This window comes from Coregonus lavaretus (genome assembly GCF_964263955.1).
Source record: "Coregonus lavaretus genome assembly, contig: HAP1_SCAFFOLD_1696, whole genome shotgun sequence".
NCBI classification, from domain to species: Eukaryota; Metazoa; Chordata; class Actinopteri; order Salmoniformes; family Salmonidae; genus Coregonus; species Coregonus lavaretus.
In genome coordinates this window covers 1-70,393 of record NW_028162908.1, presented here as the reverse complement: position 1 = coordinate 70,393, position 70,393 = coordinate 1, and the positions used below count along the sequence as shown (strand labels likewise).

General features: G+C 44.1%; 6 protein-coding genes across 9 annotated transcripts in view; 5 read left to right on the top strand and 1 right to left on the bottom strand.

The window, feature by feature from the left end:
- The window catches only part of LOC311118695 (traf2 and NCK-interacting protein kinase-like), a 37,261-nt gene extending 29,086 nt beyond the window's left edge, over window positions 1-8,175 (top strand). For all 3 annotated transcript variants that reach the window (XM_084193484.1, XM_084193483.1, XM_084193482.1), the window contains 2 exons: window positions 4,494-4,633; window positions 4,745-8,175. In XM_084193484.1, the coding sequence (XP_084049610.1) occupies window positions 4,494-4,633; window positions 4,745-4,828 (224 nt within the window). In that variant the 3' untranslated portion in view covers window positions 4,829-8,175. The remainder of the gene's footprint in view (window positions 1-4,493; window positions 4,634-4,744) is intronic.
- A 5,486-nt stretch (window positions 8,176-13,661) lies between these two features.
- eif5a (eukaryotic translation initiation factor 5A) lies at window positions 13,662-19,744 on the top strand. The gene is made up of 4 exons (XM_084193481.1): window positions 13,662-13,879; window positions 14,141-14,245; window positions 16,420-16,551; window positions 16,649-19,744. Exons 1-4 carry the CDS (start codon window positions 13,712-13,714, stop codon window positions 16,715-16,717), a joined length of 474 nt encoding a protein of 157 aa, XP_084049607.1. The 5' UTR covers window positions 13,662-13,711; the 3' UTR covers window positions 16,718-19,744.
- An 8,091-nt stretch (window positions 19,745-27,835) lies between these two features.
- rpl22l1 (ribosomal protein L22-like 1) lies at window positions 27,836-31,415 on the top strand. The gene is made up of 4 exons (XM_084193479.1): window positions 27,836-27,916; window positions 30,454-30,567; window positions 30,777-30,898; window positions 31,083-31,415. The coding sequence occupies exons 1-4, from the start codon at window positions 27,908-27,910 to the stop codon at window positions 31,225-31,227; spliced, it is 390 nt and encodes a 129-aa protein (XP_084049605.1). The 5' UTR covers window positions 27,836-27,907; the 3' UTR covers window positions 31,228-31,415.
- Window positions 31,416-34,432: 3,017 nt separating this feature from the next.
- Window positions 34,433-43,349, top strand: LOC311118693 (putative cationic amino acid transporter). Its single transcript, XM_084193480.1, has 8 exons — window positions 34,433-34,520; window positions 36,771-37,255; window positions 37,609-37,845; window positions 39,519-39,736; window positions 39,967-40,113; window positions 40,640-40,848; window positions 40,951-41,750; window positions 42,226-43,349. The coding sequence occupies exons 2-8, from the start codon at window positions 36,961-36,963 to the stop codon at window positions 42,666-42,668; spliced, it is 2,349 nt and encodes a 782-aa protein (XP_084049606.1). The 5' UTR covers window positions 34,433-34,520; window positions 36,771-36,960; the 3' UTR covers window positions 42,669-43,349.
- Window positions 43,350-46,476: 3,127 nt separating this feature from the next.
- Window positions 46,477-56,369, bottom strand: phc3 (polyhomeotic homolog 3). Of its 2 annotated transcripts, none has more exons than XM_084193486.1 (11): window positions 56,287-56,369; window positions 54,349-55,093; window positions 54,002-54,151; window positions 53,282-53,495; window positions 52,010-53,155; window positions 51,477-51,730; window positions 51,163-51,322; window positions 50,961-51,072; window positions 49,745-49,865; window positions 49,366-49,582; window positions 46,477-47,239 (listed from the first exon to the last, which is right to left on the bottom strand). In XM_084193486.1, the coding sequence occupies exons 2-11, from the start codon at window positions 55,072-55,074 to the stop codon at window positions 47,085-47,087; spliced, it is 3,255 nt and encodes a 1,084-aa protein (XP_084049612.1). In that variant the 5' UTR covers window positions 55,075-55,093; window positions 56,287-56,369; the 3' UTR covers window positions 46,477-47,084. The 2 variants fall into 2 exon arrangements, with proteins under 2 accessions (XP_084049612.1, XP_084049613.1); XM_084193487.1 differs by lacking the exon at window positions 56,287-56,369 and adding an exon at window positions 55,185-55,256.
- An 8,890-nt stretch (window positions 56,370-65,259) lies between these two features.
- On the top strand, window positions 65,260-69,124 carry LOC311118696 (E3 ubiquitin-protein ligase TRIM35-like). The gene is made up of 6 exons (XM_084193485.1): window positions 65,260-65,939; window positions 66,291-66,386; window positions 66,469-66,699; window positions 66,802-66,824; window positions 66,916-67,034; window positions 67,460-69,124. The coding sequence occupies exons 1-6, from the start codon at window positions 65,535-65,537 to the stop codon at window positions 68,014-68,016; spliced, it is 1,431 nt and encodes a 476-aa protein (XP_084049611.1). The 5' UTR covers window positions 65,260-65,534; the 3' UTR covers window positions 68,017-69,124.
- The last annotated feature ends 1,269 nt before the right edge of the window (window positions 69,125-70,393 follow it).

The window sequence follows — 70,393 nt, the reverse complement described above, 5'->3', positions numbered from 1 at the left end:
CTCTCATCTTTTTAAGTGGGAGAACTTGCACAATTGGTGGCTGACTAAATACTTTTTCCCCCCACTGTATCTATCTACCTGTCTCTCCAGGTCTAGGATATCTATCTACCTGTCTCTCTAGGTCTAGGATATATCTATCTACCTGTCTCTCCAGGTCTAGGATATATCTATCTACCTGTCTCTCTAGGTCTAGGATATATCTATCTACCTGTCTCTCCAGGTCTAGGATATATCTATCTACCTGTCTCTCCAGGTCTAGGATATATCTATCTACCTGTCTCTCCAGGTCTAGGATATATCTATCTACCTGTCTCTCTAGGTCTAGGATATATCTATCTACCTGTCTCTCCAGGTCTAGGATATATCTATCTACCTGTCTCTCTAGGTCTAGGATATATCTATCTACCTGTCTCCCCAGGTCTAGGATATATCTATCTACCTGTCTCTCTAGGTCTAGGATATACAGTGCATTCAGAAAGTATTCAGACCCCTTCCCTTTTTCCACATTTTGTTACGTTACAGCCTTATTCTAAAATGGATTAAATGCATTTTTTTCGGCATAAATTTACACACAATACCTCATATTGACAAAGTGAAACGTTTTTTTTTTTTTTTGCAACTGTATAAAAAAATATTTTTAAAAATACCTTATTTACATAGGTATTCAGACCTTTTGCTATGATACTCGAAATTGAGCTCAGGTGCATTCTGTTTCCATTGATCATCCTTGAGATGTTTCTACAACTTGGAATCCACCTGTGGTAAACTCAATTGATTGGACATGATTTGGAAAGGCACACACCTGTCTATACATGGTCCCAAAGTTGACAGTGCATGTCAGAGCAAAAACCAAGCCATGAAAAACCAAGCCATGAGGTCAAAGGAATTGTCCGTAGAGCTCGGAGACAGGATTGTGTCGAGGCACAGATCTGGGGAAGGGTACCAAAAAATGTCTGCAGCATTGAACGTCCCCAAGAACACAGTGGCCTCCATTCTTAAATGGAAGAAGTTTGGAACCACCAAGACTCTTCCTAGAGCTGGCCGCCCTGTCAAACTGAGCAATATGGGGAGAAGGGCCTTGGTCAGGGGGGTGACCAAGAACCCGATGGTCACTCTGACAGAGCTTCAGAGTTCGTCTGTGGAGATGGGAGAACTTTCCAGTAGGACAGATATCTCTGCAGCACTCCACCAATCAGGCCTTTATGGTAGAGTGGCCAGACAGAAGCCACTCCTCAGTAAAAGGCACATGACAGCCCGCTTGGAGTTTGCCAAAAAGCACCTAAAGGACTCTCAGACCATGAGAAACAAGATTCTTTGGTCTGACGAAACCAAGATTGAACTCTTTGGCCTGAATGCCAAGTGTCACGTCTGGAGGAAACCTGGCACCATCCCTACGGTGAAGCATGGTGGTGGCAGCATCATGCTGTGGGGATGTTTTTCAGCGGCAGGGACTGGAAGACTAGTCAGGATAGAGGGGAAAGGTGAACAGAGCAAAGTACAGAGAGATCCTTGATGAAAATCTGCTCCAGAGCGCTCAGAACCTCAGACTGGGGCGAAGGTTCACCTTCCAACAGGACAACGACTCTAAGCACACAGCCAAGGCAACGCAGGAGTGGCTTTGGGACAAGTCTCTGAATGTCCTTGAGTGGCCCAGCCAGAGCCCGGACTTGAACCCAATCAAACATCTCTGGTGAGACCTGAAAACAGCTGTGCAGCGACGCTCCCTATAAAAATTATTTATTATTTGGGTATTGTGTGTAGATTGATTAGGGGGGAAAAACAATTCAATCCATTTTAGAATAAGGCTGTGACGTAACAAAATGTGGAAAAAGTCAAGGGGTCTGAATACTTTCCGAATGCACTTGTATCTATCTACCTCTCTCTAGGTCTATGATATATCTATCTACCTGTCTCTCTAGGTCTAAGATACACTATATATACAAACGTGTGTGGACACCCCTTCAAATTAGTGGATTCGGCTATTTCAGCCACACCCGTTACTGACAGATGTATAAAATCGAGCACACAGCCATGCAATCTCCATAGACAAACGTTGGCAGTAGAATGGCCTTACTGAAGAGCTCAGTGACTTTCAACGTGACACCGTTATAGGATGCCACCTATCCAACAAGTCAGTTCGTCAAATGTCTGCCCTGCTAGAGCTGCCCCGGCCAACTGTAAATGCTGTTATTGTGAAGTGGAAACATCTAGGAGCAACAACAGCTCAGCCACGAAGTGGTAGGCCACACAAGCTCACAGAACGGGACCGCCGAGTGCTGTAGCGCGTAAACATCGTCTGTCCTAGGTTGCAGTGCTCACTACCGAGTTCCAAACTGCCTCTGGAAGCAACGTCAGCACAATAACTGTTCGTCGAGAGCTTCATGAAATGGGTTTCCATGGCCGAGCACAAGCCTAAGATCACCATGCGCAATGCCAAGCGCCGGCTGGAGTGGTGTAAAGCTTGCCACCATTGGACTCTGGAGCAGTGGAAACGTGTTCTCGGGAGTGATAAATCACGCTTCACCATCTGGCGGTCCGACGGACAAATCTGGGTTTGGCGGAAGCCAGGAGAACGCTACCTGTCCCAATGCATAGTGCCAACTGTACAGTTTGGTGGAGGAGGAATAATGGTCTGGGGCTGTTTTTCATGGTTCGACTAGGCCCCTTAGTTCCAGTGAAGGGAAATCTTAACACTACAGCAGACAATGACATTCTAGACAATTCTGTGCTTCCAACTTTGTGGCAATAGTTTGGAGACGGCCCTTTCCTGTTTCAGCATGATAATGACCCCGTGCACAAAGCGAGGTCCATATAGAAATGGTTTGTTGCGATCGATGTGGAAGAACTTGACTGGCCTGCACAGAGCCCTGACCTCAACCCCATCGAACACCTTTGGGATGAATTGGAACGCCGACTGCGAGCCAGGCCTAATCGCCCAATATCAGTGCCTGACCTCACTAATGCGCTTGTGGCTGAATGGAAGCAATGTTCCAACATCTAGTGGAAAGCCTTCCCAGAAGAGTGGAGGCTGTTATAGCAGCGAAGGGGGGACCAACTCATGCCCATGATTTTGGAATGAGATGTTCGACGAGCAGGTGTCCACATACTTTTGGTCATGTAGTGTATGTCTACATGTCTCTATAGGTCTAGGATATATATACCTGTCTCTCTTCAGGATGGTGACACTTTCTGTTTGTCTTTATGTACATGTCAAATACATTGTCTTTACGTACGTCAAATACTTTCAAGTACTTTAGCTGTGCTTGATTAAGTTACCTCTGTGCCATGGAATAGTACCAAAAGTGTACGGTCCAAGCTAAATCAAGCGCACCTCAAGTATTTGACCCAACGATGCCCATCACATCTTTAACTAATTACAAAGCTCAGGGTTAGGTTTAATTAGTGATGGGGAAACAAGTATCCTATTGCTTTAATCTCAGTAGGTCTAAAATGGGTCTTGATAGATGACTATCGATCTGCTCTGCCCTTCTATGATGACTATCGATCTGCTCTGCCCTTCTATGATGACTATAGATCTGCTCTGCCCTTCTATGATGACTATAGATCTGCTCTGCCCTTCTATGATGACTATCGATCTGCTCTGCCCTTCTATGATGACTATCGATCTGCTCTGCCCTTCTATGATGACTATAGATCTGCTCTGCCCTTCTATGCTTTTCTTCTGTTTCTCCACTAATACCAAACATCGGTTTATCTTGTCTGTCTGATTGACTGGTTCTGTTTTCATTTGGCTCATTCTGTCTCTGTCTGAAACACTGTGGGTTTGTGTTGTTGTGTTTTGAGACTGTACTCAGTCCTTGGAGCTTCTACCCCTGAGTTTATATCTCCTTCCTTTTAAAGGCCTCTCAACCCCGGCCCCAACACACACACACACACTATAGAAACACATACAGCCCCAAGCCACCATGACCAATACAAACCAGTACACACACAGAGACAGACCCACACCGACACTCACACTCCAGTCCGTTGGCCAGCCCACTTCCTGAGTACACAGGAGCTGGATGACAGAACTGGGAGGTAAAATCGCCCGACTATCCTTATGCTGCTACTGCTGTAACCATCCTCAGTCATCAGTCACCTGCACAATCCCTGCTACAGTATAACAACCCAGGGCAGGGTTACCATCCTGTCAAACCACCATACAAGAGTCATCCCAGTGAGTAGACCCTCAGATGGCTGTTTCTCCTAGTAGCTCTCTACGGTTGACTTTGACTATCCCCCCATACCACTGGGAATCTCTCCTATTAGCGTTGCCCCCTGGGTCCGTATGAAGCTGCCCCATCCCCCTCCGGGTGGATAGCTCAGGTGTTTTGAGTTTTTATCCGCCGTTCAGATTTAGAAACAGAAACTGCTGCAATGATTTCCTCCCGGAGGCGTGGCCTAGGGGTGTGATCTGTGATTGGGTGACTGGTTTGAGTGAGTGCTCTCCTGTCCAATCCCCTGTCTGTGTGTCCCTGTCCCTCCCCCAGCCTACATCCACTCCAACCAGATCATGGGCTGGGGAGAGAAGGCCATTGAGATCCGCTCCGTGGAGACGGGACACCTCGATGGAGTTTTCATGCACAAGCGAGCTCAGCGACTGAAGTTCCTGTCGGAGAAGAACGACAAGGTGTGTGTAAGCACAAACACACGTATACAAGCTAAGAGCACACCAGCTGTAAGAAAGCCTAAAAATATAAGCCAACACACATGCTAACCCTCCTCATGATGCTTTGTGCAGGTGTTTTTCGCCTCTGTGCGTTCCGGCGGCAGCAGCCAAGTCTTCTTCATGACCCTGAACCGGAGCTCTATGATGAACTGGTAACCCTGGTAACCCCTCCTCCTTACACCCTCCCTCCATACTGTACATCCCTAACCAGAGGACAGGATGGAGGGATGAAGAGGGAGAACTGAGACAGACGAGTGAACACAGAGACGGGAGGAGGAGAGAGTCTCCCAGCCAGGCAGACGTTTGCAGTACCAACCTACCTCCACAAGAGGAACCAGAGAGGAACAGCAACTCTGCAGATCACACTCAGACAACTCTTTCTCTCTGTTGTGTTAGTTTCTCTCAGGCTTCGTCCGAGATGGCCCCCAATTTCCTATATAGTGCAATACTTTTGGTCAGAGTAGCCATTTTGGACGTAGCCTCCGTGTTTATCCCAGGTGTTGTTGTTTTTGAGAGGTGGTGACAGGATGTGCTAGTGTAGTCTCCCTAATGGGGTCAGGGACCAAGCGTATTGTCATGACCCCTGACCTTTGTGTGTATATATGGTGGGGGTGAGTGTAGATTCCTGACTGCTGGAGCAGTTGAAAAAATACCAATATTGTCACCAAAAATATGATATTCTTGGCATAGATGCCATTCTTGTTCTAGTTCACCTGTGCTCCCCACTTTCTCTGCGAATGTTCTATTTGACAGTCGATCTATTTGCCATATTTCTATCGTTACACATCTGTAAATGCCACATTCTATGATCTGAAACAGACCTGCTTTCCTATTGGACACTCTTACACTGAGACGGAACAACAGAGAAAAGGAAGACAGGATGATGAGAGAACGAGAGCAGTCTGAGTTTGTTTCCTTTATCTTCCTCCTGTTTTGGTGGGGGTTTTGGGCTTCCATGGTGACATCACTATTTTTGTAAATGAGTTAGACCAATAAGAAAGAGTTCCAATCCTCTCTGCCAATAGCAGCTAATTTTCTGTTTTCCCCTCCCCACTCAAACCACTCCCAGATAGTACTAGCAAAATTATTGCTCAAGAAATTGCTCTTTGCTAAGAAGCTGTTTCTTTTTGACCATTTTAATTGTAAATAATCACGGTAAGGTACTTAATTGTTACCCAGAAATGATTTGATATGGAGATAAAAACGGCTGCATTGGACAAACGTATAGGTTGGTTAATGGTCAGACTTCTTCCTACACTCCACCTCTTCTCTCCATCTCTTCCCCTGCCTCCGTTGGTTCACCTGCTTCTGTACATGTGCATAGTGACACACCTATTCTACTTGTCATCAATTCTGACTTCTACACTAAGGCAATACACAGGTCTAACTGGAGAGATGTGTGGTTGGGACTACTAACTTTCCAAAATGAGATTCACCATGTTAGCGTCAGTCAGGACCTTAGACTGCTGTGGTTTAAATGTACTTAAACTAGTTTTAGACGGCCAGGTAGAATGACCACACTATGAATCTCCACTATATTCACTTGAATCACATATAGTTTTTTAGGATACTGTGTCTGACTCTGTAACATAAGATCTGCCAAGGTAGTTGGTGAAAGTGGAGGAGGGTGTCTGTGTGTACTGAACCAATGATGATAAGACTACTGATGTGGGGTTGTATGTAATGCAGGGTAATAGGAATGAGCCTACTCCATCCACTAATCGCGTACCTCTTCAGTCTTCATATATCTGAAATGACTGGATAAATATAAGCGTGACCGACAGGTGTATGAACCTGGGTTGGCAGCCATCTTGCTTTCTCATATCTAGTCCTGTCAGATCTGTGAACACTGCAGGGGTATAGGTTAGAGAGAAGGGGGTTGATTCCAAGAAACCGTAGGGGAAATGTGATTTAAGCATTTCATTATGATATCTGACTGATCATTTAGAAAAAGACAGTCATCATGTTCATACTAGAAGGCTTTCTACAGAATGGAGAAAATGGTTTAAGGGATTTCTAAAATGTGTTTTTATCGTGGTATAATTTGTATTTACATTTTTTGTAAGTATCAGAGTGTGTGTGCATATGAGGATTAAACTCTGCCACTGTTAAGAACGTCTGTGCATTGTGTGACTGAGCGTGTGTGTGTGTGCTTTCAACTCGTCTGAATCACTGGGATCAATAACCCGCCCCCAGACTGGTACTCCACTATGTGATGTTGAAACGTAACTGTCCTTCCTTGTACAGACGTGATCACGGAGACATCCTCTACTGCTTTACTTCTCTCTGTCTGGATGTCTTCTTCTAAAATCTAAAATGCACAGCAGCACCATCACACACTGTTGGCCACGTAATTCCCTTCCCGCCAGCTTTGTCCACCATGTTGAGCTCCTTAACACACACACACGTAACACTAGACATAAGATGAAGTCCTGCTCTGCAGAGGGTCCATATGATTTCCTTGTTTGAGTGCTAATCTCAGTTGTGATTTTCATGTTCTTTTTGTGATTAAAACCAATGTCAATACTGCTGTATGTAGATCTGAAGCCACAGAGGGCTCTGGCTCCATGGGTTTATCTGTGTCATGTGTGTGTATGGCAGATTACCCAAGGTGCTTCACCTCCATGATCTGTGTCATGTGTGTGTATGGCAGATTACCCAAGGTGCTTCACCTCCATGATCTGTGTCATGTGTGTGTATGGCAGATTACCCAAGGTGCTTCACCTCCATGATCTGTGTCATGTGTGTGTATGGCAGATTACCCAAGGTGCTTCACCTCCATGATCTGTGTCATGTGTGTGTATGGCAGATTACCCAAGGTGCTTCACCTCCATGATCTGTGTCTTGTGTGACAGTGCTTGAAGTGGAATGAAAAAGTTGCCAGTATTCATTTAAAATGTTACACTACATGTAATCTCAGCTGTTAAGGCTGTCACAAAAGACTATAGTAAAAGGGGTCCATATTTTACAGCCATTATTCTATCAGAGGTGCCGGTACTCAAGCTGTAGCAAATCAGAAGAGCCTGATCTCTGTACCAGTCATCACCAGCCCACTTCAACCACTGGTCTGAGCAGTTCTCCAGTGTTCTGTTCTGGTTGTCTGCATGTAGAGGTGTGGGGAGAGCAGATCAGGACTGACTGCAGTAGGCCTACTCACAGCTTCTTCATACTTTTTTGGCCTCCAAGCTCACGTCACAAATATTTGTTTTTAATTAGTGAGGATAATTTTATTAAACATTGATGATGAGGGAACACAATGTTGGGATGGTATTTGTACACTGGATCCTAGCTTCCTTCCAGTTTAGCAATAAAGAAGTTAATACTGACTTATTTAGTGTTCTGCTTCCCTGTGTCAACACGACACACAGAGGGAGGTAGGGTGTATGGCTGATGAACATGGATACATGTGATTCTGGATGCTTTTTGTTTTACACTTCCATGTAACCTACTCACACACTTCATGTTTCCAAATGTCAACATGCATTAAAGATGTGTTGTGTGTGAATGACTAATTTCTCCTCTCTCAATAAATTATTGGGTTATGAGCCTATATTCCCTCTCATCCAGTGTAGTATCTTCAGCAAACATAGCCCAATATTGGACTAAAAGAGCCTATCGTTACTCCTTGTAGTCCAAGGACTTTACATGTTCTGTTTAGAGGTGAATTGGCTCTGGCAGCCAAAACAGCCAAATACTCCATCTAAATGTGAATCGATTCTCAATTGCGTTGCAGTTCAAGAAACACAACACCCTCTACTTTCATATCACATCAAAACAATTTCACAAATGCAAAATATACACTTACTGTACACCAGTGGAGGCTGGTGGGAGGAGCTATAGGAGGATGGGCTCATTGTAATGGCTGGAATGGAATAAATGGAACGGTATCAAACATATAGAAACCATGTTTGACTGCGTTCCTTTGATACCATTCCAATGAGCCTGTCCTCCTATAGCTCCTCCCACCAGCCTCCACTGCTGTACACTGTTTTAAACCACGTTGGTGGCGTCAGTCTTCCGTTTACAAACAGGTGTTCGGAGACACAAATAGCCAATTAGGTGCGCCTCGGTCTTCCGTCTGTTTCCGTAAACAAGCGCTGTAACATGGATATATGGCCGTGTAGGTACCCTAAGCAAAAGGATGTTGCATAAAGCTTACCTAATTTTTTACTTTCACTGCATCAAGGATAGCATACACAGCTTTGCAGCCTTCTTCAGTGTGTAGGTACACATCTTTTTCATTCAAAACAGCATTGATAGGGAACAAGTGAGCAGCAGGTGCTTCTAATCAGGGTCAGGGATGTGGCTTCTCTGGTCTACCTGTATACGAGTTATGGCTTGGTGCCCCGGGTGGGTGGAGATTTCACTTAAGGACCAATGGAATGGACTAAAATGAACAAACTCTGCCCACCAGGGGCACCAGGCCATGCAAGACTACCAATCACAAAGGAATACAGAATTATAGCCAAATTGGAAAAAGACTTCAATGGGGTTAATGCGTGAATTCTGTGAGGGCCCAGTATCTACTAATCTTTTTAAACCCCTGTTCTAGCTGTGTGTGTGCAATGTGGTGCCTCAATCATCAGACAATATCAATGGTACAATATAGGTGATTTTGTAAATAGTAGTTGTAGCTGATGCTTTCAAAGTTGGTTATATTATATATAATTTGAAAGGTAATTTCACGACTTTCAGAACCACTTATCAAACAAAGTTTAAAATGTATCAGGTTTTCATTTTTTAAAGCCATTTATACAGGTAATATTTACATGTATCCTAGAGGTCAAAGTCCTGTTGACCTGAAAACGTGTCTGATGGATAGCTGTGAATCTAAGCTTTCCAATTATATATGATTAAAGGGTATAAGTGAGCAATAACATGTTATGTACTGACGTTTGTCATAGGCTAAAATTCCTATGGGAGAAATGAAATAAAGAGTGATAACATACAGAAAGCTACAATTGCTGCACTGCTATCAGACATTTTCCAACTCTAGGGACATATACCTTCAAAAAAATCACTATGAGACATCGTCGGCCCAAGTGAGCCCGACCGACCCCCTTGGCTCATGGACTAAAGGCATAACTGTGCTAATTAGCTATCTGGGTCTCCGAACACCTGTGTGTGAACGGAAGGACGCCACAAACGGGTTGTCACTGAAAAATACTGTCGGCTGCAACTGTGTTTAAAAAAAAGTGTACAGTAAGTGTATATTTAGCTTTTGTGAAATTATTTGGATGTGATATGAAAGTAGAGGGCTTTATGTTTTTACAATTGTACCGCAATTGAAAATCGATTAACGTATAGATAGAGTATTTGGCTGTCAGAGACAATTCGTCTCTAAACAGAACATGTAAGGTCCACTTTAATGGAAACCTTTAGGGATGCGTTTCCACTTGATAGCACAGTCAACTGACTATCGTAAAAATTCATGAAAACAAATATTTGCTTTTCGGTCTTGAGGTTAGGCATAACGTTAGCAGTGTGGTTATTTTACCAGATAAAATGACTGAGAACACACTCATTTACAGCAACGACGTAGGGAATAGTTCCAGGGCAGAGGAGGGGGAAGGAATGAGCCAATTGGAAGGTTAGGGTTAGGTTTAAAATAACATTTTAAGATAAATTGTAGAAATAGGCGGGGTTTATGAACTTGTGGCTGTGGTAACTAGTGACGACCCTACGGATGCCGCAGTAAAATTGGTCGCGCTTGCGCAGTCCCGTTCCTCTTTTTCCTGGAAGGTAAGCGTTGCATGGCGCGTGCTTCTGTTCACGGGGGGAAACATACAACTTTTAGTAGTTTAATGTCAGTTTATTTTTGACTGGTCAGATTCATTTTAGGTTTTGGTAGTCGAAAGAGAAGTGAAAAGGTCGAAATGAAGTTTGTTTGCTGAGTGTAGGTGCTCTCAGCGATAGGGTGTGGGTCCCATGTTTCACGTTTCTGTAGCCACGGCTCTACTGAAAAAGAGGCATGAGGCCTTCTGCGCGCTTGTTGGAAGTTGTTAGTCATGTCTTGCTAGACATACTAGCCTAGCCGAATGTTGACAACTCCGCTAGGAAAACTAACCATGTTGTAATGTACTTTGACGTGAGACTATTTGTTAACAAACCATACATACAATTAACTTTCTGAAAATGACCATTTGTTGAGACATTTTAGGTAATCGCTAGATAACATTAGCTAATTGGCTAGGTAATACAATGTGTTTGTAAATAACTAACACTTGCTAGCATGTCGTAGCTACATTTAATGAATGTTATCTTTGTGCAAATACGGGAACGTTATCTCCATTGGCATGGATTAAATGCCAAACCTCTAAAATTAATAATTAGTTTTCCACCAACAGCATGGAATTGTCATTCTAGCTAGCTAAGTAACAGTAGCAAGCGAACACTGCTTTCAATCTAGCCATCTGGCTAACACGTTATCGCTTCTATTTATAAACCAACGAGTCGTTTATTAATTTAACTATTTGGTATGTATGTCTTTATAATCCGTAATCGGTGTTAGTGTATGTATTGTCCCAATTTGTTCATCCATAGGCATAGTTAAGGTTAGCTAGTTACGTGTTGTAGCCGGGCCTGGCAGAATCTTATTGTTAGCCTTTTTTTTACTAACCTAGCCAAACTTATTGGCTGAACGGTATCGCTGGTACTTGTGTTTATATCAGTAGTTAGTTGACGTTAGCGCAGAGGAAGCTGTCTAGCCAACATTGGCTATAAATGTTGTCGGGTCAGTTCCGAACGTCCCGGGCCAGGCCTACCCGTTATTTACCGGGGCACCATGATGCGGCAGGTTTATTGCGCGGCGAACTCCGGTTCTGCCTCCCGAGCGAAGGCGCAGGCCAAACTGGGACACGTGGACAGGGCGTGGGAATGGTTAACCAGACGAGGTCGGGCCCTGGTCCACTCTTTTCGTCTGATCTGTGAAATAAATCTGTTAGCAGTCGCCGTTAAGGTTGTTTGCAAGCTTTCCACGCGTGCTGGGACGTCCAGCATGCCCACGTTATCATCCTCCACATCACGTGTGTCAAATTAATTCCACGGAGGGTCGAGTGTTTGCGGGTTTTCGCTCCTCCCTTGTACTTGATTGATTAATTAAGGTCACTGATTAGTAAGGAACTCCCCTCACCTGGTTGTCGAGGTCTTAATTTAATGGAAATCCAGCAGACACTAGGCCCTCCATGGGATTAGTTTGACACGCCAGCTCCACATGTTGGCTATGACGTATTCCCCACGAGCATGGAAGGATGGTTTTGTAAAGTTTAATCAGGAAGTCTATGATACTTAGGAGGATGCGATTTCAAATGGTCAGAAGCCAAATGCTCAGTAATTTCCTGATTTGAGTATGGTTACATTCTCAGATTAATATAATAGTTTCATTTCAACTTTAACATGCGTTGCAATAACTAATAATCCTGTTTACATGGACATGTCTGAAATCAATCAACTTTGATAAATGCAGAAAATCGGCAATCAAAATAAATGTTCTACCACAGCGGCCATGTTATTTATGGGAACCCTATTTGATTCGGAGTTCAGACATATAAAGTTTGTATGTGAACTATTTCTAAGATGCATGCTTCCAGTTTTTCCGAACTCACTTCACTTGCGCATAACACGTTGAGTAGACCGAAAGTGTCATTGCATCAATGCTTTGTAATAACTTGTCCAACTTTTCTCATTATGTAACCCAACATTTTTTGTGGATATGTGTGCAACAAAAGTACAACATTCACCTTTTGCTACTATTTCTGTTTAGTCTACGCATACAATTTGATTGCCTACGTTTAGGATAAATCCAATGTATGCACCACACAGAACACACTCCACAAATTTGTTTAAATCCCCGTTAGTGAGCATTTCTCCTTTGCCAAGATAATCCATCCACCTGACGTGTGGCATATCAAGCAAGAAGCTGATTAAACAGCATGATCATTAAAGGTGGCCACAGATGTCTCAAGTTTTGAGGGAGCGTGCAGTTGGCATGCTGACTGCAGGAATGTCCACCAGAGCTATTGCCAGATAATTGAATGTTCATTTCTCTACCGTAAAATGCCTCCAACGTCGTTTTTAGAGAAGAATTTGGCAGTACATCCAACTGGCCTCACAACCACAGACCACGTGGGAGCGGTTTGCTGATGTCAACGTTGTGAACAGAGTGCCCCATGGTGGCGGTGGGGTTATGGTATGGGCAGGCATAAGCTGCAGGCAACAAACACGATTTGCATTTTGTCAATGGCAATTTTAATGCGCAGAAATACCGTGATGAGATCCTGAGGCCCATTATTTTTATAGCTATCTTTGACCAAGAGATTCATATCTGTATTTCCAGTCACGTGAAAAGCATAGATTAGGACCTAATGCATTTATTTCAATTGACTGATTTCCTCATGAACTGTAACAGTATACTTCTGGTGTAACAAAATGTAATGACGCTGTCAGTCTGATCGATGCTGGCACATGCGCAGATCAAATACACTGCTGGAACTCTTGATTAAGCTGTTTACATGTCCTAATAATTCGGGAGATTGCTCAGAAAACCAGGTGTTTTAATCGGCGTATGCTTACTTAGATTCTGACCGTACGCCGATTTAAGATGAGCAGAGTAAGATGTTTACATCACTATTGCCATACTCGGCCTACTGCCATAATCAGTTTTAATATCAAATTATTAGTGTAGACACTCATTGGCTCTTTACACCTTTTAGAACTTGCTGTTCTTGATCTGAGCAATGTGTGAGTCATTTCTCTGGTATTTTAAGTGTTGTGATGTCTCTCAGAATGTTAAGAGTGGACTGAGTTTTGGGACTATATAGTCGAAAGTAAAAATGTATTCAGTACAGACCAGTGGCTGTATTGCCAGTGCGGTAGCTCAATCGGGGACGTTTTTCCTGATTTTTAAATCAGGGTTTCTGGACTTTTCTGATCAGTATTCATACATCATTGAATTCAACTGGCACTGCTGTAGCTGTAATTGCCTGTTCTAACCTATGCATCTTTCCCTCTTCCCATGCAGTGCCCCAAATCCATCGCACCATGGCAGACACCGATCTTGACTTCACCACCGGAGAGTCTGGCGCCTCCGCCACCATTCCTATGCAGTGCTCTGCCCTGCGAAAGAATGGTTACGTGGTTCTGAAGGGACGCCCTTGCAAGATCGTGGAAATGTCCACCTCCAAGACAGGAAAGCACGGACACGCCAAGGTAGGGGATTGACTGGACATGCATACAAATACTACACTCTAGGGATGCCCCTGCTAGAGGGTGGACATTTACAGCAGTATTGGGGAATTCTGGTGAACAGGCATTGGGTATACATGCATTGTCCACATCTGTAGTAATTGACCAAGAAATGCTTTTTCTGAATTCACTAATCATAACTTTTGACTCATCAAATTAGGTTTTACTTAACTTGTTATGACAATGCTATTAGTGGTGTAGTAAAACTCTCCTTCCTCTCTTTAGGTTAACATGGTGGGCATTGACATCTTCACCAACAAGAAGTATGAAGACATGTGCCCCTCCACCCACAACATGGACGTGCCCCACATCAAGAGGAATGAGTTCCAGGTCAGTCTGAGCTCCCTTCCTGCCCAGTGAAGATTTTCCTATGCCACAAGGGTTCTCTTATCCAACATGTCCCACAGATTTATAATACCAGTTAACCTCTTGTGTACTAATTCAATAATGACTTGACTAATTCTATCAGGACACTACTTTCCAAGAGACTAGAAAATCCACTTAACACTGCAGTCACTGTCTGGTGTCAATCCAACCACAGTCTGGGATAATAAGGCTAGAAACTCCCAGAAGACTGCCTGTGTAGTTCTGTAGTTGTGCAGGTCACATGGTTTTTAGCCTGTCAGTTGGTGTGTATGGGGACTAGTGAGAACTGCTGTCATCCTTGTCCAGAGATGCATTCAGGGAGCTGTACTGCTCTGAGGAAGTAGCTGCTGAGGCATTGGGAAGTTACTGGCCACAACCCTTTGTTTACCGGTTGGTTACATTACCTGGGGGGTAGACCTGTCACAAAGCAGGATCAAATACGTTGACGTGTTTGGTAGGACTTCGAGCCAATTTATGCTTGGTCCAATAATGTGGTCAGAGGCTCAGTATGGCGGGTGTGGTGCAATTCCAGTCCTCCGGAGGCATGCATAGACCAAATCGAGCACCGTACCTCATCGCCGTGCGCCTCCCACATGTTTTAACAATGCGGAGGGCTCCGTAGAGCTCTGCATTGACATGATTGGTTGACGGGGGGGGGGGGGGGGGGGGGGGTCCTGTATAAACACACACGCTCTGCTCAACAGCTCTGCGCTGCTCCACGAAGCGCAAGAAGTATGAATGCCCTGAGTTCTGCAGAGGCCGTATCACCGTAAACGCTACATGGCTAATGCAGATACCGGATTGACCATGCAGCGCCTTTAAGCACGGTCAATTGGGTGCCTCATAGTGCTTCTCACTCATTCTCTGTACTTCATTTAAACACATTTGATCACATATTAAAGTGAAACTGACAGCATTTTAGCTAAATTAAATATTTTAAAAAATTGGTTCACGTAAACCCCCAGGAAGAATGACACTTAATCTGACAAGATTTGTTTTAACACTTTTTTGGTTACTACATTATTCCATATGTGTTATTTCATAGTTTTGATGTCTTCACTATTATTCTACAATGTAAATAAAATTAAGACAAACTCTTGAATGAGTAGGTGTCTGAACTTTTGACTGGTACTGTATGCTAACTGGATAACAGTTGTTCAAGTTCTTGCTAGCTAATCAAATGATACCTGTATATCTAGCTGTGTATAGCCACCGAAAAACAATGAGGGGGAAAAGTCAGTTACTCACCCACTCCAATGATATCCTCCTACCAGCTAGCTAACGTTAGGCTCTGTGTTTTTAGCTTGCTACATAAATAGATATGCTAGCCTATTAGCCACGTTATGACTGACTTGTGATCTTTGCACTTGCTAGTTTTATTGTATTGACATTCCCAGCCTTAGTTACATTCATCCGTTTTTGTCCAAATTATTGAGTCATGGAAACTGACAGTGCATCCTGAATGGCGGCAGCAAACAATGTACCAGGCCAGCTGTGATTTACAACCTGATAGCAATATTTTTTTGGACTACCAAGAAATGTGTTGGTGAATTATATTAATCATGCATTGAACTGCATCCATCTATTCTGCCAACAATGCCTTAGTGTACATCATGGAATGTTGAGTGAAATATAATCTATTTTTAAAACCTCAAAGTTGGTTTTGTAGCATAAACTGGGAATGTAATATTTGACTGATTTATGATTGTCTGTTTGTCTCATATCTGCAAAGTAGTTAAAACGCTGTCAGTTCCACTTTAAATGTAACTGTAAATTGTATATTTGCTCACACTGGTTGGCATTGGAGCCTTCCCCTGTGTTAATGCACTCTTTCTAATGCAAGACGATCACCCAGCACTGCGCCCAATACCCGTGGTGTGAGTGTGAATGGTTCTTGCTACAGAGATCTCCTTGGAGATGGCCGTTACACCACAGTGACCAGATCACACACCTGATGTGATGGCTAACAAAACAAATGAACACACACACTTTCTAACATGCTCATCTCTCACATCATCGCCTGATTTATTTTTTTGCATATTGCTTTCTGATCTGCACAGGGTGTCTAAAATAAAGACTACCTGGAATGTGCCTTCATGTGTCCGACTGTGGATGTAACACATGTTTTGTGTTTCCAGCTGTTGAACATCACTGATGGGTTCATGTCCCTCATGGGTGACAATGGAGACGTGAGGGAGGACCTGCGTGTGCCTGATTCAGACCTGGGCAAGGAGATAGAGCAGAAGTTTGCCGCCTCGGAGGATATCCTGGTGAGTCTGGAACTGGGTGTGTGCGCGTTTTGGGTGGTGTGTGAAGCTTGACGGGTTTGTTGGTCTTAGCCTTAACCAATCATATCTCTGTCTGCAGGTCTCTGTGCTGTCTGCTATGGGGGAGGAGTGTGCTGTGGCCATTAAGCAGATGACCGGTAGCAAATAGAAAGACAGGACTGGCCTGCCCAGGCAACAAACTCCACCCACAACCAGTCTCTAACATTCTTATTGGTTCTTCTGTCACCAAAGCGACGGCCTTCAGACCACCTCAATCATTCTGTTGTGATTACTCCTTTGTTTTTTCCCCTCTCGTTTTTTGGTTTCTCTCCTGACGCTGTCGGCTGTCCCACCGTTACCACGGCACGCTCGCTGTGTTGGGTGGCATTCTGCCGGATCACTGAGGTTTTGTTTAGTTATACATAATCTACTATATAAAGAAAAGTACTTATTGGTGAAATATAGATTCTTTTTTTGACTTCTTCCTCATTCCTGTTTATTTTTGCCTTCGAGATGTTTTGGTCTTGCCACATACATTCCTGAATGTTTAAAATAATGATGGGATCCAGCTTTTTGTATGATCATTTTTTTATATTCCTTATAATTGAGCTCGTCTGACGCCTTTTTAGAGGGAGGGGGGAGCTGTTTGAATGGTGGGAGGAGGGGGCTTGTGGCCCCTTTTACTGACATTGAACTCCGTTAGGGTTGTCCCTCTCTGGCTGCCATATTGCTGCTTCCCAGCATGGCCTCTCTGCTCTGGCTGATCAGACAACTCTGACGCTTTTCTCCCAAACCGTGGGAATGCCGGTGGCTAGCACTTAACAAGCAGTCTTAACAGTCCCACCCCAGCATTTCAAAACACTTCGATATGAAGAAAAAGAGAACATTAGAGAAAAGATGCTAAATATGGAACCAAACTTCAGTGATTTCTCTTGTCAGTGCCGCTCTGTCTGTTTAGAAAGCCGGAGGGCCCTGCGCGCTTACCTCGGTCACCATGGCAACCTGGCCCCGCCTTGGGCATCTCATAATAGTCGGAAAGAGTGAGGCGTTGGTGTGGCAGCGTGGAATGTTCTGGAAGGCATTTTGCAGTGAGGTGTGTGTGTGTGTGTGAGGGGCTGGGGCGGGGGGAGGGGGGGGCGGGTGGAGTTGCAAACTTATTTTGTTCACTCGAGGCCTTTGTCACCTGACTGGAGATGGCAAAAAATAATAAAGTTAAAACAAATAGAAAATAGCTTTCTTGGTTGTGGTGGTGGTTCTGTGTTTGTCTTCACACTAGAATGTTTCACTGTCCAATCAATGCCTGATTCTTTTGACGTAAAATAATGACAGGAATGGATGGGTTTCAGCTTTGGTTGTGAACTCTACACTGTCCAAGTTGCCTGGGACCATAGGGTATGCTACTCTGTACATTCATACTCGCATAGTATATCAGTTTGATCCATGGCAACTGGCACATCTGTAACATGGCTTCAGCTCCTTCTGCACTGGTCTGAAAATGGGTCAGATGAAAGCAGAATGGTGGAAGTCTGGAAAGGAGAGGAAGCCGCTGCACTCAATCAGTGCTTGACTCCTAGCCTGAAGCGCAGTTTGCTACAGCAGTCTTGAAGCACTTGTACAGCCTGGGTTTGAATCCTGTTTTTCACAAGTTGTCTTATAGGATTACATGCATAGAAATGGAATGAATAGAACGGACAAATCATTGACTTGAATGGGGACTGCCGTTCTATTCATTAAGTTCTATGCATCCTATCCAGATAACGTTTGAAAAAACTGGGCCCTGATACCCAGTGAAGGACACGTACTCCACTGCTTCCTGTCCTTCTAGTCTTTGGCCCAGTGCCCAGACCGGGAGTACACGGCAAGTTACAACTGAGGCAATGCAATGCACTGCAGATATCACCAGTGTTCAGGGCTCAGCTGAGGTTCAATGACTGAGTGAAACTGGCTGGGTTTGAGCCAAGATGAAGCCCTGTCCCTGCAGGGGCCTATATGGCTTTGGGAGCCACACCCTGCCTGAACGCTCGACACTGCAGTGTGACGACTCCTTCATTCTCTTCACACAACAATCCATATCTCATACACAACTTATCTGCATGCTTGAGTGGGATCATCAAGGCTCTCAGAAACCAGGACCGCGAGTCAGATCAGTCTTAACACTAAACTAGTACGTACACTCACCGGCAAGTTCATGAAAATAGATCACTCCAGTGAGTCGCGTGGCTTGCTATATAAAGCAGGCATTGAGGCATTTAGTAACTGTTTTATATAATGTTAGAATGGGCTAAACGAGTGACCTGAGCGTGGTATGGTCATCGGTGCCAGGCGCACCGGATCCAGAATCTCAAACTGCTGCCCTCCTGGGCTTTTCACACACGATAGTGTTTAGGGTTTACCGAGAATGGTGCGACAAACAAACAACTTCCAGTCAGCGGCAGTCCTGTGGGCGAAAACAGCTCGTTGATGAGAGGTCAAAGGAGAATGGCAAGAATCATGCCAGCTAACAGGCGGGCCACAAACTGACATAACGGCGCAGTACAACAGTATGGTGTGCAGAACGGCATCTCGGAACGCACAACTCGGCTCCAGTGGACACTCGATCACCAACACTGGACAACTGAGTGGAAAAACATTGCCTGGAACATGACAGCGAGTTCAGTTTACATGAGTTGCCTGCACAGTCCCCAGACCTCAACCTAATAGAGCATCTTTGGGATGAGATTGAGCTGCCTACTGCTATATCGGTCCACTAAATACAGGAGGAGTAAAGAGCCAGTGCACTAATTTTGTGATTGTTTTGCTATGTCATTAACACAATGAGGGGGACTAATTTACATTTTAGTCATTTAGCAGACGCTCTTATCCAGAGCGACTTACAGTTAGTGAGTGCATACATTTTTCATACTGGCCCCCGTGGTAATCGAACCCACAACCCTGGCGTTGCAAGCGCCATGCTCTACCAACTGAGCAACATGATAACGATACATACTAATGATTTATTATTTAAATATTGAAAGGGAGTGTTCAACAGAGAGAAACAAAATGGTGGCAAACAATGCAGGCACTAGGGATGGGGGCGTGCTGGTCTGAGCAGAGGAGATGTAGTCGTTTGTGTGTGTAAATTGTTTGTGTTTGGGGTGAGGAAAAGTCTATTTCTTCACATTTTGTGTTAAATGGGATTAAAATTGATTAAATTGTCTCTTTTTTTTTGGTCAATAATCTACAAAAAGAATTACTCTTAATGTCAAAGTGGAAGAAACATGCAAACTTTTTTTTAACACCCTAGAGTTGATGTCTGCGCACCCACTGAATCGAATTAGCATAATACAAAAGTCCCCATCAAAATCCATCTGTTTAAGATAAAGATCTGTTTTTTTGCATGGGCTGCGTCTCAATCCACCGCATTCACCAATGCCGGCCTTCCACGTCTGCGGTGGAAGGTGGCAGAGCTACAGCGGTGTTTGGCAGACCATGAGACATCCCAAAAATCGGTCTTCTCACAAACGTCTGTAGCATCCAAACGGTTTACCCAGTGATTGATGGATAAGTGCAGGAGCTGTCTTTTTTCCAAGTCGGTCCATTAGACTATGTTCACCGAAATTCATAAATGACATTATGCTAGAGACTTACTGGTTGATACACATTTTCCATGACTTCTCCATTACTTTTAACCAAATGTTCATGACTATTATTATTGCCTACATGAAAAAGTAAAGCGTTATTGACACTGGAAAGCTGCTGTGTCTGATCCCATGTAGACTTACCACCACCTGCCATTGTGCCCTTGATCAAGGCACTTAGCCCCCCACATAGAACTGCACTGTTACTCACGTGGTCAACCCTCCATCTGGAGCGCTTCTGGGTGTGCAGGCTTGGCTTTTGATCCAGCCCTGAAACACCCAAGTCTGCTTATCAAGGTCCTGTTGAGCAGCTGATGTTTAGGCTACAATGTGGTTAGACCAGGGCTTGAACAAAAGCCTGCACACCCAGTAGCTATCCTGGAGGATGGTTGCCACCCTTGATATAAAATATTCCAACCAAATACTTTTCTCTTTATAAAATGATTACCTCATTCAATAAATCAGGGATCAAATTGATAAGGTAGGCTACTTCAAAGCAAGGTACAACTAGGCGTGTTTATTAGACTCAAATGTTCATGTTTCAGTGGTGAGATGTGCACAGCAAGTTATTTGTCAATTAGGCTATTAGAATATGTTTTACGTTGTCGCAATTACATGGCTACTGTTTAATAGAAGGGAATCCCAGTTTTCCAACGGTGCAGATTTATCTAGGCTCTACAGTTCCGGTGGAACGGCGACAGCGAAATGAATCCTTAGTTATCTCCCTGGTTAACTATAGCTAACTGAATTGGTGATCTAGTTTGTCTGTGATTATTTTAAACCTGCCGCTGAAATGTCCGCGCCCTCTCCTCGGGCAATGGCCCACTTGCACTGGCACACACACACAGACATGCACTGAAGGGTCATTCCGATAATGGCTGATATGTACTTTTTTTTATTGATTGATCATATTTAAAAGTGTGCTTTCATGTGTAGTGTCGAGACAACGATGCTGACATGCTGTGATGACAAGAAATCCGCCGACACTGTCCTTGATTATAATGGTTTATTACGTCAAAGATTACAGTATCAATTTACAGACTCCTGCAGACATCTGGAGAACAACTGACCCAATCTCTAATATGTTATTCCTCTCCCTCCTTTGTTCCAACCATGGTATTTATAATATGTAACATAATATGGGTGGTTTTTTATAGACCAATCCCTGGCCTTTACACATCCGAATCTCCTCTGTCTTAGGGGGCCCCTATAGTAATGTTTTCCAGATGTTTCCGCAAAGCAGAATATGCAAACCTCAGCCAAAGTCATAGAATCTTCAGATACTACACATGAATTACATTAACAATTATGAAAATAATTTTCATGCCCTAACAAACCCTAATTTAACAACTTGGAACAGCGCATCATGCCATTCAGGTTGGCACATCTTAAATCTGCGCAATCTCGAACATCCAACTTTCACGCACAGATTCACAGACTAGCGGCAAATACATTTGAACAAAGCGGAATCAGGAAATGAATGCCCACTCCCCATTGCTATTCAATGAATATCCCGCCTTCATTCAGCTTTGATCAACCTTTTTTGCCTTGGTGAGTGAATCTGGGCCAGTGACAGGCTACCTGTTTTTATAGAGCTGGAACGCAATTCCTTCAAAACAGCTCCGGCCAAAGTCAAGCACTGGGTTTACCCCTCTATGGAAAATGTGTTAAATATGGGTCCCAAATGTTTTTTTAAAATTCCTGATCTTTATTATATCTCAGATATAGGACAGAAACTTTAAAACAAATTTCCTTTTGATTTATTTTGTGACTACCTGTTTTTCCATGTATGAATCTGTTCCTTAATGCGTTTCTATGGGCTAATAGCAGTAAGGCCAAATTCAATGTTTCATCATCTCACTCATATATATATATATATACACACACACACACTGAACAAAAATAGATGCAACAATTCCAACGATTTTACCGGAGTTACAGTTCCTATAAGGAAATCAGTTAATTGAAATAAATAAATGAGGCCCTAATCTATGGATTTCACAGCCATGGGTGGCCTGGGAGGGCATAGGCCCACAAAAGGGTTTTATTACAGATATAAATACTCCTCAGTTCCATCAGCTGTCCAGGTGGCTGGTCTTAGACGATCCTGCAGGTGAAGAAGCCAGATGTGGAGGTCCTGGGCTGGCGTGATTACACGTGGTCTGCAGTTGTGAGGCTGGTTGGACGTCCTGCCAAATTCTCTAAAACAATGTTGGAAGTGGCTTATGGTAGAGAAATAAACAATGAAATCTCTGGCAACCGCTCTGGTGGACATTCCTGCAGTCAGCATGCCAATTTCACGCTCCCTCAAAACCTCAGACATCTGTGGCATTGTGTTGTGACAAAACTGCACATTTTAGAGCTGCCTTTTGTTTCCAGCACAAGATGCACCTGTTTAATCAGCTTCTTGATATGCCACACCTGTCAGGTGGATGGATTATTTTGGCAAAGGATAAATGCTCACTAACAGGGATGTAAACAAATTTGTGCACAACATTTGAGAGAAATAAGCTTTTTGTGCATATGGAAAATTTCTGGGATCTTTTATTTCAGCTCATGAAACATGGGACCAACACTTTACATGTTGCGTTTATATTTTTGTGCAGTATAGGTATCTTCGCTGACGTGGTCATGTTTTCAATACAGACTCCTTTTGTCGTACAGTATTCCATATAAGGAATCCAGACCTTATGAAAGTTGCACAGTATACCCTTAATCTTGTAATAAATCAAATCTAGTGATACATAACTTGACATTTCTGCCATCCATTTCTGAGTGCATGATATTCAGTTTCACTGGCATGTAGTACATTATATGGATGGTCTTAAACTGCAGTAATGTAAGACTGAGATTATATGAACACGACTGGGCATTCTAACATAATAGTGTCTCCCAGTTCTTCCTCACATCTTTGTTTTACATGTTTTGTGTCATCGGGAAAAGCCTCTATCAACCCTTGATACAGTTTGGAAATCAACTTTAGAGGTTTGTCAGACTGCCTTAAAATAGTTTAAATCTTATAAGCTTCTGGCTTGTCCAGTGTTTGCTGCACTGAGAGAATAAAGTGTTGAATCTGCAAAAGATCACCTCAGCACCGTCACAGACTGGTCTTCCCTAACTGCTGAAACCCCTGTCACCATCTGATCCTGCTCAGATGAGGCATGACAAAGTTACCTTGGTGTACATTTATACATTATATTATCCAAGAATATAATCAATAGTTCAATAATTGAAATGACCATCAACTTAAGATGGAACTTTGTATCCATTCACAGGTTGATATAATATAACAATTCACCTGAGCTCCATAGACTGGTCTTCCGTGGCTGTCTTACCCTGCTGGGACACCTGTCACCATCTGATCCTGCGAAGATATGATGAGCATAGTGTTGTGTACTGACTGTGCACCATGACAGTGAAGCCTGTACAGCTGTTTATACCGTGTCAGTATTAAAGAAGTAGGGAATTAGCTAGGGAAACCGATAGATCAATAATGTTACATTGCTATACTGACTAATAAAAATTCACATTGTGCTGTCAAAAAACGTCAGAATATCAGTCTTCAATCATTTGGCTGCTGGTTTCATCTTTTGATTCAGGTTTAGTGTGATTGAGGCAAAAATAATAGCTAAAGTCAGTGAGCTAGCTAACATTAGCCAACTTTTGGCTAGATCCAAATGGTACATCAACTGGCGAAAACTAGCCAAGTTAATTTACTTCTGTTGAAACTAGACAAAAAACTAAGACTACAAAACATTTCCACACACACAACAGCTGTTAAAGACTGCTACTGACAGATATCTAGAGCTGAACTGGCTGTGGTAGCTACTAGCTTGCTAGCTAGTTCATTCACTTCAGACAGAGGGGATGAAACATGTAATGCATTAGCTTACATTACATTACACTAACTCAGCACTGGGAATAAATACTTTTTTGTTGTTGTTAAGTCAAACAGCAGTTACCTTGCCAGCTTGTATCAGTCAAATAAAGAGTAGCCAGTTTCTGCTCTGCTTGCTTTTACAACTTGGAGAAAAAGCACAACACATACAAACAACAGCTGCCTCTGTTTGCGCGCTCTGTGGCGTCCGTGTGGTCCTAAATCCAGCCGGCTGATACCGCCAAACAGCCTACCCAACCAAAGGTAGCTCAGTTGATAGAGCATGGCGTTTGCAACGCCAGGGTTGTGGGTTCGATTCCCACGGGGGGCCAGTATGAAAAAAATGTATGCACTCACTAACTGTAAGTCGCTCTGGATAAGAGCGTCTGCTAAATGACTAAAATGTAAATGTAATGGTCCTAAAGCACACTGATGCCGCTTTTTGTATCACAGTACAATGATAAAACTGTGGGGGACAAAAATTCAATTTCAGAATGTGGGGGGGGGGGGGGTCATGTCTGAACAACATTTAGGCTTGCCTAAACAATGGGGGTGAATACTTATGCAATGACTACATTTTAGTTATACAATTTGTATTAATATGTAAAAATTTGTAAAAATGTTATTTTCACTTTGCCCCTTTAATTGTATTTATTTTGTAATTGATCTACACAAAATACTCCATAATGTCAATCAGCAGTTGCTATATCAATTTGTGGACTAAATTAATTATATGTACCCATTGATTCTTTAAGAATATAACTTATACATAAATGCCTTGTGCATAGTTCAACTGTCATACCCCATCAGAACCCAAAATAGAAGCTTGTTTTACTCCAATGTTTGTAAACAAAGAGAATGTAAACAAACTATATAGTCTCAACATGGTTAAAACTATCATTTTGATATCATGGACTGTCAATCCTTGCATCCATGTGAGAGGTGTTGACATGTTGAAAGCACCGAGCTGTCTGTTTGAACGACTGGCACACAGCTCAGACACCCATGTATACCCCACAAGACATGCCACCAGAGGTCTCTTCACAGTCCCCAAGTCCAGAACAGACTATGGGAGGCGCACAGTACTACATAGAGCCATGACTACATGGAACTCTATTCCACATCAGGTAACTGGTGCAAGCAGTAGAATCAGATTTTAAAAAACAGATAAAAATACACCTTATGGAACAGCGGAGACTGTGAAGCAACACAAACATAGGCACAGACACAAGCATACACACACATGATAACATACTCTCTATACACACACGTACAGTGGGGGAAAAAAGTATTTAGTCAGCCACCAATTGTGCAAGTTCTCCCACTTAAAAAGATGAGAGAGGCCTGTAATTTTCATCATAGGTACACGTCAACTATGTCAGACAAATTAAGAAAAAAAAATCAAAAAAATCACATTGTAGGATTTTTTAAGAATTTATTTGCAAATTATGGTGGAAAATAAGTATTTGGTCACCTACAAACAAGCAAGATTTCTGGCTCTCACAGACCTGTAACTTCTTCTTTAAGAGGCTCCTCTGTCCTCCACTCGTTACCTGTATTAATGGCACCTCTTTGAACTTGTTATCAGTATAAAAGACACCTGTCCACAACCTCAAACAGTCACACTCCAAACTCCACTATGGCCAAGACCAAAGAGCTGTCAAAGGACACCAGAAACAAAATTGTAGACCTGCACCAGGCTGGGAAGACTGAATATGCAATAGGTAAGCAGCTTGGTTTGAAGAAATCAACTGTGGGAACAATTATTAGGAAATGGAAGACATACAAGACCACTGACAATCTCCCTCGATCTGGGGCTCCACGCAAGATCTCACCCCGTGGGGTCAAAATGATCACAAGAACGGTGAGCAAAAATCCCAGAACCATACGGGGGGACCTAGTGAATGACCTGCAGAGAGCTGGGACCAAAGTAACAAAGCCTACCATCAGTAACACACTACGCCGCCAGGGACTCAAATCCTGCAGTTCCAGACGTGTCCCCCTGCTTAAGCCAGTACATGTCCAGGCCCGTCTGAAGTTTGCTAGAGTGCATTTGGATGATCCAGAAGAGGATTGGGAGAATGTCATATGGTCAGAAGAAACCAAAATATAACTTTTTGGTAAAAACTCAACTAGTCGTGTTTGGAGGACAAAGAATGCTGAGTTGCATCCAAAGAACACCATACCTACTGTGAAGCATGGGGGTGGAAATATCATGTTTTTCTGCAAAGGGACCAGGACGACTGATCCGTGTAAAGGAAATAATGAATGGGGCCATGTATCGTGAGATTTTGAGTGAAAACCTCCTTCCATCAGCAAGGGCATTGAAGATGAAACGTGGCTGGGTCTTTAAGCATGACAATGATCCCAAACACACCGCCCGGGCAACGAAGGAGTGGCTTCGTAAGAAGCATTTCAAGGTCCTGGAGTGGCCTAGCCAGTCTCCAGATCTCAACCCCATAGAAAATCTTTGGAGGGAGTTGAAAGTCCGTGTTGCCCAGCGACAGCCCCAAAACATCACTGCTCTAGAGGAGATCTGCATGGAGGAATGGGCCAAAATACCAGCAACAGTGTGTGAAAACCTTGTGAAGACTTACAGAAAACGTTTGACCTGTGTCGTTGCCAACAAAGGGTATATAACAAAGTATTGAGAAACTTTTGTTATGGACCAAATACTTATTTTCAACCATAATTTGCAAATAAATTCATTAAAAATCCTACAATGTGATTTTCTGGATTTATTTTTCTCATTTTGTCTGTCATAGTTGACGTGTACCTATGGTGAAAATTACAGTCCTCTCTCATCTTTTTAAGTGGGAGAACTTGCACAATTGGTGGCTGACTAAATACTTTTTTCCCCCACTGTACACATGGATTTTGTGTTGTAGATATGTGGTAGTGTAGGGGCCTGAGGGCACACAATTAGTGTGCTGTGAAATCTGTTATGAATGTAATGTAATGCTTTTTTAAATGTATAACTGCCTTAATTTTGCTGGACCCCAGGAAGAGTAGGTGCTGCCTTGGCAGGAGCTAATGGGGATCCATAATAAATACAAATATAAATACAAATAGCTCTGTATATGAATTTGAGAGTGAATACATTTCTCCAGCCCTATCCCTCAGCTTTTTACCGAACCAGTGGCGGGGAGAACTCTTTGTTATTGTTTCTACTGCCAATTACCCCTTTAAATCTATTTCAATCCCACTTTGTAACGCAACAACGTAAAAATAGTTCAACGGGTTGTAGACTTTCTATAGGCACTGTATAGAAGATTTCGATAAAATAAATATAAAATAAGGTGTGTGAGCTTGTTGGTCACTCATGCATGCTTGTGGTCAGGCTACTCAGTAAGCATATTAGCAACAAAACAGACCCATTACATCAGCAAAGCCACGACCCTGCTTTTCTACCTGTCAATGATTGACCACTCTCTCATGCTGGGTCTGGGTGGGTTCTGTCTGGCTGCTCTTTGGACCCGACATGGTCTTTGTCGTGGATCAACATAACATAAGAACAACCAATAATAACCAATGAAGGCCTCCATTTAAAAAAAACTAATATATACAATAGATTTAACATAAGAGATACAAAAGCTTGTAAAAATACAGCATTCAAAGGTAAACTACAGAAAAATAGTCAATTCACAACTATACAGCACCAGTGATTTATTTATTGAAAGTATGGGAATAGTATTTCCTTCATTTAATTCATCAGTGTACTGCAGTCTACAGTAGAATATCCCAAATTCCAATTTGGAATGCCGTTCACAGAACAATGACCATATTAGGCAAAGGGCTCACGTAACGACGTTTACTAACACCGCGCCTGATTGATGCAACTTCCTTTCTACTCCGCACACTCAAGATGGCACCGGTACGTGAAAAGAGCTCGACAGAAAAACCCTTCTTATCATTGTTAATTTCACTTTTACTTAACAAAATGTGCACCATTTTACATCTCAAAATGTATTTCTGGAGTTATGTGATGAAATAAAGCAAGAAACTACTCGCCATTCAATAGGCAGCTAGGCTAGGCTAAGCTAGCTAGCGTTATACGTGTTCAGTTTCAAAGTTATCATTGCTGTAAAGCAACGTCTGCCAAACTCGGTCTTGGGGACCTCAAAGGGGTGCGCGTTTTGTTTTTTGCCCTAACATATCCGCGGGAAGATGTTTTCAGTTGTGGGTGCTGATAAGTGATATAATAATGCATTCTAATAGATATTTTGCCTCACCGGATTTGCCTCGTGGTATACAGTTTCATCAAGCGTTTAGGATTTAAACACGTGGGGAAATCTTAGCAGGGTCCAGAAGAATTTTGGGCTTTTATAAACTTATTTCATGCAATTCTACTTCATTTAGGCCTACATGACATACAATTTTTAATACACAAATGAGTGGCTACTCTGACAGAAATAAAAACTACCTGGGCCCGGTTTCCCAAAAGCATCTTAGGCTAAATTGTTGGAACCATAGGATCCTATCGTTCTAAAAATTAAAACAGCCTTAAGATGTTTTTGGAAAACTGGGCCTTGGTCTTGACCTGACCCAGGGCCAATAAAAAGGGAGACAAATTGTACAATATTAGGAGGAAATATACATTTTATAGGCTCAGCTGGTAGAGCACGGCGCTTGTAACGCCAAGGTAGTGGGTTCGATCCCCGGGACCACCCATACACAAAAAAATGTATGCACGCATGACTGTAAGTCGCTTTGGATAAAAGCGTCTGCTAAATGGCATATTATATTATTATATTATAACTTCCCAGTGGCACTGACTCACCCTATGATGAAAATAACATGAATATGCGTAGCCTTCTCACCATACCAGTGATGGTCTCAAGATAGGCCTGAGCTACTTTGAAAAAGCAGTGATGTTTGTAAGTTGAGGAAAAAAATGGTAACTTCAACTGACAAATTAGTATTCTCTTTTCAGCAGTAGTGATTTGCTTTCCAATCGTATTTCCTGCGATTGTAGTTTGAAATTAGCAAAAGCGCTTTATCTGTTCACTGACAGCGTGAAGTACAATCTGTAGAAATAGAATCCATAGAACAAAAATGCCATTCAAGTCAGGACTGACAGCCATTTTGAGCATACCCGTGAGTTTACCAGTCAAATTACCAGGGTGAGGTTCCAAAACCCTTCCCAGCTAGCACATTTGACATTGCTCATCCATATATTTATTTATAGATTCTTAATTCCATTGCTTTACTTAGACTTGTGTGTATATGTTGTGAAATTGTTAGATATTTCTTGTTAAATATTACTGCACTGTCGGAGCTAGAAACACAAGCATTTCGCCACACCCGCAATAACATCTGCTAAACACGTATGTGACAAATAAAATTTGACGTTAAAGTTGTGGGAACATACGTTTTTGTTTTCCCATTGGTTCTGGGAATGAAGCCATACGTTTCCTGACTGTTAAAACTGAGTTTTTTAAACGTTCGGAGAACGGAAGTGAAAATGTAGCCTGTTTTGGGAATGTAGATTTTTAGGTTGCAGGGAGGTTCTGAGACGGTTTTTCTATGGTCCTTGAAAGTTTTCCTGGGAGGTTTTATTAACGTTCAGAGAACAGAAAAACATAGGTTACTATGTACACAGCTGATTCAAATAATGAACTCGTCAGGGTCCCCTGTAGCTCAGTTGGTAGAGCATGGCGCTTGCAACGCCAGGGTTGTGGGTTCATTTCCCACGGGGGGCCAGTATGAAAAATGTATGCAGTCACTAAACTGTAAGTCGCTCTGGATAAGAGCGTCTGCTAAATGACTAAAATGTAAACGTCAAGTTTTGATTATTTGAATCAGCTGTGTAGTGCTAGGGCGAAAACCAAAATGTGCAGCCCTCGGTCCACCCCAGGACTGAGTTTGGGAAACGCTGCTCTAAAGTAATTTCCGAGCATAGATGAGATGTTTTCCCAATTTAAAATATTTGTTTACTTTACAAGTATACATTTGGCATCCTCTTTTCACTAGCTATGGCATAAATAAGTTTGATCTAACTTTGGATTGAGGGTCAGTGTGAATTAGATCCATTTGCTATTCTCATTCCACGGAGGGCTGAGTGTCTGCAGGATTTTGCTCCTCCCTTGTACTTGATTGATTAATGAAGGTCAGTAATTAGTATGGAACTCCCCTCACCTGGTTGTCTAGGTCTTAATTGAAACGGTAAACTAGCAGACACAAAGCCCTCTACGGAATGATTTTGACACCCCTGCGTTACACTACTCTAGTCTGGTGAAAGCTGAGTCATGTTGGCATGATACCTATTCTATCCTCTTGAGAGCCATGGTTTAGAATCAGGAGTAACATTAGATGGAGGAACGCCTGTCATGGCGATCCGAGTCATAGTAGAATCATTCCTGTCCTTTTTATATTTCTATGATCTGAATGCCATGGTTTTGTGTTCCCTAGCTAAAGCAGAAGAAACAGACTGTGGTCAAGAGGACCAAAAAGGGTGTGTCCTGGAAGTTTACCCTGGACCTGACCCACCCTGTGGAGGACGGCATTCTGGACTCGGCCAACTTCGTAAGTTACCGGCCCTACTTCGCCTGACACCACCAGGCTACTGCCCATGGTCCTCCTCATCATTAAACAGGCTAAGGATATTATACTTTGTTATGTTTGCCTAACTCTGTGTGTGGACTAGGGTTCCATTCCCTAGCTGACTAGGGTTCCCTTCCCTAGCTCAAATCCTAGGGTTCTCTTCCCTAGTGTCACTATGCTCTGTCCAACAGGAAACCTTCCTCAAAGAGAGGGTAAAGGTCAACGGCAAGACAGGAAATCTGGCAAATGTTGTCGAGATCGCCCGCCTGAAGAACAAGATCAATGTCACCTCACAGAAGCAGTTATCTAAGAGGTGAGCTATTGGTGTCCATAGTCTACTACTCAGCATGCTCAATATTAACTCCATTGAGCATGCCTTTTTTTAACCAGGAGTAGGTTTGAGAAACATCCTGGCCTCTACCCTTTAGGACAGGGCTGAAGTGTTCTTCTCCCCTTCTTTGACGTCAAACTCATTCTCCTCTCCCATTGGTCCACAGGTACCTGAAATACCTGACCAAGAAGTACCTGAAGAAGAACAACCTCCGTGATTGGTTGAGAGTCGTGGCGTCGGACAAGGAGACCTACGAGCTGAGATACTTCCAGATCAGCCAGGAAGAGGAGGAGTCGGACAATGACGAGTAGAAACAAGCGCCGCCCACCTGCCCCAGCATGCAGGACTGGAGACTGGCCGGTCCCACACACACACACGTGTCACCTGGGTGTGAGGGGAAAGTCATTTGTGTTTTTCAGTGGATGGACTGCAGACTTCAGTGCACGTCATCATGAGCTGGAGTCTTGATAGGAGAATAAATGTGATCAACTAAACAGCCCTGGTGTGTTCTGCTTATTTTGTGGGTGCAAGACTGTTTCAATGAAGTATGATTTCAGTGGGGAATAATTCTCCCAGAATTTCTGATGACCACCACAGGTGTAATTCCTAGTATGTCCACCTGATGTCACCAGGAGCTGAGTGATACTGTGTCCTGTTATATTGTTATACAGTGTGCAGATCAGCACGGCTAACAGCAATGTTGGATAAACCGGTAGGTTTTTTAGAATGTAAAATAAATAACCTCACCGACGCACTGCTCTTAGAAGATGGAGTACGGTGTTATCATACTATAACCAGAGCACAAACCCTACTACTGTATGATCTTTGCTATACCCCACCCACAGTGTAGATACCCCAGGCTCTGCAGCCTTCAGTTCACTATAACGCAAACAAGTCTTTCTGACCAACTAACTGTTAATGTGTAGCGTTTAGGTAGCAGTAGTCTGTATGTTGGGCTGAGTCTGTGTCCGAACCAAATGCAGGTGGTTTACTATTGTTCCGTTGTGCTGCCAAGACATGTTCTGGACAAAACACCGTGAAGCTCTCGGCTCTGTGGTAGCAGTTGTCTTCTTTATATTTTATTGTTTTTCTAGTTTGGTGTGTCAGAATGCCAGTGAGTTTCCTTAATCTGTTATATAACCGTCTACCTTGGCTGATGTTAGAATGCCAGTTAATGTTTTATAATCCCAGGAGCAGAGTGACGTTTTCCTGGGGATGATCCCACCCTTTCATCTGTGAGGGTGTATATTTGCTTGTGTAGATGTGTTGGGTTAAGTGCTAGTCTGTGCCACAGTTCACAGTAACGGCTTGTCTCAAGTACGTTTTTACGTTCTGGAACGTTCAATTGAACTGAAAGGGTGCTGTACTGAACGACCAGTTGAAAACCGGGGAGGGGTTGGGTTGAGGGTTGGGAACGCTGTCAGCATGGCCAAGGCCCTTTAAATACGTCACTCATTGCTTCAAGCCACACCCCCCCAAACGGGAGCAAATGTACCCCAAAGTCTGTTCAAGTAAGTTTTGGAGAAACGCATTCTTCAGTACAAACCGTTCCACAACGTAGCAAACGTTCAAGCAAACTGAGCGCACCCCTGGTTTGTTAGGCGTGTCTGATTGTGTGTGGATGCGTTGGTCTTTTCTCACTCTGATCTGCTCTCATCTGCTGTGGATAAAGCACCGCCTTAGGAATGCCCAGTGCCCATTTCACCCTGAATGACCCTGCAACTGCCCAGTAGTGTGTTTTTCTGTCTTTGTCCACGTGTGTGTGCTTCTTTAACTGAGTCTCATTGTTTCTGCTCTATAGCGCAGGGAACTGTGTGTGTGTGAGCATGTGTGTCATTAGCGCTGAGACTGATTAGTCAGACTGCAGGTAGGCAACCCGATCTGTTCTGTCAGATGACAAGCAGATTACAACAACAATACAATACTGAGCAGCACAGTAGCTATAACATTGTCCTCAGACCATACCTAGTGCTATACCCCAGCCCACATGATCCAAAACCCTTTATACCCCAGCCCACATGATCCAAAACCCTTTATACCCCAGCCCACATGATCCTAAACCCCTTTATACCCCAGCCCACATGATCCTAAACCCCTTTATACCCCAGCCCACATGATCCTAAACCCCTTATACCCCAGCCCACATGATCCTAAACCCCTTTATACCCCAGCCCACATGATCCTAAACCCCTTTATACCCCAGCCCACATGATCCTAAACCCCTTTATACCCCAGCCCTCATGATCCTAAACCCCTTATACCCCAGCCCACATGATCCTAAACCCCTTATACCCCAGCCCACATGATCCTAAACCCCTTTATACCCCAGCCCACATGATCCTAAACCCTTTATACCCCAGCCCACATGATCCTAAACCCTTTATACCCCAGCCCACATGATCCTAAACCCCTTTATAACCCAGCCCTCAACAGTCAACACCACAAAAATAACCTGGAGAAGAGAGAGGAGGGTCATTAAATATTATCTCCACCTTAAACTCCTCTCCTCCATCATCTCTCTGTTCCTCAGGGGTCTTAGATCTCTCCTTTCTGCTGACACTAAATCCACTGCTGGGATCCCCTTGATCCAGGCCTATGGGATCTAATATAAGAGGGCTGTTGATCAGATGAGGTCAGTAGCACTCACACATAGCTAGGGTCTAGTGGTGTATTTAACCATTGACTGACTGAGTCTCTCCCGTCTATAGACACACCTGGCTCATTCCCAGGTCTCCTACGGGATCAGCACAACAGCACCAGGACAGCTAGACAGACACACACCCAGGTCTCCTACGGGATCAGCACAACAGCACCAGGACAGCTAGACAGACACACACCCAGGTCTCCTACGGGATCAGCACAACAGCACCAGGACAGCTAGACAGACACACACCCAGGTCTCCTACGGGATCAGCACAACAGCACCAGGACAGCTAGACAGACACACACCCAGGTCTCCTACGGGATCAGCACAACAGCACCAGGACAGCTAGACAGACACACACCCAGGTCTCCTACGGGATCAGCACAACAGCACCAGGACAGCTAGACAGACACACACCCAGGTCTCCTACGGGATCAGCACAACAGCACCAGGACAGCTAGACAGACACACACCCAGGTCTCCTACGGGATCAGCACAACAGCACCAGGACAGCTAGACAGACACACACCCAGGTCTCCTACGGGATCAGCACAACAGCACCAGGACAGCTAGACAGACACACACCCAGGTCTCCTACGGGATCAGCACAACAGCACCAGGACAGCTAGACAGACACACACCCAGGTCTCCTACGGGATCAGCACAACAGCACCAGGACAGCTAGACAGACACACACCCAGGTCTCCTACGGGATCAGCACAACAGCACCAGGACAGCTAGACAGACACACACCCAGGCTAGCTCCTTGGTGATGAATAATAGACTTGTCTCTGATCACATGGACTGGCTACTGAATAATTGACCCCCTTCTCTCCCTGCGACCTCCTCTTTCGCCTCCTCCCAGTCCGGCCTTGGCTGCTCTCTCTTTCTCTGCAGTAGACATGGAACCAAGTTAAAGCTCCTATATTTGCCGATTCTCCTGGGGAAAGCACGAAACAGGTGAGTGTTCATTCTGTGTCCTGTATGTGCGTTCATGTACATATGTGTTGAAAGACTAGAGATATGTTCTATGTTATTCACCTGTCTGTTGTGGTCTCGCCTGTCTGTCAGTCACCTGTCTGTCAGTCACCTGTCTGGGGCGGCAGGTAGCTTAGTGGTTAAGAGCGTTGTGCCAGTAACCGAAAGGTCGCTGGTTCTAATCCCCGAGCCGACTAGGTGTCGATGTGCCCTTGAGCAAGGCACTTAACCCTAATTGCTCATGTAAGTCGCTCTGGATAAGAGCGTCTGCTAAATGATTAAAATGTAATGTAAATGTCAGTCACCTGTGGGTTCTTTATTGTGAAGCTGCAGCCTACATATGGAAACCTGTTTTTTTATTCATATAGACTTACAGTTGAAGTCGGAAGTTTACATACACTTAGGTTGGAGTCATTAAAACTTGTTTTTCAACCACTCCACAAATTTCTTGTTAACAATCTATAGTTTTGGCAAGTCGGTTAGGACATCTACTTTGTGCATGACACAAGTAATTTTTCCAACAATTGTTTACAGACAGATTATTTCACTTATAATTCACTGTATCACAATTCCAGTGGGTCAGAAGTTTACATACACTAAGTTGACTGTGCCTTTAAACAGCTTGGAAAATTCCAGAAAAATATGTCATGGCTTTAGAAGCTTCTGGTATGCTAATTGACATCATTTGAGTCAATTGGAGGTGTACCTGTGGATGTATTTCAAGGCCTACCTTCAAACTCAGTGCCTCTTTGCTTGACATCATGGGAAAATCTAAAGAAATCAGCAAAGACCTCAGGAAAGAAATTGTAGACCTCCACAAGTCTGGTTCATCCTTGGGAGCAATTTCCAAACGCCTGAAGGTACCACGTTCATCTGTACAAACAATAGTACGCAAGTATAAACACCATGGGACCACACAGCCGTCATACCGCTCAGGAAGGAGACACATTCTGTCTCCTAGAGATGAACGTACTTTGGTGCGAAAAGTGCAAATCAATCCCAGAACAACAGCAAAGGACCTTGTGAAGATGCTGGAGGAAACAGGTACAAAAGTATCTATATCCACAGTAAAACGAGTCCTATATCGACATGACCTGAAAGGCCGCTCAGCAAGGAAGAAGCCACTGCTCCAAAACCGCCATAAAAAAGCCAGACTACGGTTTGCAACTGCACATGGGGACAAAGATCTTACTTTTTGGAGAAATGTCCTCTGGTCTGATGAAACAAAAATAGAACTGTTTGGCCATAATGACCATCGTTATGTTTGGAGGAAAAGGGTGCTGCTTGCAAGCCGAAGAACACCATCCCAACCGTGAAGCACGGGGTGGCAGCATCATGCTGTGGGGGTGCTTTGCTGCAGGAGGGACTGGTGCACTTCACAAAATAGATGGCATCATGAAGAAGGAAATTTATGTGGATATATTGAAGCAACATCTCAAGACATCAGTCAGGAAGTTAAAGCTTGGTCGCAAATGGGTCTTCCAAAAGGACAATGACCCCAAGCATACTTCCAAAGTTGTGGCAAAATGGCTTAAGGACAACAAAGTCAAGGTATTGGAGTGGCCATCACAAAGCCCTGTCCTCAATCCTATAGAAAATGTGTGGGCAGAACTGAAAAAGCATGTGAGAGCAAGGAGGCCTACAAACCTGACTCAGTTACACCAGCTCTGTCAGGAGGAATGGGCCAAAATTCACCCAACTTATTGTGGGAAGCTTGTGAAAGGCTACCCGAATCGTTTGACCCAAGTTAAACAATTTAAAGGCAATGCTACCAAATACTAATTGAGTGTATGTAAACTTCTGACCCACTGGGACTGTGATGAAAGAAATAAAAGCTGAAATCATTCTCTCTACTATTATTCTGACATTTCACATTCTTAAAATAAAGTGGTGATCCTAACTGACCATTTTATTTTGTTCCTCAGGGAAATGTACCTTATTTAAATCAGTAACTTAATGTTACTGTCAGTAGTATAAGTTATAGTTGTAGACTGAGGGTAGTTTGTTGTCTGTCGGCTGAAGTTGGTGTAGTTCTCCGCTGTGATGGGGGATCAGGTGCTGTCTGATGAATGTTTTAGAGGGAGTCTCGCTCCAGTGAGAGAGGAGAAAAGGTGATGCCTGTGTGTTCTAGTTATAGGTTTACCAGCATCACCTGTGTTCAGGTAACGCACTCACTGTCTGTCAATCTGTCTAACATTTACAACAAAAGTTTTTTTCTGTGTTTTTACGGAGAGACCTCAGAGCAAACTTCAACTCCAGAACAGTGTGGACTGAAGCTGGCATGGATACCCTCTGACAGAGAGAGAGAGAGAGAGCCAAATGAGAGGGAAAGAATGATCAAGTAATAGATGAATAAATAGGAAAGGAGGAAACACAAACACACACACACACACACACACACCCATCCCCTGTTCCCACCGCTATGGCAGAATGGCTGAGGCGTGTGTCCTGGAGCGATGCGTGGTACAACCTGTACTCCCGCCTGCTCAGGACCAAACCTGTGGGCAGGATGGGGCAGGGGTCAGAGGTCAGCGATGATATCACAGAGGTAGGGGGGCTGGCTAGGGTCCTGACGACAGCTGACCTGGTGTCGCTAGGGGTGGGGAGCTGTGTTGGCACGGGGATGTACGTGGTTGCCGGGCTGGTTGCTAAGGAGATGGCGGGGCCGGGAGTGATCCTGTCTTTCATCATCGCTGCTGTGGCTTCTATACTGTCAGGTCAGACACACACACACACACACACACACACACCCACGGCTGTGGCTTCTATACTGTCAGGTCAGACACACACACACACATACACACACACACACACACACACACACACACACACGGCTGTGGCTTCTATACTGTCAGGTCAGACACACACACACACACACACACACACACATACACACGGCTGTGGCTTCTATACTGTCAGGTCAGACACACACACACACACACACACACACACACACGGATGTGGCTTCTATACTGTCAGGTCAGACACACACACACATATTTGTGTTTGTAGTAGTTTGACATGTATGTGTGTTTAACCTGGGTCAAATGTGTGTCTCTCTCTCTTCCAGGTGTGTGTTATGCAGAGTTTGGCGTGCGTGTCCCTAAGACAACAGGGTCAGCCTACACCTACAGCTATGTCACAGTGGGGGAGTGTACGGCCTTTTTCATTGGCTGGAATCTGATCCTGGAGTACCTGATTGGTACAGCAGCTGGGGCGTCGGCTCTCAGCAGCATGTTTGACTCACTGGCCAATCACAGTATCTCCAGCTACATGATAACACACCTGGGGACACTCAGAGGCCTGGGTGAGTGAGTGACTGTGTGTATATACAGTGAGGGAAAAAAGTATTTGATCCCCTGCTGATTTTGTACGTTTGCCCACTGACAAAGACGTGATCAGTCTATAATTTTAATGGTAGGTTTATTTGAACAGTGAGAGACAGAATAACAACAAAAAAATCCAGAAAAACGCATGTCCAAAATGTTATAAATTGATTTGCATTTTAATGAGAGAAATAAGTATTTGACCCCTCTGCAAAACATGACTTAGTACTTGGTGGAAAAACCCTTGTTGGCAATCACAGAGGTCAGACGTTTCTTGTAGTTGGCCACCAGGTTTGCACACATCTCAAGAGGGATTTTGTCCCACTCCTCTTTGCAGATCTTCTCCAAGTCATTAAGGTTTTGAGGCTGACGTTTGGCAACTCGAACCTTCAGCTCCCTCCACAGATTTTCTATGGAATGAAGGTCTGGAGACTGGCTAGGCCACTCCAGGACCTTAATGTGCTTCTTCTTGAGCCACTCCTTTGTTGCCTTGGCCGTGTGTTTTGGGTCATTGTCATGCTGGAATACCCATCCACGACCCATTTTCAATGCCCTGGCTGAGGGAAGGAGGTTCTCACCCAAGATTTGACGGTACATGGCCCTGTCCAACGTCCCTTTGATATGGTGAAGTTGTCCTGTCCCCTTAGCAGAAAACACCCCCAAAACATAATGTTTCCACCTCCATGTTTGACGGTGGGGATGGTGTTCTTGGGGTCATTGGCAGCATTCCTCCTCCTCCAAACACGGCGAGTTGAGTTGATGCCAAAGAGCTCGATTTTGGTCTCATCTGACCACAACAATTTCACCCAGTTCTCCTCTGAATCATTCAGATGTTCACTGGCAAACTTCAGACGGGCCTGTATATGTGCTTTCTTGAGCAGGGGGACCTTGCGGGCGCTGCAGGATTTCAGTCCTTCACGGCGTAGTGTGTTACCAATTGTTTTCTTGGTGACTATGTTCCCAGCTGCCTTGAGATCATTGACAAGATCCTCCCGTGTAGTTCTGGGCTGATTCCTCACCGTTCTCATGATCATTGCAACTCCACGAGGTGAGATCTTGCATGGAGCCCCAGGCCGAGGGAGATTGACAGTACTTTTGTGTTTCTTCCATTTGCGAATAATAGCACCAACTGTTGTCACCTTCTCACCAAGCTGCTTGGCGATGGTCTTGTAGCCCATTCCAGCCTTGTGTAGGTCTACAATCTTGTCCCTGACATCCTTGGAGAGCTCTTTGGTCTTGGCCATGGTGGAGAGTTTGGAATCTGATTGATTGATTGCTTCTGTGGACAGGTGTCTTTTATACAGGTAACAAGCTGAGATTAGGAGCACTGCCTTTAAGAGTGTGCTCCTAATCTCAGCTCGTTACCTGTATAAAAGACACCTGGGAGCCAGAAATCTTTCTGCTTGAGAGGGTGTTAAATACTTATTTCCCTCATTAAAATGCAAAAATCAATTTATAACATTTTTGACGTGCGTTTTTCTGGATTTTGTTGTTGTTATTCTGTCTCTCACTGTTCAAATAAACCTCTCTCACTTATCATGTCTTTGTCAGTGGGCAAACGTACAAAATCAGCAGGGGATCAAATACTTTTTTCCCTCACTGTATGTGTGTTTGTGTGTGTGTGTCTATAATCTCCCCTCCCCCTCCCCTGCAGGTAAAGGGGAGGAGTCGTACCCTGATGTCCTGGCCATGGCCATATCGCTGGTTGTCACGGTGATTGTGTCGTTAGGGGTTCGTAACTCGGTAGGGTTGAATAACGTTCTGAACATGGTCAACCTGGTAGTGTGGTGCTTCCTGGTCATCGCTGGACTCTTCTTCCTCTCTGCTGACAACTGGGAGGCGGGAAACTTCCTGCCCTACGGATGGTCCGGGGTAAGAGATATGCTCAGCTAAACGCAGTCACACACGAATATGCAGGCACACACACACACACACACACACACACACACACACACACACACACACACACACACACACACACACACACACACACACACACACACACACACACACCAGCATTCACCTAGACACACACACACATATCCATAAACACACACACACACAACACATTAACCTCGCTCTGCTGTGTGTTTGTGTACCAGGTGATGAAGGGAGCAGCCACCTGTTTCTATGCCTTCATAGGGTTTGACATCATCGCTACGACAGGAGAAGAAGCCAAGAGTCCCAACACCTCTATACCCTATGCTATTACTGCTAGTCTGATAACCTGCCTGACTGCATACGTCTCTGTGAGTACACACACACCTCCATCCTCTCTGCTATTACTGCTAGTCTGATAACCTGCCTGACTGCATACGTCTCTGTGAGTACACACACACCTCCATCCTCTCTGCTATTACTGCTAGTCTGATAACCTGCCTGACTGCATACATCTCTGTGAGTACACACACACCTCCATCCTCTCTGCTATTACTGCCTTAATTATTACGTGTGTGTGTGTCTTTGTCTGTGTGGTACTAATGTGTGTGTATCCCTCCCTAGGTGTCTGTGTGGTATTAATGTGTGTGTATCCCTCCCTAGGTGTCTGTGTGGTATTAATGTGTGTGTATCCCTCCCTAGGTGTCTGTGTGGTATTAATGTGTGTGTATCCCTCCCTAGGTGTCTGTGTGGTATTAATGTGTGTGTATCCCTCCCTAGGTGTCTGTGTGGTATTAATGTGTGTGTATCCCTCCCTAGGTGTCTGTGTGGTATTAATGTGTGTGTATCCCTCCCTAGGTGTCTGTGTGGTATTAATGTGTGTGTATCCCTCCCTAGGTGTCTGTGATTCTGACTCTGATGGTTCCTTATGACCTGATCGATGGTTCAGCTCCTCTGATGGAGATGTTTGCAGTGCATGGGTTCCTGCCGGGGAAATACATAGTGGCTGTAGGGTCCATAGCTGGCCTCACTGTTAGTCTACTGGGCTCCTTGTTCCCCATGCCCAGGGTCATATACGCTATGGCTAGAGATGGACTGCTCTTCAGGTGAACACCACACACACACATACTAATGTTATTAAGATGAATGTTCACTAAGTGTCCACACAGACTAGTGGTATTAATGTGTGTCTATTCCTGTGTGTGTAGGTTCCTGGCCAACGTCTCTCCGTACACTCACACTCCAGCAGTAGCGTGTTTGGTGTCTGGCTGTCTGGCTGCTCTCATGTCTCTCCTTGTCTCCCTTCAAGATCTCATAGAGATGATGTCTATAGGAACACTACTGGCTTACACCCTGGTCAGTGTGTGTGTCCTGCTGCTCCGCTACCAGCCCGACACAGACACACACAACTTCCTGCCTGGGGAGGAAGAGGAGGGGCCTAAGAAGAAAGAGGGCGTGATGGTGGAATGCGATGAAGGAACTCTGCCCACCAACGACGACCAGATGTTGATTGGAGGATCAGACCCTGACAGCTCCAGCTACCAATCGAGCGGTGTTGCAGGTGAACCTGGTGATTCTGGCAGCTTCCACACCGGCCCCTCCTCGCTGTTGAAGAGGGTTCTAGGTAGTCGTTACTCCACCCTGCGTGTCCGCCTGGGGATCCCTGATGCCTCGGCCCGTCCCACCCCGTCCTCTGGTCGCATGGTGACACGCTGCACCCTCCTCCTCTTCCTCCTCTCCTTCCTACTCTGGGCCACTGTCATCTTCGGCGTGGAACGAGGGACCGGAGCAGGCTCCGCCGTTTCAGGGATCATAGCGACACTATTGGCGGGCAAAATAGCAACCATACTGATGGTGATCGTGCGCCAGCCGGAGAGTGGGCGGAGCCTGCCCTACATGGCGCCGTGCGTGCCGTTTGTCCCCGCGGTGGCCATCTTGGTGAACTCCTACCTGATGCTGAAACTGTCACCGCTCACCTGGGCACGCTTCGCTGTCTGGTGCACTCTGGGTAAGTTAGACTGTCTCTTCAACACTAGTCACTTCCTTCATGTGGAGAAGAGAGCCTCCTCTCTCCCCCCTCTCTCCCTCCACCCTCCTGCATCCCTCTCTCCCCCCTCTCTCCCTCTACCCTCCTGCATCCCTCTCTCCCCCCTCTCTCCCTCTACCCTCCTGCATCCCTCTCTCCCCCCTCTCTCCCTCTACCCTCCTGCATCCCTCTCTCCCCCCTCTCTCCCTCTACCCTCCTGCATCCCTCTCTCCCCCCTCTCTCCCTCTACCCTCCTGCATCCCTCTCTCCCCCCTCTCTCCCTCTACCCTCCTGCATCCCTCTCTCCCCCCTCTCTCCCTCCACCCTCCTGCATCCCTCTCTCCCCTTATCTTTCCATCCTCCATCTGCTCCTCTCTTTCCTTCCCCTATCCTCTTTCTAGGTGTACTGATCTACGGTTGCTATGGGATGTGATATTATTATGGTCTGTCTCTCTAGGTATACTGATTTACGGTTGCTATGGGATATGGAACAGCTCTTTGGAGATCAGTACCAGAGAGGAACAGGCTCACGCCAGCACCTACCAGCGCTATGACGATCACCTCGACGACACCTTCTCCCCAGACAATGACCTTGACCCCCAGGACAACCAGGAAGAGGGGCGCTACCAGGGCTGGTCAGCGGAGAAGGGCTACCACTACCAACAGCAAAACCAGGATCAGAACCATGATCAGGAGGGTGACCAGTACCAAAACCAGTTTCAAGATGGGAACCAAGATGGTAACCAGTACCAGGATGGAAACCAGTATGAGGATGGCTCCCAGTACCAGAACCAGTCGGGTTACCAGTCCGGCCCTCAGGGCTCCTCTAGGGGATCCAGGGGACGAACCAATCAGGGCTACACAGATCCACAGGAACCCGAGGGCTCCTCTTATGAGTGACAGCTGCAGCGGAACACACCTACTTCCTGTTTCTCTGGCACTAGAGGAGAGGAAGGGCAGAGGGCTGCTGAATTCCTCATCAACCCCAAGCCCCACCCCCTACACCATAGGCACTTGAGTAGACCTGAGAGGACAGGACATGTGAGCTATATGGCAACGATTCCACCTGGTCTATCAAAGGGCAAAATATTAATACTTATCCAATCCTCTTAGATCTACACTAGTGCCTAGAGGGTGGATTTCAGGGGAAGCGAGAGAGGGAAGAGAGGAAGATGGAGACCCCTTTATCCTGCTGGGGATGGAGAGATGAAACGATAAACTAATGAACGAGTGAGTGAGTGAATGAATGAACTTTATTGACTTTTACAGAGATTACTCTTACATATTGAGTTTTCTGGTTGGAAAGAGTCACTATCACAAAAATACAGATTAGTTTATTTAACACTGCATTATAAACATACATACAACATGCTGTGTATAACATCTATCTATCTATCAATCAATCAATCGGACAATGAATCAATTATACTGGCGCAAACGTTCTCTTATACTATCTAATATTCGGACTCCTCTGGTGTGACATTGTACCTGGATGAGTTGGTTGGAAAATATTTAAGCTAATTTTGTTTTAAGAGTGTGATCATTCAAAAAGGAAAGTATTTATTGTTGAATCAGAGTGTGTAAATGTGTGCAGAGAGAGTGATCTGTGTTTTGCTGTTGTCTGATAAACTTTCAATAAAACATTGAATAAAATTAATACATCTGAGAGAACACCTGTCTTTGTTCCCTCACTACACTAGAACACAGAACACTAGAACACCAGTGGTGGAGAAGGAGGAGGAGTGGAATTCCAGTGAACAGGATGGAACTCTGGGGGAAAAGCTGAGGAGGATGGTGCACCTGGCCAGCTTCCTGTCTGGCAGGATGTGAGGTCACGGTCGTCAGGATGAGGTCATGGTCATGAAGACTGGCCAGCCATGTGAATGTCCAGATGGTGGATGTGTCTCTGCAGCTCATACCCCTCTTTACATACACTCTCACACGTGGGCGCTCTTGGCGTGGTTAACTGTGACTACAGCGGTAGCGACAGGGTTGATTGGTGTGGCGGCGCCCCCTGCCTGTCTGGAGTAGTAGTAGCTGTTCTCCTGCCACTGGGGGTTCCCCGAGGGGTCATCACCGTGGCAACACAGAATCATAAAGCTCCCCAGGAGACAGAGGAAGGCACTGACCCATCTGGCGTAGAGTGAGATGCCGAATGACATCAGACCCTCTTCTGCATGAGCACCAATAGCAAACCAGATGGTCGACCCCAATCCACAGAGGGCTGGAAAGAGAGAGGGTGGAGAGAAAGAGAGTTCAGTCAGCTGTTGTCCACCAGCTGCGTCTGTCCCTATCACAAGGCTTCTGACAGGGACTTTGTGTCCAACACAGAAAGCACTTTCCAGTTTAGAGAGAGGGTGATCTGAGCCGGTCCCAAAACATCCCATAGCCTGACACAGCATCATTAATCAATATAGGATAACATTAAGTTGTGTGGGATGTTTGTGTCTTCATGATTTATGATACAGTTTACATTTTAACCCTTTAATCCTATTCTCAATCGGCTGGTAGAGCATGTTGTGACAATGGATTTAGAAGTGGATATGAAAAAAATCTTCACTTGAACTCCCCCAGCCCTCCTGCACTAATGTACATAATTTTTATCGTTTTGGGTTGTTGTAGTTTAGTGTTGTGGCACTCTAACTTTGTCCACTCAGAGGGCTGTAAGAAAACTCAAAATCAGTCACCAAAGACATGAGATAAAAGGCAGGAATTCAGTTGGTGAGTGATTAATATTGCACCATTCCTTAGTAGAGACCTTGAAGAGTAGGAATATGAAAATAAATAGTTAAAATGTAAAAAAGGCTAAAAAGCAAGAATTTTGTAAAAATGTGCTCAACCAGACGATTCATATGTAAGTAAAAAGTATGTTTATTGTCCCCCACAATGAAATCGGGGAGGGGACTGTGGATCTGTCTATCTGGCATTTACAAAATTACACTGATTGGCCAGATGGTGGCTCTATAATAAGAGATTGAAAATGCAAACTTTGAAAGGTCACGCCCCTCACACCCTTAGAACAAAAGTCATGAAATTCGGTACATAGGTCCCTCTCATAAGGTTCGCCATGATGGATTTTCCACCATTTAGAATTTTGTGAAAAACACTTAAAATGCTACTCTTCTGGTACCGAATGACTGATCTGCACGATACTTGATATGTGGCATCTATGGACAAAGATCTCTCAAAGCAATATTTTACAGACTAGTACCTCAAATAACCTGGCCGTTATTGACCAATAAACATTTACGTGGTCGTGGCCTGGCACATTAATGCATATAAATCAGTCAAGGATGTTCGTATTGTAACAAAATTTGTTAAACATGTTGCAAACACTGTCAAGACTCAACATATGCAGGAACATTCATATTGACCACACGGTGGCGCTATAACGGGTAAATGTCTCTTGATCTGTTTGACTCAGAGTGATGAAATTTGGCACACATGCTCAGGGATATGAGTCTAGCTAACCCACGCAATACCTCAGACACCACTGGGCCGATTTTGATGAAACTTAGGTGAATGATGCGTCTTGCCATAGAGATCCGGCATTTACAAAATTACAATGATTGGCCGAAGGAGGGCGCTGCATCATTCGTGGGGGACGACATGTTTACTGTTGCATTGTTTTTGATTAAATATACCTATTATGGTGAATATTATGATTGAATTGTTTACAACACACTATGTTAGGCAACATAAATAGGTTTAACCACATTTCATGACCATGGGGTCAATTAATCAATATTCATACTTAAAGGTGCGATATGCAGAAATCGCTCTGCCATTTCCTTGTTGCTAAAATTCTAATAGTTCACCTAATTTCAGTTTATGTGACAAAACAAGCAATTATGTGTAGAGAATCATTGTACCATCTAAACCACTGTGAAATATATTTTCCATAACCAAAGGTATTGTATTTTCAGCTGTTTTGAAGCTGGTGTACAAAACCAAAAGTAAAAGAAGCAAAAACAAAACTTTAGAAAGGGAAGCATAGAAATAGCGGATAATTGAATATGTTTGGACATAAAAAATTATCATAATTTGTTAAACATCAGTCCTTATTTAACAATGCTGACCTACCTATAAAAAGCCATTCAAGCAGACCTAAAGTAATTTTTGTAATATTGTTCTGAGTAAAAATGCTATGCAAATTGCTATTCTAATATGGCATTGCTGGTATGACCTCCTTTTGACTTCTCAACCGTCTGTTAGAGCTCTGTTATTTCCAAAATGAACATCAAGTTGAAAAAAAGTTATTATTTTAGTTGTTAGTAATAGGAATTTAGGGTGAAATCATTTTAAACATGTTTTTCAAGAAGAGACAGTTAAAGGGTTAAAAACACATTTCAGCAGTGTTGAAATTGCAACTGGTTCCAGATTGGTTTGGCATAAACACAGATTGATTCAACAATAATAGGTCTGTGCTGCTTTAGAAGGTTTTTCATGTATGAACTTAAGACATTGTGCTCCAGAGAAGCATCAGTGATAGGAATATAAATATGATGCATTGGTTTTTATGTAATTCATATAGAATTTTTCTTGATCATTGTTTCCATATGAGTTGAGAATATTGCAGCTGCAGTCTTTCTACTAGCAAACGTGACCCCTCACCTCCATCTGGTGGCCGGAGTTAATAGTGAGATGGGTCATTTCATTGACTACAAAATATCACAATACCAATACAGAGGCAATAAAACAATGTCCATAAATTAATTGGATTTATTACAGAGTTTGAAGAGGCAGGATAAGGGAAAACATTATGGCATCTCACAAAATTGACATGGTTATGAGTCAAATAAGATCTAACTTTTTCTCAGAAGAGATCTTATATAAAAACATAATAATTGATTTAGTTAAGACATTATTTTCTACAAAGTGATTTAAAAATGTCTGTGTATCAACTTCGTAAAATCAGAAAGTATTTTACAGTTTACATGTGATACCACATTTTAAAATAATAACCAAATACACAAATTCATAATACTGTATATTACAAATCCATAATTAAATCGTTTGAGTTACGCCCAATAGACTGCATTGTAAAATATGTACACAGACACAATAGAATAGAAAAAGTCCCCCTGCTCTCTCACTGATCGCTCTCAGCTCTTCATCTCTTGAATGAATCTCTTTATCTCTCTTCTTCTCTGTCCTTTTTTCCTCCTCCACCCTCTCTCTCATCCCTTCTCTCTTCCCCATCTATCAATCACTCTTGTCCCTCTCTTTTTCCACCCTCACCCCTTTCACTTTTTTCCATCTCTCATCTCTCCTCCTTCTCTCATCTCTCCTCCTCCCACCTCTCCTCCTCACTCTCTATCTGTGTCTGAGTGTGTTGATGTGGGCACAGATCTTGAGAGCTGGTCCCAGTTTGATGTTCATGCTGGTCATCAGGTGGTCCTCCGTGAGCAGCAGCAGGGCCTGGCCGTCTATCTCCTGAACACGGAACGCCTCCGCAACCTCCACACAACCTAAAGAAAACATACACACACAGGTTATAACCTACACACAACCTTAAAACAACATTGTTTATTTTTATTTAACCTTTATTTAACTAGGCAAGTCAGTTAAGAACAAATTCTTATTTACAATGACGGCCTACCCCGGCCAAACCCGGACGACGCTGGGCCAATTGTGCGCCGCCCTATGGGCTGCAAAGAAACCACTACTAAAGGACACCCAGGCTATAACCTCCCCACAACCTTAAAACAACATACACCCAGGTTATAACCTCAACACAACCTAAAGATAACATACACCCAGGTTATAACCTCTCCATAACCTTAAAACAACACACACCCAGGTTACAACCTCCACACAACCTAAAGATAACATACACCCAGGATATAACCTCCCCACAACCTCCTTAAAACAACATACACACAGGTTATTATTTTTTATTTTATATTTTTTCTAAACCTTTATTTAAAACAGGGAGTCACATTGAGATTAAAAATCTATTTGACAAGAGAGCCCTGTAAACATTACAATAAAAACAGAATAATACAACAACATACACATACACTACCGGTCAAAAGTTCTAGAACACCTACTCATTCAAGGTTTTTCTTTATTTTTACTATTTTCTACATTGTAGAATAATAGTGAAGACATCAAAACTATGAAATAACACATACGGAATCATGTAGTAACCAAAAAAAGTGTTAAACAAATCAAAATATATTTTATCTTTGAGATTCTTCAAATAGCCACGCTTTGCTTTGATGACAGCTTTGCACACTCTTGGCATTCTCTCAACCAGCTTCATGAGGTAGTCACCTGGAATGAATTGCAATTAACAGGTGTGCCTTCTTAAAAGTTAACTTGTGGAATTTCTTTCCTTCTTCATGCGTTTGAGGCAATCAGTTGTCCATATTATGGCAAGAACAGCTCAAATAAGCAAAGAGAAACGACAGTCCATCATTACTTTAAGACATGAAGGTCAGTCAATACGGAACATTTCAAGAACTTTGAAAGTTTCTTTAAGTGCAGTCGCAAAAACCATCAAGCGCTATGATGAAACTGGCTCTCATGAGGACCGCCACAGGAATGTAAGACCCAGTTACCTCTGCTGCAGAGGATAAGTTCATTAGAGTTACCAGCCTCAGAAATTGCAGCCCAAATAAATGCTTCACAGAGTTCAAGTAACAGACACATCTCAACATCAACTGTTCAGAGGAGACTGTGTGAATCAGGCCTTCATGGTCGCATTGCTGCAAAGAAACCACTACTAAAGGTCACCAATAAGAAGAAGAGACTTGCTTGGGCCAAGAAACACGAGCAATGGACATTAGACCAGTGGAAATCTGCAGCAGAGGTAACTCTGGGTCTTCCAGCAAAGCGTGGCTATTTGAAGAATCTCAAAGATAAAATATATTTTGATTTGTTTAATAATAATAATAATAATATGCCATTTAGCAGACGCTTTTATCCAAAGCGACTTACAGTCATGCGTGCATACATTTTATGGGTGGTCCCGGGGATCGAACCCACTACCCTGGCGTTACAAGCGCCATGCTCTACCAATTGAGCTACAGAGGACCACATGGTTACTACATGATTCCGTATGTGTTATTTCATAGTTTTGATGTCTTCACTATTATTCTACAATGTAGAAAATAGTAAAAATAAAGAAAAACCTTGAATGAGTAGGTGTTCCAGAACTTTTGACCGGTAGTGTATATGTGTATAAAACAATCTAATTCAGCACACAATAAATCAAAATAAACATATTTAATAATATGTTTATAACCTCCCCACAACCTTAAAACAACATACACCCAGGTTATAACCTCCCCATAATCTTAAAACAACATACACCCAGGTTATAACCTCCCCATAATCTTAAAACAACATACACCCTGGTTATAACCTCCCCACAACCTAGAGACAACATACACCCAGGTTATAACCTCCCCACAACCTAAAGACAACATACACCCAGGTTATAACCCCCCCACAACCTTAAAACAACATACACTCAGGTTATAACCTCCCCAAAACCTAAAGACAACATACACACAGGTTATAACCGGCCAACAACCTACAGCAGGGAGATGGGTGAATGTGTGTCCTTGTGTGTGTTTGTGTGTGTTACCTGGCAGTGTGTGTATGAATTCCCAGACTTGCTCTACGCTCCACTGTGCAGGTGTGGGGTCACTAGAGGTCACAGTGGGGTTACTAGGGGTCATCGCTGGCTCTGAGGCCCTCCTTGCCCTCCGTGCCGCTCGGCGTGTCAGCCTGGTCATCATGGGAACAGCATGCCCCTCCTCTTCTTCGTTGTCATGGCTACGGGCGCTCCATATTTCACGGGGCTAAAATAAATTATGTTACAGGAGATGGAACGTGTGAACAGCTGGGTTTGATTTATAAAGGCTTCTACATGCTTATAACATGTTATAAGGCATTACACCTGCAGGCTATACCATAAAGTGTATTACTGTGGAGTGACCTATTTGTTAAAAGTTGTAACTGACCAGTCGCAGTAGGAGAGGCTTCCCAGGCACAGACTCCACCTTGTTTATCTCAGAGCGCCGCCCCTCAGGCTGGCTGCCAGCACTCAGAGCACGCAGACGCTTGGACAGCCCTACATCATACCTAGAGGGAGAAAGACAGAGAGAAAGATGATGATGATATGTCCTTTCTCTGAGCTCTCTGGGGTTGATTTTATCACATCTGACCTCCTGTCTGATCACAGCTTCTGCGTGAGGGTGTATTTTGGTGTGTTTATGAATGTCTGTACAGTACACCTGTAGTAAATAGACTATCTGTGGTTAAACAACAACATCACATAGAACTTGCTGTCTAAGGAATACCTGGGATAGGATAAAGTAATCCTTCTACCCCCCCCCAAAAAAAAAATAAAAAAAAATAATTTAAAAAAAACATTGTAAAGTGGTTATCCCACTGGCTATAAGGTGAATGCACCTATTTGTAAGTGGCTCTGGATAAGAGCGTCTGCTAAATGACGTAAATGTAAATGTAAATGTAGACCAGGGGTTCCCAAAACATTTTTGGCCCGTGACCCCATTTTGATATACATTGTTTTTGCGACCACACCATGTAAAAAAATGTATGTAATCAACGGCCAATGTTTACTTTTTTGACAGTCTATTACAAATCAGTCTGACAGTACTTTTGAAAGTTTTTCAATCTGAAGGAAGTATGGTTTGAAATCAGAATCAGAAAGGTATTGGGAAGTTCAGAAGATCATCAGGCAATCATCTTGTATGCTCTTCTGTGTAGAAAAGAACATCTTCATTGATGATGTTCTTTCCCCCCCAGTCTGATGTAGTGCCTGGTCTTTCCACTCAGTCCTAATGAGTCATGTGCGGCTTGTGGGCATTGTAGAGGGAAACAGAAGACACATACGTGTTCCTGAGTCTTATCTTCTAGTGATGGGGTCATAATATTTTGAAGCTACATTTGTAGGAAGATAACAGAAATCGCTCTGTTTATTACAACCGCATCTAGCGGCTACCGGAGGTTACTGACGTTACCCTGATTCTATGAACCAAATGCTAAAAAATATATATATATATTTTTTGAGTTTCTCTCACTACCCCATTTTCAAATCAGGCAACCCCATATTGGGTCGCAACCCCTAGTTTGAGAAACGCTGGTCTAGACAGAGAGAATAACTAATCTGTCACTGTCTTGTTTCTGTATTCAGCCAATGGGAGTGTGGCTTACCTGCGGGCACAGGAAGTGGAGCAGTATCGCTTGGAGCGGTGGAAGGAGTGGGCGTGGCCTCTCTTCCCACAAGACTCACACTGTAACACCCCCCTCTGTCTCTCTCTGGGACCTAGTGTGGTTTGGATTCAGAGAGATAATTAAATTGAATTGAATATTGAATTGAATATTGACTCAGAACCAGGATATTAAGGTGGTTTACCTGTGAGCGGGTCATCTTTAGCCACACGCTCTTGTTCTGATTCGCTGGAATGTTCCGGTGGCTCTGGTGTGTCTGTCAACGGTAATAACTCCGCCCCCTCTATTTTCCCATTCTGGGAGACACCCTCCTGCCCTCCCAACAACAGAGACGAGCGGTTCACCTGCACAGGTACACACACACACAGGCACGCACACACAAAGGTTATACTGTATATACTGTTAATGTATAAGTATATGACACCAACTAGACACCAGCTATATCCCGTGTAGGAAGATGTACTTTACTAAAAAATGTGTGCGTGTGTGTGTGTTTACCGGGAATGCCTGCAGCCCCTCCTGTATGATGAAGCCCTCCACCAGGTGAGTTAAGACACGCCTCCCGCCCTCTGGCCAGACCCTCTGTGACCAAGGCTTGCGCTCCGATAGGGTGAAGGTCTCTGGGCGGCTCTCTGATAGGCTGAGGGTCTCTGGGTGGGAAGGGCTAACAGGCAGGAGAGGAGGGGGGAGGTCAGATGAAAGGGTGAGGAAGGGTGAGGCAGGGGGAGACTGAGAGGAGAGACTGGACAAGACTGGGGGGAGGAAAAGAGAAGTGGGAGAGGAGGGGGGGGGGGGGAAGAGGAGGGGGGAGAGAGGAGGGAGAGGAGGGGGGAGAGAGGAGGAAGAGGAGGGGGAGAGAGGAGGAAGAGGAGGGGGGAGAGAGGAGGGAGAGGAGGGAGAGAGGAGGAAGAGGAGGGGGAGAGAGGAGGGAGAGGAGGGGGGAGAGAGGAGGAAGAGTTCACAACACAAGGTTAGTTTAAAGTTTAATTAATAGGCCAAGGCTAAAAGTAATGGTGGAGAGACGCTGGTACCTGATTGGTTGTCAGACTGATTGAACATGTTCTCACAGAGGTCCTCTTGGTCCACGTGGGGGAGGTGTGGGGATTGCTCAATGGGACGGTCTGATGGTCTCTGGAGGTTTATGGGGGGTTCTGAGGGAGGGTGTGTGTAGTTCTGAGTAGCCGGGTCTGCATTGAGGTGTGGGTCTATCAGACTGGCCTGGTCAATTGTAGTCCCCTCCTCCTCTCCTTTCATCGCATCTTTCTGTCCTCGCTCCCCCTCCTCTACCTCCATCCTCTCTCTCTCCTCCCCCTCCCCCTCCTCTACCTCCATCCTCTCTCTCTCCTCCCCCTCCTCTACTTCCATCCTCTCTCTCTCCTCCCCCTCCTCTACTTCTGTCATCTCTCTCAGTGTCTCAAATACTTTAACTCTCTCCATCCATTTTTCCTCTCCTCCAGTCCCACCTTTCTCCTCTTCCACCCTCTCTCTATCTCTTTGGTCCTCTTTCTCTCTCACCCGTTCTCCTCTCTTCTCCACAATCCCCCTTTCCTCTCCTCCCACCCTCTCTCTATCCCTCTGCTCCTCTTCCTCTCCCCCCACCCTCTCTCTCTCCTCCCTTACCCCCTGTCTCCCCACTTCTCCTTCTGGCTCAATGTGTCTGGCCTGATAACGAGGGTAGGGTAGGGGTGAGTTGGGTTTGTGGATGGAGGAGGTGGGAGAGGGAGAGGCGTGGTCAGAAGTCCTCTGTGGTTGGGCATCGAGCTGAGGCGGTGGGGACTCAAGAACCAGGTGCTTTGATTGGACAGAAGCTGGGGTGTGTGTGTTGGCAGCAGGCTGTAGTTGGCTGCTGAGGCGGTGGGTGGAGCCAGCGGAGAGGGCAATGATTTGCAGCTGCCTTGATGCCGGCGGCAACTGATCAAAACAGGAAGTAGAACCCAAGGGGAGGGGCCTAGAGCCTGAGCTGACCTGCGATTGAGCTGGGGTGGTCTGTATGGGTGGGGTTTGAGATGACAAACTGCTGGCTGGTCGAGTCCACTGTCTGCTGGGCAGGGCCTGTCGGGCAGTGGCAACAGCGATTGGTTGCAGGGCCGGGCTGTGTCTCGGGGGCGCCACTCTGTGGCCATTTGGAGAATGAAGTCTGGGTCTCAGAGGGACAGAACGTACAGAAGAGTAGAGAGCTGGAGAGATGAGACAAAGAGACAGTAAGAAAAGAGAGAGTGATTGAATGGTTTTACTGGACATACTATAAATCACATCTCATTCCTCCTGAACATTCTACTCATTATCACATGTTTATGACTCACTTGGAGGTGGGACTGAGAGGTGCCGGGTGGGTGTGGTCTGTCTGTCTGTTGCCATGGCACTGGGCTGGGGGCGTGGCCGGAGAGGGGGAAAAAGGGGTGTTCGGGGACAAGAGATAGGTGAGGGGGAGGAGGAGGAAGAGGGAGGTTTGAGACGTAAAGAAGGGGGGATTGTGAGAGTTCCAGGAGCAGAGGGGCGCAGGGTTAGACTCTGGAGCTAAGGGGGAGGGAGGGAGGATGGGAGGGAGGGAGGGAGAGAGGGTGGGAGGGAGGGTGGGAGGGAGGGAGGGAGAGAGGGTGGGAGGGAGGGTGGGAGGGAGTGGGGAGGAAAATAAAGAGGGAGGGAGAGAGTGGGGGTTGAGAGGGAGTTTAGTTAAACTTGTGAGACAATCACAATCTTCAGTGGTCTCTCATACACCTAACACCCCTAACACACACCTTCTGAACTGCTCACCTGAGCAGAGGCAGGGCGAGAGCAAGAGCAAGAGGAAGAGGAGGAAGAGGAAGAGGAAGGGACAGGCCGTACCGTAGAGGTGAAAATCAGCTAAGAATGAGAGATCAATAGATACAACGAGAGAGCGAGCGAGAGAGCGAGAGAGAGAGAGAGAGAGGGGGGGGAGCGGAATCTTGAACTGAGGAATCTTGAAAAAGGCCAGTCTCAGGGTTCAGGAGTTTGAAGTTGGTAGAAGTAGGGGTTAGAGGTGTTGGTGTGTGTGTTGTTACCATCTGGGTCCTGAGCAGCATCTGGTCTCGGCTGGAACAAGAACTTCGACCTAGGAGCAAAGCCTGCTGGGATACCCTCTGTCTGACAGACGAGGTGCTCTGATAGGCTTGCACCAGAGTGGGTGTAGCCAGGGGGCGAGGGAAAGGGATCTGAGAGAGAGAGCGAGAGAGAGGTGTATTTTGGAGGTATTTTGAATACTGTACTCTAGGTTAAAGGAATGTAAACCAATTGATCCAGGAATGGATGTGGTTGTCTGTGTAGTCAATTGTGTGTGTATGTGTGTCTACTTGTGCCTGTATGTGTGGCTGGTTACATCGTGTGCGGCTTTTGTTTTATGGTCAGTTACCTGTCTGCTGGCCGGGGTATGGAAAGGCGTGATTGGTGGAGAGGTGGGCGTGGAGACTGGCCTTGCATTACCATTGGTCAAGAAGGAGGAAGTCCCGGGAGCAGAAGACATGTTGCCGTGGGTTACAGAGGAGGGGGGCAGAGAAGTGATGGCCGATACAGTGGGGGAGGGAGTGAGTAGAGGGGGAGTAAAGGGGAAAGGAGCAGGTTTGTGAATGACTTTAGTGGGGGAGGAGGGAGAGGGGGCATGCTTGGGTGTAGGTAGAGAGGGTGTGAGTGTGGGGGGAGTAGGGTTGGGGATGAGTATTGTAGGGGTGACGGGGTTGGGAGTGAGTGAGGGGGAAGTAGGTGTAGATGTTGGGGTGGGGGTGGGGGTGAGTACCATAGGGGTGAGGGTAGTGTGGGTTTTACGGGTGAGAGTAGGGGGAGGTGAGGGGTCGGGGTTCAGTTTATGGGGATTGGGGGTGGGTGTAGATGAGGAAGAGGGTGTGCATGTAGAGCTGAGGGTGAGCGTACTAGTAGAGGGAGTGGGGGTGAGTTTAGGAGGGTGGGAGGGATTACGTTTAGGGGGAGTAGGGGTGAGTGTTGTAGGGGTGTGAGCAGCTGAAGACCTATTGGGGGACAGGGGGCTGGGGCTCCTGGTGGGTCCCTCTCTGGTCTCCGTTCTCTCTCCCTCTGTCTCTGCTCTGCTCTCTGTGCATGTCTCCAAGGCCGGGTCTGTCTCCATCCCTCTAGGATTCCGCACGCTGCAGGAGGACACACACACAGCATCAGACCTCTGTCTCTGTTTTACATTGTAGTTAATGATTTCAGCTGCGGCTACAGAAACCCCCCCACCTTTGGTCAAATCAGGAATGTCACTCCACCTTCCGAAGACACTTGAAACCCCACCTCTTTAAGGAATACCTGGGATAGGATAAAGTAATCATTCTACCCCCCCTTACCACACCCCCACAACAACAACAAAAAAACTGGCTATAAGGTGAATGCACCAATTTGTAAGTCGCTCTGGATAAGAGCGTCTGCTAAATGGCGTAAATGTAATGTAAATGTAATGTAATGAATGTTTCCCAAATCTTCCCACAAAACCGTTTAGACCTATGCACTTCAACTTTGTAACAAAGTAATGGTAAACAATTTGACCTACTTTTATAGGCCCACTCAGCATATTACTTAATTTATAATGGAAATATACGGGGATAATCATTGCCTCAGCAGGTGCCACCCACATGTGCCAGATGCAACATCTGGGTCTAGACTCAGTGCCTCTGGGGCTGCGCTGGTGACTAGTGTCTTGCCTTTAATTATCATGTTTATGATGACGATGCTTAGGCTACTTTGTCAACAAATATCCTGCCAAGAAAATCCCAACCTATTAAAACATGTGGCTGTCATGGAATGTTCTATCAAAACCACCAAGAAAGAGTAGCCTACATAAGTAGGCCTACCCCAAACCAGTTGTGACGCATGCAGCCGAGCCTATACTCTCTATCCATAAGCAAAGAGGAAACGCACGTTTGTTTATCTATAGGCTACTCCTTCTGTCAATGTCAGTGAAGGAAGGCTGAACTGCGTTTCTGGACATTACAAATGACAGTCAGTAGGCTAAAAGGGGCGTTCGTTGAGACACATTGCACGCTCCACTTCCTGGATTTGAGAGAACACAGAATGTGTATTCAACAGCAGCACGTCACAACATCAGCCCCGATAAAATTATATTTATGACTTTGCATCGCTTGTGATAAACCTTCCACAAAATGAAAGTGGCAGGTAAACACAATCCTAGTCAGACGCGGATGTTTCAACAACAAGTGTGAAATATATGCTACGAATATTTCAGAGTAGCTAAATGTGAGTTTATGGTTAATATAATCACCCCAATGATTCGTAAATTGTCCCATCTGTGCTCCCCTTACCACCCCCACCCACACCGCCATACCTGCCGGGGGTCTGTGTGGAGGCAGACCGCTCAGGGAGGCCAGAGAGTCGGGTGCGATGGGCCAGTCAGTCCGCCAGATGGGAGGAATGGAGAGAGAGTACAGTAGCGTAGAGCTGTGACGCTCACAGAGCACGTAGAGCAGAAAGAAAGGCGAGACAGCACCACGCACAGTGCAGGAGGACCGCAAACAAATTAACTGTGTGTGTGCAGTGGCATCTTGCCCATAGAGGCCCCAACCTGGACTCAAACCAGAGACCCTCTGAACACATCGACAACAGTCACCCATGAAGCATCGCAGAACAAGGGAAACAACTACTTCCATGTCTCAGAGCGAGTGATCACCGATTGAAACGCTACTAGCGCGCACCGCTAACTAGCTAGCCAGCCATTTCAGACCAGTTACACTCACCCTCCTTTGACCTCCTCCTTCTCCGCAGTAACCCCAGCATCTGGGCAGAGCCCAACTGACTGATCTGGGTCATCAGCATCAATGTAACAGTATTACTTCTGTCCCTCTCCTTGCCCCAACCTAAGCTCGAACCAGGGACCCTCAGCCCACATCAACAACTGCCTTTCCACAAAGCATCGTTACCTATCGCTCCACAAAAGCCGCAGCCAAGGAGATGCCTACGACACTAGATACTCTAGTGCATGCAGTATTGTCAGTGGAGGAGGGAGAGTGTAGAGTGACATACACAGCATTTGATGGGCAGGAGGTATGTTTGTAAATGAATTTAATCAAGCTATGTAGCCTATTGATTCCTTCTTGATGAATAAATAATACGAAAACGTTTTGTTGTTTCTCTGTACAACTGGCAAGGTTGCTAGACTTTAGAAAAGCAAACATTTACTAAATAAACTGAAAAATATACAGTGCATTCGGAGTGTATTCAGACCCCTTGACTTTTTCAACATTTTGTTACGTTACAGCCTTATTCTAAATTGGATTAAGTTGTTTCTTTTTCTCATCAATCTACACACAATACCCTATAATGACAAAGCAAAAACAGTTTTTTTTGTGTGCAAATTTATTAAAAATCAAAAACGGAAATATCACATTTACGTAAGTATTCGGACCCTTTACTCAGTACTTTGTTAAAGCACCGTTGGCAGCGATTACAGCCTCAAGTCTTCTTGGGTGTGACACTACAAGGTTGGCACAACTGTATTTGGATTCCGCTGAAAAACATCCCCACAGCATGATGTTGCCACCACCATGCTTCACCGTAGGGATGGTGCCAGGTTTCCTCCAGACGTGACGCTTGGCATTCAGGCCAAAGAGTTCAATCTTGGTTTCATCAGACCAGAGAATCTTGTTTCTCATGGTCTGAGAGTCCTTCAGATGCCTTTTACTCCTGAGTGGCGCAGTGGTCTAAGGCACTGCATCGCAGTGCTAACTGTGCCACTAGAGATCCTGGTTCTAATCCAGGCTCTGTCGCAGCCGGCCGCGACCGGGAGACTCATGGGCGGCGCACAATTGGCCCAGCGTCATCCAGGGTAGGGGAGGGAATGGCCGGCAGGGATGTAGCTCAGTTGATAGAGCATGGCGTTTGCAACGCCAGGGTTGTGGGTTTGATTCCACGGGGGGCCAGTATAAAAATTTTTATGTATGTTTTCACTAACTGTAAGTCGCTCTGGATAAGAGCGTCTGCTAAATGACTAAAATGTAAATGTAGCAAACTCCAAGCGGGCTGTCATTTGCCTTTTACTGAGGAGTGGCTTCCATCTGGCCACTCTACCATAAATGCCTGATTGGTGGAGTGCTGCAGTGATGGTTGTCCTTCTGGAAGGTTCTCCCATCTCCACAGAGGAACTCTGGAGATTTTTCAGAGTGACCATCGGGTTCTTGGTCACCTCCCTGACCAAGGCCCTTCTCCCCCGATTGCTCAGTTTGGCCGTGTGACCAACTCTAGGAAGTGTCTTGGTGGTTCCAAACATCTTCCATTTAAGAATGATGGAGGCCACTGTGTTCTTGGGGACCTTCAATGCTGCAGAAATGTTTCGGTACCCTTCCCAAGATCTGTGCCTCAACACAATCTTGTCTCAGAGCACTACGGACAATTCCTTCAACCTCATGGCTTGGTTTTTGCTCTGACATGCACTGTCAATTGAATCAATTGAATTTACCACAGGTGGGCTCCAATCAAGTTGTAGAAATATCTCAAGGATGATCAATGGAAACAGGATGCACCTGAGCTCAATTTCGAGTATCACAGCAAAGGGTCTGAATACTTATGTAAATGAGATATTTCTGTATTTTATTTTGTATAAATTAGCAAACATTTCTAAAAACCTGTTTTCGCTTTGTCGTTATGGGGTATTGTGTGTAGATTGATGAGGGGGAAAAAATTATTTAATCCATTTTAGAAAAGGCTGTAATGTAACAAAATTTGGAAAAAGTCAAGGGTTCGGAATACTTTCCAAATGCACTGTACAAAACCTTGCTGAAAGCATACCCAACTGACAATAAATATAAACTTTTGTAACCAAGACTTAAAAATAACTGATGCTGACACAAGATGGAGGGAAGTTGGAGCTTTACTAACAAAATTACAGTTAACGAAAATGTATGCTTAATCCAGTATAAACAAATGTCTAGAATTGATTATACAAGAGACAAAATTCACAAATGTTACAGCACAAAGGCAGAGTCATGTATTATGTGTAAAACTAATAATGATTCAATAATCCATGCTTTCTGGGAATGCTATAAAGTCCAAAAATTATGGGCGGAGCTAGAAAGTTGGCAGTCAGAAGTATTACAATGTAAACTTATGGGCTGGACGATTCTCTTCTCATCACTCATCTTGAAAAAATGCATACTAAAAACTTGGAAATCAATCAATCCGCCATCCTTAACACAATGGAAAAATTTAATGATTTATTATAGAAATATTGAAATAGCATTGGCAACCGTGAAAAACAAATTGGTACAATTTAAGGCTAAGTGGCAAACAATAATGCAGGCAGTAGGGATGGAGGTGTGAGCATGCAGGTACTAGGGATGGAGGGGTGAACAAGCAGGTCTGGGCAGGGATGAGATGTAGTCATTGTTTGTGTGCTTCTGTAAGTTGTTGTTCATATGTATCTGGAGTGGAACAAAAACTAACAAAAATGACAAATGTAATATTAGAATTCTCTAACCCCCGCCAACCTCACGCACTTTGTGCCCCCTCTAAAATAATGGGTGCATGACGCCCCTGTTGTGTGTGTGTGTGTGTGTGTGTGTATGTGTGATGCATAAGTCATAGGCTACCCATTATTTAAAAGATCTCCTGTTATTTCTTATGAGTTTTTGGTGGCTACACATTTCTTCTTTTTCCTGAACAAAAGTGTCTTCTGTCTTAATCTCACTACCATAGCCGCGGGAAGTAGTTTGGGGGTGCTGCGATCCTTTTGCCAAGGGGGGATGCAGATTATTTTTTTGCCCACTCTAAAGACATCTATATTGGCCCGTTAATACAGGACTAGTAAAGGCCCAGTGCACTACTTTTGTGAAAACATTTAAACTAAATGTATTTGAGCGTTTAATAGCATTTGTAACTTGAGTCTGATAATTATCTGTACAAAATAGTTAATCTGATAATACTTGTGGAATATAAAAATACTTTGCAAATGCAACTTATTTCTATGTGGAAACTGAAATGGTCTATTCATTCCTTTTCCATTTTAGTAGACGCTCTTATCCAGAGTAATTTACAGTAGTGAGTGCATACATTTTCATACTTTTTCGTACTGGTCCCCTGTGGGAATCCAACCCACAACCCTAGCTATTGCAAACTCCATACTCCACCAACTGAGCCAAATCATCACAAACCATTTAATGTCTCGATGTACTCAATTACTGTATTGTGCATTGTTTTTCTTCATGGTGATGGAAAGTCTACAGGTACAAACCTAGATGACCTGCCTATGTACAATACAGTAATGTACATTTACATTGTGGTTTGCAAGGATAGTAAATTAATACTACACAAAAAGTGGTTGTTTTCCATGTTATATGATCAAGAAAAATATTTATTTTGATGTGGATGTTTTGTGTCTTTGCCCATAACTTTGCAACTTTTGATGTAAATGTTTGAGGACAGGGTTTTGTTCTTTCTGGATTCCATTAAAATGACAATCGCAGAGAAAGAGACAGGGCAACAACTCTTACAATTCCAACTATTGAATCCTGCAAGATACAGTTCTTAATTATACAACTACCTTTTTTGCCAAAGCAGAGATGCTGAAAAAAATTATGGGCCCATGCTACAGATGTCTATATTTAATACCAGTGAAGGCCCAGTGCACTACTTTCAATAAATACATTATTTTCCCCCAAAAAAATAATATACATTTTTTAATTCTGTTTTTTTTTAGCACCCCTACTTCCCGCGGCTTTGCTCACTACAAGGTCAAGCATCCTTTGGGGATTCTAACCAGTCAGTAATCGGATCACTGTAAAACCTATTGAACTTAATTTGCCCTGGCAGGCTGCGCGCTGCACGGGATTCCACGGTCAACAACCGGTCGCCAGCTGAAGGCAGACAAGCCAGACGTGAGTTCCACAGCATCCAGCACCTCATAGGCTAATAGCCTACTAATTTAAAGATTTGATAAGACAATAGTAGAACGATGACACAACCGATTCAACTATCATTGACGAGGTGAGGTGAGGTGCGGAATAAGGAATTTATTTGGAGCCCTTGACCTAGCCTATATTTTTGTTTTCTTGATAAAATGCCGACCACAAGGGTCATCAAGCAAAAGCCTGTTATTGAAACGAAAACAAGAGTCGTCGAAGAGAAAACAAAACCGGTTGAAACGAAACCAGCATCGATATCTCAACTCAAAGTCACAGCTCCTCGCAAACCGCGGGCGACGAGCTGTCCGCGATGTATCCATAGTAACCGATGCGAGACCACGAACACCCATCAGCAGGGCAAGTTGTGCGCCCCCAGGTGCGATAGGAGAGCGAGGTCAACCTCCACCGCTCCCAAATCAACACTCTCCTCTTCGAAATCAGCTGTGCTCTGTCAAAAACCAACAGCCACATCTCCAAAATCAACTGTAACTTCTTCAAAGTCTAAAGAAGCAGCTCAGGTGGCGCAGAAAGAAGAACGCACGTCGAGACCCAGGGCACACTATGCCATTCAGAGGTGAGAGGGACAGCAGAAGTACTTTTCCTCCTCAAGGCCCTATGGGTAGTCAACCCTGGTCCTGGAGAGTTGCTGGGTTTCAGTGCTTATAGGCTACTCCTGGCTCCAGCCCTGCTCTGACACACTGGATTCTCAGCTGGGACCTTTGATTAGCTGAATCAATTGTGTTACTCTAGAGCAATGTTGGAATGAAAGCCTGCACACCCAGTCGCTCTCCAGGAGAGTTGGCCACCCATGCCCTATTAGAGGACTTCTATAGCCTACCTCAATATACTCTAGCCCTATCTGTATAATTATATGCAGGTGTGTCGTGTGTTGTGTACAGGTGGCTGGAAATAGCTCGTCTTCAGCTCCAAGCCATCTGGAGCCCGTTGTATAATCCTAGCTACCACCCGCAGGCACGCAGGTGTTGTGTCAAGCTCTGTTCCCTCACCAGATCCTGTTGCCCCTTTATTACATGCTACAAACTGTCATTTAGACATTTGGCATTTGAATTTCAGAGTAGCATATCTGAAAGCCTGCCAAATTTGATGTAAGCTGCCAGACTGGCTTGTCCCCTTGGCATTACATTACATTTTATTTCATTAATTTCTGTTTCTCGGTTTCAGTCACAAAGCGTTCACGGTCATCCCCCCTAACCCCAAGAAAAGAATAGAGATCCAACAAAGTGAGTCCTTTGGCTTTAACTGTGTTTTGTAACACTGTGAGGAGTGTGCTCTTCATCACCATGATCATACTCATCCTCTAATTGGTTGATTGGGGGGGGGGGGTGTCTCTGTGATTTGTGTGCAGAGGCGGAGGCGGAGCTGGCTGCTCTGGAGGATCTGAGGCTGAGCAGAGCCATACCCTACGTCTCCATTGACCCCAGCAGTGTTGGTGAGACATAGCTACAGATTATACAACACATTATAACACCAGATAATGTGATTTAACCATTATACTTGGATGTACAGTTGTGGCTATACAAAACATCCCCAGAGATTTTTCAACTAACCTGGTATTGGCGATACTATCTTCGTCCTCGATTAGTGGAAAGAGGAGTCTCATAAAATGTCTGTGTCTAGTTGCAGGGGGTCCATTTGAATTTAGAAAATGGTCTGTTATTGAAAGAAATCAATGTTTTGCTCCATGAAGTAATCCAACAATGTGTACACCACCACTGGGGTGGCAGTTAGCCTAGCGGTTAAGAGTGTTGAGCTAGTAACACAAAGGTCGCTGTTTCAAATCCCCGAGCCGACTAGGGGGAAAATCTGTCCACGTGCCCTTGAGCATGATGCTTAATTCTAATTGCTCCTGTAAGTCACTCTGGACAACAGCATCTACTAAAATGTAAATGTATCTTTCAAATCTTCTCTCATTGATTGAGACAGGTGGGTCCACGATGACAGACACCTGTCTCGATCAATGAGAGAAGACTTGAAATAGAGAAGATGGCGGCGTACACATTGTTAGATTACTTCATGGAGCAAAAAATTGATTTATTTTAATAATGGAGCATTTTCTAAATTCAAACAGATCCCCTGCAACTGGACACAGACATTTTATGAGACTCCTGTTTCCAGTGGTGTAATGTACTTAAGTAAAAATACTTTAAAGTACTACTTAAGTAGTTTTTTGGGGGTATCTGCACTTTACTTTACTATTTATATTATTGACAACTTTTACTTTTACTTCACTACATTCCTGAATAAAATAATGTACTTTTAACTCCATACATTTTCATCTATTTCATCTATTTCATCTATCATTGGTCATCTATTACCTCTGATCTAGTGGACTCACTAAACACATGCTTCATTTGTAAATGATGTCTGAGTGTTGGAGACAGCCCTGGGTATCCGTAAATAAAAAAAAACAAGAAAATGGTGTCTTCTGGTTTGCTTAATATAAGGAATTTGAAATGATTTATACTTTTACTTTTGATACTTAAGTATATTTAAAACCAAATACTTTTAGTGTAGGATTTTACTGGGTGACTTTCACTTTTACTCTAGTCATTTTCTATGAAGGTATCTTTACTTTTACTCAAGTATGACAATTTGGTACTTTTTCCACCACTGCCTGTTTTCACGAATCAAGGTTGAAGATATTATTGCCAATACCAGGTTAGTTGAAACATCTCTGGTTACATTTTGTATAGCCACACCTGTAACTACCAGTATAATGGTCCAATTTGGGGGAGTTATCACATTATCTGGTGTTACAATCTGTAGCTAGGTGACACACACACACACACACACACACACACACACACACACACACACACACACACACACACACACACACACACACACACACACACACACACACACACACACACACAACAAAACATCTCCAAGCACATAGATGCGGTGATAAACAAGGTGAGTCATTGAAGAGTTAAATGTCTGGTTATTAATGAGTCTAATGGGGGTAGTTTGACATGCTCCAACATGCTTCACAGCAACTAGCATACTCTCCCTTGGTGGAGCACTGTCTGAAGACATTACTGTGTCTCTGTCAGTAGATGTATTTTCTGTAGTTCTGTTTATAGCCACAAGGGTGCACCATGGTACAACTATTTGTAATAGCTTAAATGAGACAGGTGGATTCGGTAAAATAGTGTGTGTGTGTGTGTGTGTGTGTGTGTGTGTGTGTGTGTGTGTGTGTGTGTGTGTGTGTGTGTGTGTGTGTGTGTGTGTGTGTGTGTGTGTGTATGTGTGTGCAGGTGGGTGTCTGAGTCTGGAGGAGGTGCGGCTAAAGCAGCAGCAGGAAATGCAGGCCAGGAGGAGGCAGAGACAGGTGAGACACACACACTGAGTGGGAGATATTGTCAGGCTATTGGATGTGATGATAATATAGTGGATCTGTTCATATATATTCTTTATATATTGTTTCAGATGAAGAAATATATGTTTGAGACATCACCAGTGGTGTTGGGATGAAGACTGAGCCACAGAGAGACAGAAAGCTTAAGTTATCATTAAAGTGCAGACGCATCATCATCATGTGAATGATGGTTGTTGCCTGTATGTCTAAGTCCAGCACTGGGATCACACATTGTCTAAGTCCAGCACTGGGATCACACATTGTCTGTCCAGCACTGGGATCACACATTGTCTAAGTCCAGCACTGGGATCACACATTGTCTAAGTCCAGCACTGGGATCACACATTGTCTAAGTCCAGCACTGGGATCATTGTCTACGATGTTTCAGTGTCACACTGCATTATTTTACATTTTGTATCAAATAGATATCATGTTAGTTTCATTTAGTAAAAAAAACCAATTGTTAAGTAGGTTACTAAAGTTTTACATCCATCCTTCTGTGTTTAGTGAGTATCACAATGAACTGTACAAATGGTTGTTGTTCTCATGTACTGCATGGCTACAGAACATTGTACTGCTTTTCTTTACCCCCATCATCATTCAGGCTTTCTATGTTTATAAAGTAACACATGTGAATAAAACCTTCCTCTGGAATGCTTCTGAGGTTTACTTTGAAATGTCTGTACACCCGCCAGTGGAGGACAGACTACAGCATACAATCACCCTGTCATTCTAATGACGACACAACTCAACCAAATAGAATCCCTCCTCTCCTCCAATAGTGAGGTGTCTTTGGTATACCATGTAACCTACAGAAGATTTGTGGTAGCGCTCGTGGCACACGGGACACAATACATGAGTGGGGCTTAATCATGGCGTGTGTCTGTTTGAGATTGTAATTCATTGGCGAAATTATGATTTATTTTTGTGAACTGTGTGTACAGGGCGTTAAAGGGACTATGGCCCTACTCATCACGTGGTGTTGTTTTCCTGGTCTCTCAAAGCTCCACCTCCTACTTGACTTCCCTGCCAGAAGTTTAGTGTGTTAACATCAATGGTTGACGTTCATCTCTCATGCGTTCTCTAAACTGCCTACTCTGAGAAACCAGACTGAACACACAGAAAACACTGAGAGGAGAGAAACTGCCTTTACAACTACCTAAATAAATACATACTAAAAACAGGGACCTCAAGCTGCTGCTTAATCACACTACGTTTTTAACAATCAGAATCAAAAGTGAAAGTTAACTTTTGTACAAGGTTCGGTCATTCCATAGGAGGGATTGTCACGAGGACAGAATGGCTTCCAGATTCTCTCTCCCAGAGGACGATCTATCCTGTGCTGTGTGCTGTGACATCTTCAAGGATCCGGTCATCCTGTCATGTAGTCACAGCTTCTGTAAAGCCTGTCTGCAGGAATACTGCAGGGGGAAGGCAGGAAAGGAATGTCCAGTTTGCAGGAGAAGATCTTCAAGGGCAGATCCTCCCTGTAACCTGGTCTTAAAGAACCTGTGTGAGGCATTCTTACAGGAGAGGAGTCGGAGAGATTCAGGGGAGTCTGAGGAGCGCTGCAATCTGCACAACGAGACACTCAAGCTCTTCTGTCTGGAGGATAAACAGCCCATCTGTGTGGTGTGCCAGGCCTCCAGAAAACACAAAAACCATGACTGCTGCCCCATAGACGAAGCTGCACAGGACCACAGGGTACAGTAGAACAAAAATAATAATAGGTACACACAGATTGGTTACATTGATAAGAAAAATATATTAATTTAAATGTAGATAGCTCTGCTGTGTAGGAAACTAAAAAGACAGCAATATTAAACAGCAGCCATTGTCTGCACATTAAGTGATAATTAAGAACAACAGTAGCACAGCATTCTAACCTGTATTCACGTCACATTTTAACATGGAAAAGGACGTTCCTATCAATTCCCCTTGATTTATACACTTTGACTCCTCAGTGAAAAAGCAAAGATACAATCTATTTATCTATTTCTCTCTCTCACACACTCTCTCTCACTCACTCACTCACTCAACATCTGCTTATTCCAGGAAGAACTCCAGACTGTCCTAAAGCCCTTACAGAAGAAGCTGAAGGTCTTTAATGAAGTTAAAGAAATCTGTGATGAAACAGCAAAGCATATTAAAGTAAGGATGTTGAATCAATAGCGTTGTGTAGAGTATGTATGATCCAGTGTTAATGTGGATAGTTTACTACCATTCCTCTCAGAGCCGGGCCCAGAGCACAGAGAGACTGATTAGAAAGGAGTTTGAGAAGCTCCACCAGTTTCTACGAGAGGAAGAGGAGGTGAGGATAGCTGTTCTGAGGGAGGAAGAGGAGCAGAAGAGTCAGATGATGAAGGAGAAGATTGAGGAGATGAGCAGAGAGATATCATCACTTTCAGACACAATCAGAACCCTAGTGGGGGAGCTGAGAGCTGAAGACATCTCATTCCTGCAGGTCAGGACTGCTCTCTCTAAGTTTACATTATTGGTATGTGTATTGGTTGACTGATAAATATTGATTGATTGTTTAATTTAATCTTGTCTTCTGTTTTTTCAGAACTATAAGTCCACAGTGGTAAGGTAAGTGATCTGCCTCCTGTCTCTCTCTTCTCTGTGATTCTGAACCCAACCCTACAGCAACAGCTGTACTGACTCCTGAATGTTCTTCCAGAACCCAGTGCACACTGCCGGATCCACACCTGGTCTCAGGTGCGCTGATAGACGTGGCCAAACACCTGGGAAACCTGCAGTTCAGAGTCTGGGAGAAGATGCAGGGGATTGTGACATACAGTGAGCATGACAGTTTTTCTAGATCACTGAACACTGATCACTAGCCCCGTGTAGCTCAGTTGGTAGAGCATGGCGCTTGCAACGCCAGGGTTGTGGGTTCGATTCCCACGGGGGGCCAGTATGAAAATGTATGTACTCACTAACTGTAAGTTGCTCTGGATAAGAGCGTCTGCTAAATGACTAAAATGTAATGAAACTAATACTATTACCTACTTAGCCAAAACAATAACCTTTTCTACACAACAGTTTGTCATCTCTCATTATCTTCACATTACATGCAAACGCTAAGCACCTTTTTGCAAAACAGTAAACACACACAGCTAGGAGATTAGAGAGCGCACATCATCAACAACAACAACAAACAACAATCATCAATCAATAAACAATAACAAAAATAATACCCTATATCTGTTCTCCCTCCTCAGATCCTGTGATTCTGGACCCCAACACTGCCAACCCAATTCTTATCCTGTCTGAGGATCTGACCAGTGCCATATACAATGAAGAGAGACAGCAGCTTCCTGACAACCCAGAGAGGTTTAATTTCTATAACATGGTCTTGGGCTCTGAGGGCTTTAACTCAGGTGCACACAGCTGGGACGTTGAGGTTGGGTTCAACATAGCCCTGGGTGTGATAGCAGAGTCTGTCCAGAGGAAGAAAAAAGTAGAAAGTGGATTCTGGTGTTTAAGCCTTTGGTGTGTAAGCCACTGTGATGCTTATGCTTATGATGTTGGTGGTGATATTAGATATAAAGTAGAGTCCCCACCAAGGCCAGACATCCAGCTCACATTGAGAAAGAAACCCCAGAGGATCAGAGTGCAGCTGGACTGGGACAGAGGAACGCTGTCATTCTCTGACCCTGATAATAACACATGTTTACACACTATTACACACACTTTCACTGAGAGAGTCTTTCCGTACCTTCTCAATGAATGTGCCCTCCAGCCTCTGAGGATATTACCAGGGAAGGCCTCTGTATAGGTGGAACATAACACTTAGAGCCTCTGTCTATAACGGTGGAACAGAACACTTAGAGCCTCTGTCTATAACGGTGGAACAGAACACTTAGAACCTCTGTCTATAACAGTGGAACAGAACACTTAGAACCTCTGTCTATAACGGTGGAACAGAACAATTAGAGCCTCTGTCTATAACGGTGGAACAGAACACTTAGAACCTCTGTCTATAATGGTGGAACAGAACACTTAGAACCTCTGTCTATAACGGTGGAACAGAACAATTAGAACCTCTGTCTATAACGGTGGAACAGAACACTTAGAGCCTCTGTCTATAACGGTGGAACAGAACACTTAGAACCTCTGTCTATAATGGTGGAACAGAACACTTAGAACCTCTGTCTATAACGGTGGAACAGAACAATTAGAACCTCTGTCTATAACGGTGGAACAGAACACTTAGAACCTCTGTCTATAACGGTGGAACAGAACACTTAGAACCTCTGTCTATAACGGTGGAACAGAACACTTAGAGCCTCTGTCTATAACGGTGGAACAGAACAATTAGAACCTCTGTCTATAACGGTGGAACAGAACAATTAGAGCCTCTGTCTATAACGGTGGAACAGAACACTTAGAGCCTCTGTCTATAACGGTGGAACAGAACACTTAGAACCTCTGTCTATAATGGTGGAACAGAACACTTAGAACCTCTGTCTATAACGGTGGAACAGAACACTTAGAACCTCTGTCTATAACGGTGGAACAGAACACTTAGAGATGATACTGGCGAAGGTTATTTGTGTTTCTTGTCTCAGTTATGAATTGCTCTAAGCAGAAGGAAGGCAAAGCCTGGGAAGCAATACATTGGATTTTAAGTAGACACATTCATTTTGTTATTTTTGAATGTAGCTGAAGCTATGGTTGTTTTTAAATCCATGAGCCACGAAAAATGTTCTTCAGTTTTCCCCCCTATAAATGACTATAATCTTCTTGAGAATGTTGTACTTTTTTAAAATTTTTACTTGCATTGTTTATTTTCTTTATAATATTGAATTTGATTGGCTGAAAATAATATATAGTTTTATTCTGTTGTAAAATGAATGTTAATAAAAACATATTTGTTGATTAATTACTCCCTTCATCTCTCTGAAATAACTAGGCCAGCTCTAAATAAATACTATATATGCTGTGACCAGTTTCTATCAAACATTGACCATTATATACTGTATATATACACTACCAGTCACTATCTTTTACATTGTAGAATAATAGTGAAGACATCAAAACTATGAAATAACACATATGGAATCAAGTAGTAACCAAAAAAGTGTTAAACAAATCAAAATATATTTTATATTTGAGATTCTTCAAATAGCCACCCTTTGCCTTGATGACAGCTTTGCACACTCTTAGCATTCTCTCAACAAGCTTCATGAGGTAGTCACCTGGAATGCATTTCAATTAACAGGTGTGCCTTCTTAAAAGTTAATTTGTGGAATTTCTTTCCTTCTTAATTCGTTTGAGCCAATAAGTTGTGTTGTGACAAGGTATACAGAAGATAGCCCTATTTGGTAAAAGACCAAGTCCATATTATGGCAAGAACAGCTTAAATAAGCAAAGAGTAACAACAGTCCATCATTACTTTAAGACATGAAGGTCAGTCAATATGGAACATTTCAAGAACTTTGAAAGTTTCTTCAAGTGCAGTCGCAAAAACCCCCAAGCACTATGATGAAACTGGCTCTCATAAGGACCCTCACAGGAATGGAAGACCCAGAGTTACCTCTGCTGCAGAGGAGAAGTTCATTAGAGTTACCAGCCTCAGAAATTGCAGCCCAAATAAATGCTTCACAGAGTTCAAGTAACAGACACATCTCAACATCAACTGTTCAGAGGAGAACGCGTGAATCAAGCCTTTATGGTCGAATTGCTGCAAAGAAACCACTACTAAAGGACACCAATAAGAAGAAGAGACTTGCTTGGGCCAAGAAACACGAGCAATGGACATTAGACCGGTGGAAATTTGTCAATTGGTCTGGAGTCCAAATTGGAGATTTTTGGTTCCAACCACCGTGTCATTGTGAGACGCGATGTGGGTGAACGGATGATCTCTGCATGTGTGGTTCCCACCGTAAAGCATGGAGGAGGAGGTGTTATGGTGTGGGAGTGCTTTGCTGGTGACACTGTCTGTGATTTATTTATTACAGCATTCTGCAGCGATACACCATCCCATCTGGTTTGGGCTTAGTGGGACTATAATTTGTTTTTCAACAGGACAATGACTCAATACACCTCCAGGCTGTGTAAGGGCTATTTTACCAAGAAGGAGAGTGATGGAGTGCTGCATCAGATGACCTGGCCTCCACAATCCCCTGACCTCAACCCTATTAAATGGTTTG

Excerpts from the sequence above, each read along its gene's own strand:
- eif5a (XM_084193481.1), top strand. The coding sequence starts at position 13,712 with ATGGCAGACACCGATCTTGACTTCACCACCGGAGAGTCTGGCGCCTCC. Across the intron at positions 13,880-14,140 it reads GAAAGCACGGACACGCCAAG|GTTAACATGGTGGGCATTGA; the intron begins GTAGGGGATTGA and ends TCCTCTCTTTAG. Across the intron at positions 14,246-16,419 it reads TCAAGAGGAATGAGTTCCAG|CTGTTGAACATCACTGATGG; the intron begins GTCAGTCTGAGC and ends TTGTGTTTCCAG.
- LOC311118693 (XM_084193480.1), top strand. The coding sequence starts at position 36,961 with ATGGCAGAATGGCTGAGGCGTGTGTCCTGGAGCGATGCGTGGTACAAC. Across the intron at positions 37,846-39,518 it reads GGGGACACTCAGAGGCCTGG|GTAAAGGGGAGGAGTCGTAC; the intron begins GTGAGTGAGTGA and ends CCTCCCCTGCAG. Across the intron at positions 40,849-40,950 it reads AGAGATGGACTGCTCTTCAG|GTTCCTGGCCAACGTCTCTC; the intron begins GTGAACACCACA and ends CTGTGTGTGTAG.
- LOC311118696 (XM_084193485.1), top strand. The coding sequence starts at position 65,535 with ATGGCTTCCAGATTCTCTCTCCCAGAGGACGATCTATCCTGTGCTGTG. Across the intron at positions 65,940-66,290 it reads AAGCTGCACAGGACCACAGG|GAAGAACTCCAGACTGTCCT; the intron begins GTACAGTAGAAC and ends TGCTTATTCCAG. Across the intron at positions 66,825-66,915 it reads TATAAGTCCACAGTGGTAAG|AACCCAGTGCACACTGCCGG; the intron begins GTAAGTGATCTG and ends ATGTTCTTCCAG.
- phc3 (XM_084193486.1), bottom strand. The coding sequence starts at position 55,074 with ATGGAGACAGACCCGGCCTTGGAGACATGCACAGAGAGCAGAGCAGAG. Across the intron at positions 49,583-49,744 it reads AGCCTCTCCTACTGCGACTG|CCCCGTGAAATATGGAGCGC; the intron begins GTCAGTTACAAC and ends AATTTATTTTAG. Across the intron at positions 47,240-49,365 it reads ATTCATACACACACTGCCAG|GTTGTGTGGAGGTTGCGGAG; the intron begins GTAACACACACA and ends TGTTTTCTTTAG.
- rpl22l1 (XM_084193479.1), top strand. Across the intron at positions 30,568-30,776 it reads TTCTGGACTCGGCCAACTTC|GAAACCTTCCTCAAAGAGAG; the intron begins GTAAGTTACCGG and ends TCTGTCCAACAG. Across the intron at positions 30,899-31,082 it reads CAGAAGCAGTTATCTAAGAG|GTACCTGAAATACCTGACCA; the intron begins GTGAGCTATTGG and ends ATTGGTCCACAG.